Source organism: Ahaetulla prasina, chromosome 6, assembly GCF_028640845.1.
Source record: "Ahaetulla prasina isolate Xishuangbanna chromosome 6, ASM2864084v1, whole genome shotgun sequence".
NCBI classification, from domain to species: Eukaryota; Metazoa; Chordata; class Lepidosauria; order Squamata; family Colubridae; genus Ahaetulla; species Ahaetulla prasina.
This window is the reverse complement of record NC_080544.1, coordinates 73496093-73547362: the sequence shown is the minus strand read 5'-3', so window position 1 is coordinate 73547362 and position 51270 is coordinate 73496093. Positions and strand designations below refer to the sequence as shown.

The 51270-nt window shown below is 36.6% G+C and overlaps 1 protein-coding gene across 3 annotated transcripts; it reads left to right on the top strand.

Annotated features, from left to right (window-relative positions):
• Positions 1 to 18231: 18231 nt before the first annotated feature.
• Positions 18232 to 50983, top strand: SLC25A36 (solute carrier family 25 member 36). Of its 3 annotated transcripts, none has more exons than XM_058187474.1 (7): positions 18232 to 18388; positions 28918 to 29079; positions 32055 to 32132; positions 35656 to 35756; positions 41561 to 41627; positions 44578 to 44867; positions 47104 to 50983. In XM_058187474.1, the coding sequence occupies exons 1-7, from the start codon at positions 18348 to 18350 to the stop codon at positions 47325 to 47327; spliced, it is 963 nt and encodes a 320-aa protein (XP_058043457.1). In that variant the 5' UTR covers positions 18232 to 18347; the 3' UTR covers positions 47328 to 50983. The 3 variants fall into 3 exon arrangements, with proteins under 3 accessions (XP_058043457.1, XP_058043455.1, XP_058043456.1); XM_058187472.1 differs by lacking the exon at positions 18232 to 18388 and adding an exon at positions 22348 to 22494; XM_058187473.1 differs by lacking the exon at positions 18232 to 18388 and adding an exon at positions 22647 to 22929.
• The last annotated feature ends 287 nt before the right edge of the window (positions 50984 to 51270 follow it).

Genomic DNA, 51270 nt, shown 5'->3' with positions numbered 1-51270 from the left:
GTAAAAAATAAATAGGCTGACTATAAGTAAATTAAAGAATTTAACTGCCACTGATAGCCTCCAGATAGTTCCTAGAAAGTTACCTCTGCACAGCCAGAAATGCAAATGGGAACAGAATTGTCTTTTCTTTTATTGCATTGAAATCCAGATTGATCATAGAAAGGCTACCAACTTCCACTATTATAAGAAGCTTCTCCCAATATAATTTGTTTTTGTTATTCTGCAAATCTGTGTCGCTCTTATTAGCAGGAATTCTTGCCTCATCCTATCTATTGCTAAAAAAAAATGATTAAATACTCAACTATAGCTCTGCTTATTGGTTTACAGATATATGTCTATGGAGAGTCTCAGTCATCCAGGTCATAGTTTTCCCAAAGGTGCTTTTTTAGAAGGTAATTGGACTTTGTTTTTCCTTGAAGACATTTCTCATCCAAGAAGCTTACTTGGTCTGACTGAAGAAGCTTCTTGGATGAGAAGTGAAACATCTTCAAGGGGAAAAAAAGTCCAATTACCTTCTGAAAAAAGCATCTTTGAGATTTACAGATATAACTGGTGATTTAGTCCAATATCACACATTGTATCATGAGAACTCCTAAAGTTCCTAGCTAGAAAGGCATGTGACCAGGAATTCTGAAAATTTTCCTTCAGTATATTCATTCTTATATGAATAGGATTTAAGGCAAGTATACTGACCATGTTTGTATTCTCTACTCAGAAAGTGTAATTATAATCTGGGGAAAAAAACTTCAAGAAAACATTTTACATTTGAAATCTCTTTCACTTATGTTTCCTCCGATTTATCCTACTTTACTTTATTTCTCTTATTTAAAATAAACAAGCCAGAAATTGAAATAAACCACCTTTGTATTGCAACAATATCTGTTAATATTTAATGCAATTCCAAAGTAGAAATATTAACAGTTTAGATATGCAACGTTGTATCATGCATTTAGCAAAGGAACACAAGCTCCCTCTGGCAGCAATATGTAGTACTGATCAAGATTGCTCTTCCAAGAAGAAATTAATGCTATAAGATCTACAAAAGCAATACTGAAAATCCATTGATGTACTGTAAAATATGAAGATTTCATGAACTTTTCATTGAGAAAGAAAGCTCTGTTATTTCCAAACAAGAAACTGTCTTTCAAATGGCACCTCATTAAAAATATGCCATCTTTAGTGGTGAATGTAGTTTTCTATTCTCTATACAGTTGAAAAATAAATCAGAAAAAGTAGTGAACCATTATTTTTTAAATTGCGATTACTGTTACTATAATTATTCCTTAGTCAAAGGAGATTGATTGAGATTTCGACCATCTGCCATGAAATCATACAAGTTAATCTATCTAGAACTGAATGTTGGTTGGAGAACTTGTTCTGCAAGGTCAAAAACAAACAGCCTGAAGCCATATGTCTCTAATCAATTTATTGCATAAACATTACATAACAAGGGACTAGTTCCTATCCTTCCTCCCCGGCAAAAGCAAGAAGTCTTGATCCCATTGCACAACACAAGTACAAGATAAAGGTGCAAGAATTAAATCACAAATTCACTAAAAAGGCTGTTGTTCAAATTTCTTCTTAAAGACTATTATAATTATTGCAATAAACTTACTTATCAAAGGCCTGTATGAATTCCATTTTTAATATTAGCCAAGCAAATTCTGATAGTTGGAAAACTAACTTTAATCAAAGGTAAAATTATGTTTAAACAGTTCCTGAAAGAAAAGTCAATGTGGTTATTATTTTATATCCAAATGTTTTATCCTTAATTGTCAGTTAATGAAAGTCCTCATGTGTGTTTTCTGAAGTACTAGAACATCAATTGAATAATTTGTAAGGATCTTAGACAAGTATTCACTTTTGGCTCTGCTAATGCCTTCAATGTTAGTCCATCACAAGGCCAGAATGGAAAACAGTTGTTCCCTTAACATCTACTCTGTTTAACCCCAAGAATGTCTGGAGAGTGGAATGGTCCAAGGAATCTTCTTGTGGCCTGACCATTAGTGATCCCTCTACCAAACCACCTGGTTTTAATCTGACTCACTCCTTCCAGACAAAATTGAACAGAATGAAACGTGACACTGGAAGAAATGCTTCTGCCATGTATCCATGGGAATGGAAAGATTCCCCGTACTGTGGTTGTGGTGCTGATATGAAAACTATTAAACATATCATGCAAGATTGCCCACAACATGCATTCTCTGGTTTTCTAGAAGATCTGCATCAAGCAATGTCAGAGGTGATAATCTGGACAGCTGAATTAGACATCCAGTTATGAGGCCACTGGCATAGTCTATAGACATTTTGTATAAAATTATGTGGCTTGTGTGTATATGTTTACTTGTCTTTTGTCACATAATACACTAAATAAATAACAATAGAAAGTTTTCCATTGTAGCTTCTACCACATCAGCTTCTCAGAAATTAATAAGAAGTCAAGTTTTATTTTTAATTTGAAATATTAATTATGGACTTTTCAACACTGCAGCCTTAATTTCCCAGTTCCCATGTGTAAATTGGTTAGAAATTAAAGGGATCATTTTCCAGATTTCAAGTACTTAATTCCCTGTTCCCATGATTTCAAGTACTTAATTCCCTGTTCCCATGATACTCAATCCCTAACTGTATATTTATATGAATGGATAGAAGGAAAATAGAAAGTGATATTTTTACTATTTTCAATAATACAGAGAGAAAGGAGAAGGAGAGGAGGAGGAGTTGTACTGTTTACAATTTGCAAAACAAAACTGAAATTGCCATTGCCAGTGCCCATGAGGCATAATGCACAGTACACAATTGGAATGGATGTGATTGTCTGTCATGGCATTAAAAATAGTAGATGAAGTGGAAAGTATCATTTGTGATGACAAAAGAAAAAGAAGAAGAGCAGCAGAAACTGCTTTCACAGAGGGCTGGAAAGAGGCTGTTGCTGTGTGCTCCTGACTTCAAAAATAATCAGTGTCCTGGACTTACAAAATACAATCAACGCATGCAAACAAATCCTAAGATTGGAGACATGCTACAGTTACAGGTAGAACCCTATAGAAATTTGAAGGGAAAAATAAATTTTATTTTACAAGGAAAAGCAATTTATGCATGAAACCCATTGCACTAAAACAATGCACCAGAAGGATATACTCATCATGCCAGTTCGAAGAAATACAGTATATAATTCTGTAGTGTAAAATGCTTTTGAATCACCAGAGGGCAGACTTCAACTGCTTGATCAATTTAAAATATTTTAAACAAAACAAAATTATCCTTCTTAAAATTTAAGGACAAGTTTCTTCAGACAATCATGCTCTGTTTTTTATTATGTTTAAATATCCATTAGAATATAGAATTTTTTTAAAAATAAAAGTGCAATATTCAAAAGTGGGTACAGGGGTTCAGAGATTTTAGGTACTGAAATTAGCCTTAGGCTTGAAAAGGTTAATAATCAGATGAAATGTTTTAAATTTGTAACATTCCAAAAACAAAGAAGTAATGTAAAACAGGGACGTTATTGAGGATTGATTGATAAAGTTTAGCAATAGTACTTAGACTTATATACCACTTTACAGTGCTTTACAGCCTTCTCTAGGTGGTTTTACATAGTCAGCATATTGCCCCCAACAATCTGGGTCTTCATTTTACCCACCTTGGAAGGATGGATGGCTGAGTCAACCTTTAGCCTGTTGAGCTAGGATTTGAACTAACAAATTGCAGGCAGCCGGCAGGCAGCAGAAATATCTTGTAGTACTGCACTCTAACCATTGCGCCACCAAGGTTCAATAAGTTTAGTTCTACCTATTTTCCTTTGTGAATTCTAGATCACAAAATAGATGCTGATAAAGCTATAAATGGCTCCCAAAGTACTTATTTAGCACCCTTGACTTAACCGAGAATTGCTACTATATTAGTGACTTCCATAAAGAAGTTTGGAATATAATAATATCAATTTGGTTTTCTCATGACTAAAAGCATATTTTAGTAACTAGGACAACTAGTTGGACTAAATCAAATTAATATTTCAGGGTTTTTTTTTTGCAGTGCCATGTATATCCTATAAATAAAATCTATTGGCATATTTAGGCATGTTTTTTTGACATATTAAAAATATGGTGAAACTGTTTAGTCAAGTGGGAATTAAACATTCTCTCCTAGCAGATAAATTTAAATACACATGTTTAATGAAAATTGAACCATAAATCTGTGTGTATGCTTTTATGTATTCAGGGTGAATAAACTATGGCTGTTAAGCCACACTTTTATGGCTTCTAAAGCTCTCCAAATTCATTCCAACAAAATCCAGTGGCAAATTACTGAATAATTGCTTACTTTAAAGCAAAACAAAATAAAACAAATTAAGACAAATATTACAAAATTGTCAACGGCAATACTTTCTCCAATGACATCATCATATCTCTAATCCCACCATTTGCCTCTCTACCATTGGAAAACAAAATAAATGAAAGTTTGCCTTCAGCTGCAAAAAAGCAGCTAGTTTTTGTTTTAATGTCTATATAGTACCCAAGGAAGGTATATATTTGGGGCTGAGGAAAGCACTTAGCCTTGAGTCCTATATTGGAGATAACATTCCAAGTAACAGACAGAGCCAGAAAAATAAAAGGCTGAGGCTAGAACAAACTAATTTCCATTTTATTTAATATTTTTTTTTTAAAAAAAAAAATTATTTATTTGTTTAGTCATTCCTCCTTTTTATAATTTCATTAGGTGGAACCAAAGACATGTGCCTTCAGTTGTGGCATTTTTCCTATATAGCAGAATGCTCATCAAGATTAACTATAGGATTAAATAACTAACTAAATAAATAAAACTGGTAAGGAAAAAAGAATAGTCTTTCTTAGCTTGAACGTCATTATTTCAGTTACCTTAGCAATAATGCAAAGTTCATCACTGTCTTCATGTGCATTTTTTTGACAACATAGTGTAGCACTTAGCCTTAGGATATTGAAATACTAACCAGGTCCAATCTTTCAAGATCAGCCAAAATGAGCTAGATTCTGATACGTATTGTGATGTAAAAGCCTGTTTTCCCTAAATATTTCAGTTTTGGCAGCACAGAGCTTTTCTAGACAGATGCACAGATTAAGAGACTGCATAGTCCTGAGCTGGATGAAGAAGGGGGGAAATGTTCAGGATAGCCACACCCTAGAATCCCTCAAGATATATCTAGTGCCAGCCCTGGAGGCCATCTTTTAGCCTCCTAGCCTAGGAGTCTTTTTTCTTTGGGGGTATTACCTAGAACCCTGACATTTAGTAGGTTAGAAGGTTATAGCTTACGTTTGGCAATAATCTGTACATTTAAGAATAAACAAGTAAAGGGACTGAACTCGACTTGAATTTGCATTGTCATCTCTAGGTTTGGACCTGACCGCCATTTTAGATAGGGATCTACCAAGCTTATTATTTGTAGAATCCATAGCTACAACTTCTGTCCAAAAATTAATTTGGGGTTCCAACTTGAGCCAGGGTTGTGTAAGAACAAATCAAAATGAAGTCCAGGAAACTATGAGGAAAGGAGTTGCACCAGTGGTGGGTTGCTACCGGTTCGCACCGGTTTGGGAGAACAGGTAGTAAAAAAATTTAGCAGTTCGCAGAACCGGTAGTAAAAGATGGCTGGCCATGCCCCCGAACCGGTCGCTGGTCGCTCGCCCCAGCCACCATTTGTTGCCGCCAGATTTTTCATGCATGCGCATCCCATTGCCTTGCAAGTCTAATGGAATGCACATGTGCAAGGAACATGGCAGAGAAAACGGCTTTCCAACAGCAGCAGAAAACTCTGGTCAACTTGCCTTCCCAGCCAGCTTCCCTTCCCGACAGTCGCCGAGAAAGATAAGCAGCCTAACAAAGAGGTAGTGGTGGGGGAGGAAGGCAGGAAAATGGGCCTGCCACGGGACTGTTGGGAAGGGCACACGGAAGGCAGGCAAGCATGTCGGGGGACCCGGCCATCGGAAAGGCAGCTAGCAGCCTATTCCCTTCCCTGTGGCCCTGCCATGCTTGCCTGCCGCCGATGCCTGCCGTGGCAAAAACCCCCGCAGGAAAGTTCCTGGGACCCCCCCCCCCCGCTCCCCCTCCCGCTACCCCTGCCCCTGCCCCCACCCCCCCCGCCACCTGCTCTGCCACTACCGCCGCCGCCGCCCCCGCTGCCACTGCTGCCACCGCCGCTACCCCCCCCCCTGCCCCCACCTCCTTTGCCGCTACCGCCATCACTACCGCTGCTGCCGCCCCGCCCCTGCCGCTGCCTCTGCCACTGCCCCTGCTGCTGCTGCTACCCCTGCACTGCCACCCCCCACCGCCACCTCGCCACCACCTCCTCTGCCGCTACCGCCATGGCAGCCGCGTCCCTGGGAGCCAGAATGCCATGCTGCTGCTCCCACGGCTTGCTGCAGCAAAAGCCGCGTAGCCTGAAGTTTTCATTTTGGCTGCTGCTGCCACCGCCATCGCCACCTGAAGCTCCCGTTTTGGCCTCTGCCTGAAGCTCCTGTTCTGGGTGCTTAGTACTTTCTCTCGGGCCTCCTGGTCTCACTCTCCTAGACCAGGCATCTTCAAACTTGCCTCCTTTGAGACTTGTGGACCAATCAACTCCCAGAGTTCCTCAGTCAGCTTTGCTGGCTGAGGAACTCTGGGAGTTGAAGCCCACTAGTCTTAAAGGAGCCAAGTTTGCAGACGCCTCTCCTAGACTTTGAAGGAGAGAGAGAGAAGGAGAGGGAGAAGGAGAGAGAGAGAGAGAGAGAGAAGGAAAGAAAGAAAGAGAGAAAAGGAGAAAGAAAGGGAGAGACAAGAAAGGAAGGAAGGAAGGAAGGAAGGAAGGAAGGAAGGAAGGAAGGAAGGAAGGAAGGAAGGTAGGTAGGTAGATAGATAGATAGATTCATGGATGGTTGATTGATGGCACAAAATAATCCAGTTTGATTTGTGGCACAAAATAATGCAAAAGAGAAAGAAAAAGAGAAAGAAAGGGAGAGACAGGAAAGAAAGAGAGAAAGAAGGAAAGAAGGAAAGAGAGAGAGAGAGAGAAAAGAAAGAATTAAAGAAAAAGAGAAAGAAAGGGAGAGAAGAAAGAAAGAAAGAGAGAAAGAAAGTAAAAGAGAAAGAAAGGAAGAGACAAGAAAGAGATAAAGAAAGAAGAAAGAGAAAGGAAGGGACAGAAAGAGAGAAAGAAGAGGAGGGAAGGACCACAAACCCTGGCACAAACCCTGGCACTAGACGCTTCAGAAAACGCTTTGAAACAGGACAGCAATGTAGGGCTGGAAGGGACCCTAGAGGCCATCTAATTCAACCCCTTCCTCCAGCAGGAAACCTTACATCTCTAGGTTATTTTGGTGCCTCTAACAGAGAGGAAAATTGCCAGAAAGGAGAAGGAGTTTACTAGGTCAAGGCTGCCATGCAGAGGAAGGCAGAGATAGTCCTTGTCTTATGACCAGAATTGAGCGCAAAATTTTGGTTGCTAAGCAACAGCATTGTTAAGTCAGTTTCACCACATTTTACTCAATCCATGATCTCTCCTGGCTCTAACAGTCATGTGCAAGTTAGGGAAGATCATCTGAAGTGTGTGTAATGTTCTAAATGTACAGAAGTTATAGTTAAATGTGTGGCAGAAAGAAATCTTATTTCTCTGGAATCCATCATCTACCAGAAGAAAACACACACAAACCGCTATCTGCACGCACTCTCACACCACCACCCAGCACAGATCAACTCCGTAGCCAAGACACTCATCTCTAGAACAAAACGCTTAGCTGACGAACAACACCTAAAAACCGAACTACACACTCTCACAAACGTACTAACATCCAATGGATTCCAGAGAAATAAGATTACCAAACTAATCCAAAAAGAACCCCCCACTAAAATCCAAGACAGAGAACAAGAAAACGGCACAGCCCTCCTCCCATATATAAAAGGCACCACAGACAGAATCAGCAAGATCCTCCACAAACATAACGTCAAGACAGCATTCTGCACAAACCAAAAAATATCCACCATCCTAAGAAACCCCAAAGACAAAATTGAGTTAGAAAATCAAGGAGTATATGAAATCCCATGCACCGCCTGCCCCACCACATACATCGGACAAACCAACAGAAGAATAAGCGCAAGCATTGAAGAACACAAGAACTCAGTCAAAAAAGAGGAATCAACTTCTTCCCTGGTCCAACACCTTAAAGCCACAGGACACGATATTGACTTTAAAAAGACCAGAACTATTGCCAAAACTGAACACTTTAACAACAGAATAATCAGAGAAGCCATCGAGATAGAAAAACGCCCACACAGCATGAACAAACGAGATGATACCTCCCGCCTACGAGCCATTTGGAAACCCGCCCTTATTGACAAACAAGTCCCTAACACGAGGAATGACACCAGATCCACACTCAAGAGGTCCACACAGGATGTCACCACCACACATCCACCCAGAAAGCAGACCCAAACCCACACTGATCAGGAAGCACGACCAAGGACCAGAAGCCAGACCACAGCTGCAACATTAGCCATTTCAAACCCCTCCAATCCATACATACAGCAGACAGACACCCACTATGAAGATGTAGCACGACCACAAACACGAAGCCAAACAACAGCAATGCAGCTCACCAGCTCAAATCCCCCTGCAACTCAGACTAATCTGAGCACAACCAAGCCCCCACCAACACAGGACACACCCCCATCCAATCAGAGCACAGCCAAGCTCCAACCCAATCAGTTCAAACCCCCACTAGCAGTTAAAAAGGAAGAAACAGCTGCAATCACACATTGCTCCCAGAAGCACAAAGCTGAAGCCTGAAGATGACGAATGAGACTTCGTCGAAACGTCGCCAAGACACTTCCAATTTTACGTGGGAGAAAACCCGAATAACCAAAGACCTACTATATATATATAGTAGATAATGTATCTTTTTGTGTGCCTATACACGCTATACTATGTAATATGTATGTAAACATATGGCATATATACATAGGATTTAATAGTATATTTTGGATGTTCAGAAGTAATAAATAAATAAAGAGAGAAATTGACGTGAGTGACATCAACCTTTGACGTGAGTGACATCAAGTTGGCCACACCCACCCAGTCACCTGATTACCCAGCTATGCCCGCCCAGTCACATGACCACCAAGCCATGCCTACCCAGTCACATGACCAAGCCACACCCATTGTCATAGGACCATCAAGCCATGCCCACAAAATAAGCCACGCTCACAGAACCAGTAGTAAAAATTTTTAGAACCCACCCCTGAGTTGTACTTATTCCCAAAAGCAAAGAGGTTTGCCTGTGGGGGTAGCTACAGACAAAATAAAGTACAAAAGGACAGTATAGGGTAGCTTTTCCTTGATTTAAACCTTGAGGGGTGTGGATGTGTGGATGTGCTGGTTCTAGGATGACACTTGAGGGATGTGAGCATATGTAGTTACAAGTCATTTATGAAGGTTATTGTTACTGATTCGGGCAAACCGGTAGTAGTGGCAGGAGGCTCCGCCCACCCACCCAGATGCTGTGTCAGAAGCGCTGTGCATGCTCAAAGCACATGCACGCACACACTCCCCATTCCAAACCGGTAGCAAAGGTAAGTGGAACCCACTACTGATGTAGTTCCACTGGGAGACAGTTTTAATTAACTCTATTTGTGTTTATAGACATTCTTTGATGTGTGAGTTAAGTCTGGGTAACTTATTTTGAGGTTTAAGGAAATCTCCAGTTAAGGGAGAGGTCCGACTGTCAACTCTGGGGCCTCTGTGGCTCAGACTGCTAATGCAGTCTGTTATTAACAGCAGCTGCCTGCAATTACTGCAGGTTCTAGTCCCACCAGGCCCAAGGTTGACTCAGCCTTCCATCCTTTATAAGGTAGGTAAAATGAGGACCCAGATTGTTGGGGGCAATAAGTTGACTTGTATATAAATATACAAATAGAATGAAGACTATTGCTAACATAGTGTAAGCCGCCCTGAGTCTTCGGAGAAGGGCGGGATATAAATGCAAATAAACAAAAAAAACCTCTAAAGCTGACCTGGCTAAAGCCATCTTTTCCTGCCTCACAGTTGCCACAAAGGGGGAAGGGGGGGGGGAAAGCAGATAGATCCGTTACCAATCAAAACAAAAAATTTTCTTGTGGGAATTAAGTTCATCCCAACAAATGGCAAGTGAAGGAGAAAAATGACCAAGCAGCCTCCCAGCTACCTTCATTGGACAATGTGATTGGTGACACCTGGGGAGGGAAATATTTGCTCTTTTGTTTAGGGAAAAAACCATGAGAACTTTTGGAATTTTCTAGCTGGTTTTGTCTAGCTGTGCCAATATGATGTATCCAATAAACATGTTCAATGAGGAATTTACCTGCCTTGGAGTTCTGCTTTTGGCGGATGAGTTTCTTGGAGCCCTGACAGTTTGAGTAAAAGATTTTCCTTCATTTTCTATTTTTACTTGATTAACTTAGTTTCAGATTGACTGTCAATTATCTAGCAGAAATACTGATTCTCAGTCCATTGTAGATTAATGTTTAAGAGAAGGTGGAGACAGTATAAGCAATAAAATATAAAACTTCCCACAATTCCTCCTTTATGCGAAGCAAAAGAACACTTTTGTTGTCATGGAAACCCTATTTTGATTTATTTGCATTCTTGTGAAGGAGACCCTACATGTGACACATTCCAATGTACATATTATGCTTCCAATGCTTCATTTAAAAATAAATACAGAAAGAAATCTCAGAGAGATTCAAACTGGATTAGAAGAAAAGAGAAGCTGTAAGGACTGAGGCATGTAATGAAAATGCATTTTCTCCCCTGATAGGGAGGACTGACAGGTAGAGAAGCCCTCCTGGCAAAATGTCAACCTCGGGATTCAAGAAGCAATCAGCTACTTCAGGCAATTCCACCAGCATTCCTTTGCAGCAGGTGAAGAATGAGTCAGCTGATAGAAGTCCTAATGGCAAAAAGCCAACCAGCTCAAAAATATCCCAGGAACTTCAAAAAGCTAATTAGAGATGGTCTCCTGAGCTCCTCCAGAAAACAACACCATAATTCAGACACATCTAAGGCAATCCTATATTAGACCAACCTTGGTGACCAATTTCTTCACTGGAAATAATTGTAGCAAACCTCAGTTCACATTTTCAAATTTTTGAACCTTGTTTGAACTTTGGCTTTTTGATACTGGACCAGCTGATGGTTCATGATGTCTGACTCCATGGCGTTTCTTATCTTGTGCTTTAACTCAACTCACTACCTATAAACCACTGATAAATAAGCTCTAACAAATCAGTTCAGCATATACTGTATGCTTGGTCTGGAACAGGACAGCAGAAACCCATGGTAGAGTGCTACTATGAAAACAGGAGGCATACACTTTCCAATTATCAAAAGACAAGTATCTAATATTTTAGAAGCCTAAAGTTTATACGGTAGAGCATAAACAGATGATATATCTGCCTTCATTGCACTTCAGTGGATTATGAAATATTCAGTTTAGGCTTCGATCTTGTCTGCAAGAAAGATTAGCCATACTTGAATTGAGAGTGCTTTGCCAAGTCTGAAACAAGAGCTAAATATCTTGGGACCTGTTATTTATAACTAAGCAGAGTGTGAAACTTGACAAATATGACTGAGGAATTATTGTGAATGAAGATGCTGTAAGACTGAAGATGCTGTAACCCATAGCTTCAAAAGTCTTGAGATACGTGCCATTTAATTGTAAAGCTTTATGTCAAAACATTATTAAATACATGGATAATCTTTCATTAATTGATATTTAATTTAACATTAATTGAAGTTAAATAAAATTAAACCAGATATATTTATTAAATCAAATGTTGAGGTTGCCTAACTCTGGGTGATTGACAAATAGAAACAATTTTGTTTGTTTATGTTGTTTTGTATAAAAACAACACAGAAATACAGAAGAAAGGACAGAACTGGCAGAAGAACTATACACTAACCACAACATATCCCAGTTGCATTCATTCCTGATACACTAGTCAAACAGCAAATGTGGCCTTTAAAAAAAAATACTGTGCATTTTACAGCTAAGTAAAGCCAGTTACATATGACTGTTTCTTTTACCTGTCAAGCTCCCTGATATGAAATCAGTTTGCTAGAAACTTGACATAACAAGATTAAATAAAACTCTTTACGGCATACTACTGTTTTAAAAACCACTATAAACGGTTGTTTGTCCTTTGTCAACGCAAGTGTGAAGTCTGCACAAATTGCTGGCATTTGTTTTTCGCATCTTTCCTACAGCTTAATATATTGTTTGACTTCTGCTTTTCAACCTTGGACCTGTCAATTGACTATTGACTAACAAGCTAGTAGATTGACTAGCATTCCTGCCCTTAAAAGGTCTGGATCTCAATGTAGTTCTTAAATAATAATAATAATAATAATAATAATAATAATAATAATAATAATAATAATAATAATAATAACAACAACAACAACAACAACAACAACAACAACAACAACAACAACAACAACAACTGTTGCTGCGTGGCTTCCAATACCTGCTTCCTCATCTCCAGGCCTATAACTTTTCTTTCTTCCATTTGCCTATAGCAAGCCAATGAGAAGAGGAGAAAAGAAGCTATTGGGTTCTCCTCCCCACCCCACACTTTTAGATTTATCACAAAATACTTCTTTTGAGAGCAGAATTTCAATGTTTAATATGTGCCAGTATGTTCACAGAAAAAAGTGATATTATTATTTTCTACAAAGAATATCCATTACCCCCAAACTATCAACTTTTCTTTACATATGTGGGGAAATTGATCTCTTGATCTTTTTGCTGTCCAGAGAGAGCAATATTCATAGCCTGAACTATTTAAAAAGGATTCCCTGAAACATTCTAACGCCCATCTTTCTACAGAGTGTTTTTGCCTGGCATTTTTTTGAGAAAAAAAAATGGCAAGAGTTGCTATCCTGATACTGTTCTGCTTACATAAGAATGAAAGAAAAAAGACATTAAAAAAGCAGTTTGAAATGAGGTCTACATTGGCTCAGTTGGCTCACTATTTCTGTTTCTTTAGAAAGTTTTGGAAGGGCCAAGAAAGTCACAGAAAAGTGAAATAAAAAAAGATATGCACATGTTATAGTTGGATAATAGATATCCCTATTATACGAGATCCTGGCTCGAAGGATGTTCTTAAAATTGGAATAAGAACATTATGCACTGATCAGTGTGCTTCCTCTAATTTAAAATAAATACTGTTCATGAGAAACAGAGTATCACATGATACTTATATTTTACTGCACAAAGTTTTACTTTGTTCAACCTTTGAAGCATTCAAAACTCATTTATAGATACTTCAGGAAATCCAATGTATACAATTATATGTTTCAAATCCTGTAATTGGTTTCTGGTTATGCTCATAAGGCAAACAAAACTAACAGTATCTAAATCAGGACTGGATGTTCTGTTTAGAGGATATGAATGGTAATTTTTATTTGAAATTGTTAAGAATTTACTTTTTAAAAGGATTAAGACACTACATGTGACACTACATATTATACATTCCAATGCTTCATTTAAAAATAAATACAGAAAGAAATCTCAGAGAGATTCAAACTGGATTAGAAGAAAAGAGAGGGAATACATGATGTTTTGCAACATTTTCTCTCATTTTCAGTGATTGAGTATTTCCTATTGACTTTCACAAATGTAAAAATCACTTTCTTCTTTTGTGCATTTGATCCCTCATGTTTCTTCCTCAACTCAGCAACATTCAGGCATGTAGTTAAATTGGGGATTATAAAACATTTAATTCAGATTTAGACATCCTGATGCTTTAGAGCTATAAATATCTTTCCTTCCCTTCCTTGAACCCTTTTTCCCCACTCTGACTACAGAAGAAATTTGTTTAACTGAGTAAAGGAAATAAGGAAAGACTTTCAAACTCCTTCTCCCAAACTAAAAACTGAAAACACTTTGCATCTCTGCTGCATCTATCCTGGTCCTTGTCTTACTCCCAAACATATAACCAACAAAAGTCTGCCTATTTCTTTTGTCATCCAGTACACCTGGATGGTATCAGTTTGGACAAAACTCTTAAAACCCAACAATGAATTTTATAATACTTGGATTTCATTTATTTATGCCCATTTGGGTGTTCAGCAACCCATGGATATGTGGATTATGGTTAAGGCACCAGCCAAAAAAAACAGAAGACTTGCGCTCTACTTCCACTCCTTAGACATGAAAGCTGGCTGGGTCAGGGTTATTGTTGTGTAGAAAATAGGAGATGACGGACTAGTAGGTATGGAGTTATTTATCAAAAATAATAAAGGTGGGATAACAAATAAATAAATGTGGTGTTGCTTCATTTGGACTGTCCTATTGCTTCTTACATTTACAGTAGACAAAGCTTCCTATTTTCTCTGCAACACTCTTCCACTTTAAAATGTGGGAGGATTTTACTCTACTTGCCCCTGTATCAACACCAGAAAACACACTAGCTGCTGACTTATTCCACATGTAGTAGTAGCACCTGGATGAGTGCTGTGGGGAAAAAATAAGAAGGGGACCATAGATGGAAAAAAAGGTTGAGAAACATTGGTTTACAAGCGCAAATGATCAACAGGTTATGAGAGCAAATGAGACTGGAATTTCCATTGCTACTGATGTGATTGTAAAGTACGATGTCATGTGATTCATCATTTAGTGATGGCAATACCAGCAGTCCCAGTTGCCATGGTAACTTCAATTAATGAGGTTTTAAATGAGCACATGGGAAGTGATGGGAGTCCCAGGCAAGCAGCCTGCCAGGTGGCAGCATGGAGGGCACCAGTGGGCACTAAAAAGCACATGAAGTGAGCTGATGTGCAGGCAGGAAAGTGTTGTAGGAGTGCCCTATGGAGCACAGGCATGATAAATTACCATAAGTGGATACTACAAAGAATGGACCAGCAAGCAGCAAAGAAGCAGTCAAAGAAGGAACAACTTGCAACCTACAACCAGCTTCCCCATTGACTTTGCTTGTGGGAAGCCAGCAGGGAAGGTTGCAAATGGTGATCATGTGATACTACAATGGCTGCAACTTCGTGGATTGATCATAAATCCCTTTCTTTCAATGCCATTGTAATTTTCAATGGTTGCTGAATGAGTGGTTGTAACTCAAGATGTACCTGTAGTTGGTGCATTGCATGATGACTATATTTTTTTGCAGATACTCAGCTGATGGCTACATTGTTTTTGTTTAATCTCAAAATATTCATCTGCTGTCCAGGATTGTCTTTTGCTTTTTGCTGTGAATGCCTCTGGGTGATAGGTAGTCTTTGAATTATGACCATTTGTTTAGCAAACATTCAAAGTTATGATAGCACTGAAAAAAGTGACTTACAAACAGTCCTTGCATTTATGACTGTTACAGCATCCTGGCAATTAGATAATAAAAATTAAGGCACTTGGCAACTAACATATATTTATGATGGTTGCAGTATGCCAGGATTATACAGTTATCATTTGTGACATTCCCTGCTGGCTTCCAACAAACAAAGTCAATCCAGAAGCCAGATTCACTTAATGACTATGTGATTAATTTAACGACGATTAATTTAGCGGCCATAAAAATTGGGTGTGATCTCATAATAACCTACATGCTTAGTGATGGAAGTTCTGGTCGCAATTGTGACAATAAATCAAGGACTACCTATAGTGATGGATATGAATGCTACTGTATTCTATGCATAAAATGTGGGATAGCATATACTTGGATAATTTCCCAAGGGGTAAGGAACTGTTCTGTTCCGGTTTTTGGTTATTTGGTATTGAATCAAAGTTTGCTTTATTGTAACCACTAACAAAATAAGAGGCTTAGGAGTTATTGATGTGCTGTGTTATTTAGTGTGACACTACCCTCCTAAAGATCCCAAAAAGGATCTGAAAGCTGTGCTAGTGTGAGATATAGTCATTGACTATACAGTAACTATATCTCCTATTAGAACTGCAGAAAAAACAATTGCTACCAACCTGCCTTCCATTGAGGACCTGTATATTACACGAGTCAAAAAGAGGGCTATGAAAATATTTACAGACCCTTCACATCCTGGACATAAATTTTTTCAACTCCTACCCTCAAAACGATGCTACAGAGCACTGCACACCAGAACAACTAGACACAAGAACAGTCTCTTCCCGAACGCCATCACTCTGCTAAACAAATAATTCCCTCAACACTGTCAAACTATTTACTAAATCTGCACTACTATTAGTCTTCTCATCGTTCCCATCACCCATCTCCTTCCACTTATGACTGTATGACTGTAACTTTGTTGCTTGTATCCTTATGATTTATATTGATATTGTTTTATGAGTGCTTATTTGTACCCTATGACTATCATTAAGTGTTGTACCTTATAATTCTTGATGAACGTATCTTTTATGTACACTGAGAGCATATGCACCAAGACAAATTCCTTGTGGGTCCAATCACACTTGGCCAATAAAAAATTCTATTCTATTCCAGCAATCACGAAAGATTATTATTGAGAATCAGAGCAACTGAATCAAGATCACGTTAAGTGTTAGTATTGCTTTATAATCCTTTTTACAACCTCACTTGGAATACTGCATCCAGTTTTGGTCACCACGCTACAAAAAGAGTGCAGAGAAGAGCAACAAAAAGGACTTGGACACTATGAAGAATACTTGCAAGAACTGTCCAGTGTCTAACAAAAAGAAAAACCAGGTGTGGGATGACAGCTGTCTTCTTATATCTAAGGGGCTATCACAAAGTGGGGGGCAACCTCTTCTCCAAAGCACTTGAGGGCAGGATAAGTAACAGTTGAAAACTTATTGAAGAAATATCCAACCTAGAACTAAGAAGTTTTTGGACAGTGTGACAGGAGACAGCTTGCCTCCAGAAGTTATGGTGGTCTATCACTAGAGATTTTTAAGAAGAGATTGGAGAGTGATTTGTCTGGAATGTACAAGGTCTCCTATTTGAGCAGGGATTGGACTAGAAGCCCTCTAAAATCCCTTCCAACCGTTACTGTTGTTCTGTTAAATTGATCAGGAAAAGTGCATTTTTTCTACGACCGCCTGTGCTTTTATACCACATGGAGTATAATTCTTAACCCCGAATGTTAAAGTTGTCTCAATTTTTCAGCTTCCCCTTGGTGAAAAGTACGTGTCCAGAGCCTGCTCTGCAACCTGCGGGCTGCGTGCCTACTGCCAGAGCCGTCTTTGGTTTAAAGGAAGGGGCGGGACAAGCGAGTGGACTGTTTCATAGTGCTTCTTTTCCAAGCAAGACAGCGTCGTGCTGCCTCCCGGGCTTTGGAAGTTATAGTTTCCACAGAAAATGCCCCTTAACTGCCAAGCAAGGGAGATGTTACTGAAGGAAACAATATCTAAAATACACGCATTTGTGGGAGAGTTAGCGTGCTTGGTCTTCAGTGTGGACGGCGGCAGCTCATGCATTACTAAGCCTCCCATAACTGGTGTTTTACAACAATCCTCAAATCTAATAAAATCTAATAAAATAAATGGAAAATCCAGGGACTAGAGGCCACAAGTGGAAGAGAATTGCATTGCTATATCCGTTGCTCAAGGTCGGGGACGGAAACGTTACCTTGCTAAAGTGAACAAATAGAGCAGCGTTGCGTAGCAGCCCCTTCTTAAGCTTGGAGAAGTCGATTTCTACTTCTGGTGACTGCCTGGGCATATCTATTTATGTCGGTAACAAGAAGACGTGAGCTTTGCCACAGCCATTTTTCAGGGTTTTCTTCATCAGTGATATCGTAGTTTCCCCGATTTCTCCATACTCTCCCGCCCGACTAATAACCAGATTTGACAGTATTTAGCAACCGAGTGGATTTGGGCAGTCAATAAATTTAAACCAATAAAACAAAATATTGTTTTTGTTTTAAGGCAAGCCTGGCTCTTCCTCTCTCAATGGGCCTCTAGTCTATTCTAGAGCATGGGTCCTCGGCACCTTTAAGCCTCGCGGACTTCAACTCCCAGAATTCCCCCGCCAGCAAAGCTGGGGTGGGGAATTCAGGGAGTTGAAGTCCTCCAGGCTTAAAGTTGCCGGGGTTGAAGACCCCTGCTAGAGTCTAGAGCAGGGGTCTCCAACCTTGGTCCCTTTAAGACTTGTGCAAAGCTGACTGAGGAACTCTGGGAGTTGAAGTCCACAAGTCTTAAAGGGACCAAGGTTGGAAACCCCTGGTCTAAAGCAATCATTTATCGCTTTCCCAAATGACAATTATTTCCTTGCCCAGAAGATGGCGCTCACGGGGGTTCTCCAGGCGCTGCTGCACCTTTAAGCAATCACAGAGGAAGGAAGTGCCCAACACCATCTTCTGCCCTTCCTCTCCCCCTCCCGACCGCCGGAGAAAAGAATGAGAGAGAATGAGCTGGAAAGATACCGCGATCCATTTATTTGCTGGAGGGTAGGTGGAATCGAGGCAGGTTTGGGCCCTGGGATGGGGCCTCAGAGGGGGAAACGTGCGGGCACCTAAGCGTTCTGGCCGGCTGTGATGCTGGAGGGTGGGAGTGGAGGGCTTCCCTGGTTCGCCCAGGCTGGCAGCGGTGAAAGGGAGCGATATGGAAAAAACTCCTGCTGAAGCTGCGAGAGATTTCTCCGGATTTTGCAGAAAGACCTTGGATGGAAGCAGGCCTCCTGCTGCAGCTGTCATAGAAATGGCTTCCCAAGAGTTAGAAGCCTCTGCTGCTAACCGGGATAATTAGTGTGGGACATAGATTAGTGTGGGGCCTGCCCGTGGAGGCAGCCCGGATGAACGCAGGAGGCCTTAAGCAAGTTGACTCTGATGTAATGCTAGATAGAATGGGGAGGAAAAGGGTTGTTGTTTGCGTATTGGACAGTAGGATTTAAGGCCCGAAAAATAAGGGTATATTATCTTTTGGCTCTGACTAATGAAATTGGCTCCGTGCAAGAGTTGAGTTTTTGGGGGAGGGTGTTTCTTTTTCTCTGTTTCGTTGCTGCTTTTTTCTGTTTCTTTTAATTGGAAGGTAGTAATCTCTTTTTGCAAGTTGCAAAAAGAGATTCTGTGTCATTTTTATTGCAGCAATATTCTTAAAACCATAAATAAAATAGGAATTCTTATATAATAGTATTCTGGTTAATAATTTTTCATTTGAACTAAAGGAATTTTGTGTGATTTCAAGCTAAAAATGCAAGATCCAAGTGTTACCAAGAGAAAGTTTGATGCTATACCCTGGACATTATAGGGAGATTCCATTTATGTCATATCACTGCTTATTCACAAACAAATTCACACTGAATAATATATACATAGCACAGCATAACAATTGTGTGAGGTTGACACATGCACTAAGCCATGAATTGTTGAATAAATTGGTATTTATGTTGCCTTGAGTTGCTGAATGAAAAGTAGGTTATAAATCAAGCATAAATAGTTATGTGGGCGTACATGGATTGACTCAGAAAACAATATTGAGTTAATCCATTTTGTAGTTAATCCATTTTTTAGCAGGATACAGGAATGCTAAAACCACAGATTTAATAGATTTTTATGAAGTTGGATTCTTAATTGAAACAAATATGTTTAGACAAACTATATCAAAACAGGATGTCAGTTTTTATTCATTGAATTCTTATACATGTCCACATTTTTGTATTTGTATTATGACATTGCATGCAAATATGTAAGGGGCATATCTGGTTATGTAGTGGTGCATTCATCTTGGTTCATTTACCACAGATGTTGCCAAAATACGGTTTACCAGTTACACTATGCTGCTGAAAGTAGTGTTTTGTTCATTCATGGGCTGCTAAGGCTTAAAGCAATAAACAGCCAACATCTTAATATATTGTGAAAGGTTTTAAATCAAGATAAATTAAGTACTGCATTTTCCAACATTGTTTTCAAGCCTTTTAAGATCAAATGACATATGAATTCAGCTGCTCCACAACAGCGGTCACCAACTGGAAAATTTTGGTGGTGCACAGAAAAATTATTTGCATTTTTTATACTGCACTAAATCAGGGGTCCTCAAACTACAGCCCCTGGGCCGGATACGTGCAATGAATGGTTGTGTTGCTGAAGAGAGTCTCCCGCTTTGGGGTTTTTTGTGTGGGTTGGAGGGGGACAGAAATTCCGACTTGGGATCTGCTTCAGCCTCCTGATGCAAGGCTTTGGGCAAAGGCTAGAAGGAAGTGCCGCTGGTGGCGAAGAGCCAGAGGGCCTTCTTCCAGTGGGACTGCATCATGGCCTGGAACTGGCTGATCATTTCAGCCCACTTAGCTTCCAGGTGCCAGTACTCCCACAGGTCTTCCCTCTGCTTGGAAAGCCTATGCTCCTAGTCCTCAATGAGGTGCTTCTGCTGAGGCTCCTTCTTGGTCAGATCCAATATGAACTGAGCTGTTTTGCCAACTCTTTCTCATGGCTGCTTAGCTCCAACAGCTGCTTCCTGTTGGGGCCCTAAAGAGCCTGGGGAGGTGAGGAGTGGCTCTGGGGGAGGGGCATATAGAGGCTGGCAAGGCACTCCGTGACCTGAATGACATTGAGTTGGCCACACCCACCTAGTCACATGATCACCTAGCCACGCCCACCCAGCTGGTCATTAGGCAGATCATATTAGTGGTCCATAGGATTTAAAATTATCAATTTAGTGGTCCCTGAGGTCCAAAAGGTTGGTGACCCCTGCTCCACAGTATGTATTACACATGTCCATTTAGCATGATCAGGGCTTGAGATGTTTTCACTCAGTGTGGAAAATATTGATCCTAGCATTTTAGGAATAGCAGGTAAACCATCTGCATAAATGATTTAATGCCATTGGATTATTATATATCTTTACACATACGTTGCTACAAATATAATACAAACATGCCTGAGCAGTCTTTTATAATAAATTCCCCATTTGGAGGGGGGGGGATGTAATCTTGCTGCAGAATTACTAGGCCTCTGTTTGTTCCTTTTAAAGAAGTTGGACTTTTTCCATAGTCAAATAATCAAGAAAAAGAATAAAGTCACAAAAGTATGTTCAGGAAAGATGGTTGTTGCTGCAATACAGGAAAGAGAAAGCTTTTCAGATATTTTCAATTGCAGTCTTATCTAGGTGTGCTAGGAATGCAAAGTTCTGTTTATTCATGGAGACTTAGATAATGTTTTAACACTATCCCATGTGTATCTTATACTGAAATAGTATTCAGAGTTTCTTTCTTTAAAAAGTGAGAGATACCATCCATTTAAATTCTCAAGATAGGATTAACTTTGAAAGAGAAGGTATTAGTACTAATGCAGTTCAGTAAAATGTCAAGATATAACGGAGAAAGATGCAGAAAGTAGCAAACAGTATCATCAAATCAAGCTTTTTAAAAACCTTTAAAACCTTACCTTTTTTTAAAAGGTAAGGCTGTTGTTGTTTTTAAAAAAAACATAGCACTGTGTTGGATTTTAACTTCCTTAACATCCAGCAATATTATGTGAGTAGTTGTCATCCAGCATATCTGAAAGTGCTGAATCGGAGAAGGCTACTTACACAGAAGTAAAATCTCACTGGGTTTATCTGTTCACTCCCAACAGTTCACAAAAAATGGCTATTAGCAGAATAGACCCTCGGGTCAAGTCCATTGGGTTTCTTAGTGCTTATGCAATCATTTCTAAAGAATGTCTAATTCTCTTGATAGTTGGAATAGGGAAATGAAAGCCAATGGCCATGCAATTTTTTAAAATTCTTATACTAGTTGAAGTTTGAAAGAGATGGGGTAGAGGGAGAGAATTTTGTAATAAACTAGAAATGTATTGTAGAACTATTGTAAGGGAAACATAGAAAGGTCCTGGACCTGAACAAACTAATAAATAGTTACAGTCTGAGATGCTGAGTTCCCCTGGATGGGGTAATACTGAGTATCATCTATCTCCTCTTATATTCTTCCAAAATTAATAAAAATGATGGGAGTAAAACAGGGACTAGAATTGTGAACATTCAGGGGAGAGATACTGATTCCACTTTATGTTCTAAACTCTTTTTAAAACTTCAAAAAAAATTCATCAAAAAAGTATCCAATGGCATAGCTGAAACCATTAGATATTGTTTGAGCCCCTCCTACCTGTTTGAACAATCTATACAATATATCCAATGATCTTTGCCTAATAGATCCAGAAAATTAGGTGAACTAAATATTATGATTCTGTTAACTGTAGGAAAACAGATTGTGCAAAACTCAGCTTCTGCTTACCATACTTCACAACTTTTAAAAAAAATTGAGACGGATATGAATAGCTCCCACGCCCTCTTTTTCCTTCTGACAGGAAAGAGGGAGGGGGCGTAGCCGCGTCTGTGAGTTCCCACCCGCGAGAAATAAACAGGAAAAAAAAGTCTCTAGACTCCGCTGCTCCTTGCAAGCAGGTGCATCTATAGCTCACTCTAATGCATATTTACTCGGAAGTGGAACTCAACGACTTCAGGGGGCCTGGATCCCAAGAAAGAGAAACGCGAAAGCAATGCGCTTCCCAGGCAAACTAGATGGGGCAGCGTCTCTTGCTCATCCTGCCCTCGCTATCCCGGCGTAATTAACTTTGGAGTTTTGTTTTGGGGGGTGGGGGGGATGCTCGTGCTTTGCGTCGGTATACAGTTCATTACGTAGTCACGTGCACAAAGCCAGCAGAACTTCAGCCGGTGACGTCACGGTCCCTCGTGAGCCAATGGCCGTGTCTGTTTATATTGGGCTTCGCTTCGTCTTGGAAGCGAGAGGCCAGGCGGCTGCGCTTTTGCCTGCTGGTTGGTGCTGCTCTTGCCTCTTGCTGGGACCGGAGTTTCTTTTAAATCGTCTCTGAGGAAGCAGCCTCAAACTAGGCTTCCTAGTTTGTGTTCATCGCAGTTCAGATTAGCCAGAAAGCGGAGTGGGAGAAGCCTCTCCCGTTCGGTCTTCCTTATATCTTAACCGGGATAAGAATGAGAATATGAGCCAGAGAGACATTTGCGTACATCTCTTTGCTGGAGGGTAGGTGAACTATTATGGTAACCTCCCTAACCTTTCTGCCTTAAAATTTATTGACTGTCTGCTCCGTAGACAAAACTTCTGTGTAATATGTGGCCTAAGATATTTAATTGGTGGAGCGTGTGGAAGGGTGTAGGCTAGGATAGACAGACATTTATTTTTTCAAAATAGAATGGAAGTTGTGACAATGATTTGAATTAAGACTAAAAGAAATTTCTGACTGACTTTGAACCATTTTTAACTCGCTGTGCATTAATGCAGGTAATGCAGATTTTTACTAGCATTTCACAGGGAGATTTAAAATAAAATGGTGTGGTATATCTGTAACATTCGTGCTGTGTGCTGCAGGGAAGAAAGTTAAACCTGAATCAGTTTCTGCAGAGGTTATGATCTTGAATTGGCTAGTTTTCTCCCTATTGCATTTTTTATTTTTCTTTATCAATTACTGTTGGGGGCTGGAGTATGTTGTTCTAACTTGCAAACAGATGTATACTAGGAAGTCATTTGAGTGTATAAAAGTTACTTCTCTGGATAATAACAATTTCTTGAAATATACAGCTGATTTTATAATCCACTGCAGTTTAGTAGGTGCATCTTCTTCAAGCTGATTGAGAGATAACTGGTTCTAACACTGCTGTTGTGTACAGACCTTGTGTATAAATAAAATATTTATATTCCAACAATTTGGATTGTAATCTTATATGCATTTGTCAGATATACAGCTCATTCAGTCTAGCTGAAAGAGCAAGTACTAGAGGGTAGTTTTATGTATGTATATGTAAAAATACGACCATTGAATGAAAAAAATTGACCATATACACTTGTTCTTGTTTTTCAAAGAAGGGCTTTGCAGATTTAGAGCAGTACTGAGCATTTCAAGGAAACTCTCAAATGACATTGCTAACATATAGAGAAAGCAAGTCCTACTGACTTCAGTGAGACTACAGCTTCACTAATATTCCACTCATGAAATTAAATTTCCCCATTCTTCTGCAGCGTTCAGAATATTTTCAGGTTTGTGTTACATGACACATGAATTCATGATTTACTCAAGCTGATTTTCTGGGTTCAGTTTATTTAACCAAATTTTCCAGGTGAAAAGAATGAACTGATCTATAAATTTAGCAAATCCCTGGTAAGTTTATACACAACTGACAAAGCTAATGTATTGCTGGTTGCAAAAACAGTCAAAATATGCCCTGAAATGTTGAGATGCCCAGAATATATTTTAGTTGGTCATGAGAAACTCCCAAGATAAAGGGAGTGGTTCCTTATACAAATAGGCTTACATTTGGGCAAAATTAAATTCCATGCCAAGTCCATAAATATAACTTTCCCTTAAAGAATTTTGTGATGCCTCATGTTGTAATAAAATTGCTTATATAGGGCTTTCAGGCAAAATAAATACATCCAGACAATTGCAAGAAAATTGGGAAGAGTTAGATTTCTGTGCTGCTATTTAGTGATCAAATGGATTTTTTGAAGTCCTGATTTTTTTAGTTTTACCAGAAAAGTCTTCGAGCATAAAAATATTCCTTGGTGCAACTGATTAATGTAGCTATATGTTTTGACTTAAATCCTTATTTTTTGAGGTGAGGAACAGAGTAACAGGGCAAAAGATTATGTGAATCAGACAAGGGCTATAAATAGGAAAATTGAATATAAATAATTGTTCTCTGCCATAGTTGTTGCTGGCATGTGAACTTTTATAGAGTACTTGCTTTAGAATATCTATAGGATGTTTCTGTTTGTTTAGAGGATGATATTGTGGCAAAGCATATTGAAGCTATGATATTGTGGATGATATTGTAGAATTAGTTTTCTGTAAGTCCTTCAAAAACTTGAAATGTGCAGCTAGTTTCTAAACTATCAAAATCAACATGCTATTTAATAGAAGCCTCTAAATTTCAAGCTTTTGTTTGAAATTACTGTAATGTAAAATCACAAACCTGCACCTTAAATTTATTCTTTCTTCTTTCACCCAGGTTTGTCAATTAGTTTTTTATTTTTGAATGGTCTCAGGTTTTGTATTTGCATATTTGGGGCGGTCTACATGGACAGTCAATAATTCTTTTAGGAATGTGATAGTTTCATTCTGTCTGACATGGGGGACAAAGACATGCAAGTCATGAAGCATGTATTGCAACATGACAATGCAAATTTTTCCTTTACATATTTATGCATAATATTATGCAAGTATAAAACAGCTTGTGTTGTTATAACACAACACTCATTTTGATATCTATAGGCTGCCATAGTTACATTTTCCCCCCAGGATTTTGATTCCTCTTAATTCAATAGAATTTTTCTTGCGGACAAAGACTGTAACGATATATCACTCAGGACTAACTTGTAATTTTCCTTTTTATTCTGGATTGTTTCCTATGGTAGGACTTTTTTTCTGCTTCCAATTCTCAGAAAGTTGGTCAAAGTTCATACTGTGCAGAAGGTATGTTACAGACCTTGACTGCCTTGTTATTAGAGTAGTTGAAGGCTTCTGCCTAATCTCTCGGTCAGCAAAACACAAAAAATATGTGTGTGATCATGTGTAGAACAGGGTGAAAGTAGCTTAGGGTTATCAGTCCCAAGTATTTTTATTACTAGCAGCCAGCAAAAGCTTTTTACTGTAGAATAAAGCACTCAAAATATGCTACTTTTACTGCTTTTCAAAACTATCTTAACAAAAAAAAATTAAAATAGCATGTTCTAAAGAAAGGAAGGAGTTACCAAAATAAAAAATGGCAGACTAACATTAACAGTATATATTTATAACAGAAGTTAATCAAATTTAGGCAAGAATGGTTCCCATATATGCAGTATTGCAAATGTATATACATTTTCATTTTGGCTTCTTAGGGGACATAAATCTTTATATTGTAAGCTAGCAGAAGCTGAAAATGGGAAGTTAGAAAACAAGTATCTTCTTTCATCTTTTGTCTTCTATTCTTTTTTATTTTTAGTGTCAAATTTGATTTTTTTTTTCAACATTGACAAATAAGTAACATTACAATGGAGACTTTAATACTAAGTAAGGTAGAAGCCCTTTTGGTACAACAAATATTTTGATTAAATTTGTAGCAGTTTTTTAATGTTATATTTAGTTCTGGATGAGAAGCTAAATAATTTCATGCCTATTAACATGGATAACTTACTTTTTTGTATCTTTAATGGTTTAAGTTATTTAAACTTAGCTTACTAAGATTATTTAGTTAGTACTGTACAAATGCAATTGCATCAAATAATGTAATGTATTAAGTAAGTTTTACAATAATATAATAGAAAAGCCTATTAAGAAATAAACGTGGGAAAATGAAAATGCTGCCTTTGCAGCATTTTTCATTTATGACAAAATTCTTCTGTAGTTCAACTTATCATCTAACGTTAATGAACTTTGAAAATAACTTTGATTTCAGATTCATCCTACCACTTACTATATGTTAAAAATAAATATGCCCAGTGTATCAAAACATTATGTTTTTTTGAAAGGTTCCTCTACTAAACCGACTGAATGGGGATTTGAAATTGGGTGTCTCCAGTCCTAATTGGATCTTTGGCCAGTTTTACCATCCTGCCTATGTCAGGATTACAAGCTTGGATTTGAAATATACCTTAGTAAAAGTTATTTATTAAAAGAAAAATAGTAATATTCAAATTTGTTTATTTGCAATTTATACTTTCTTTCCTACTTAAGAAATGCTCAGAGTGCTAAAAACCATGGTAAAAATTAGAACTTAATTATAAACTGTATAAATGCAGTTGCCCTCTACTTTGCTGTAACTTTTATATATATGATACACTAGTACCAATGTTTATTGATTCAAATGCAGAGGTATATCAGAAGCAAAAGTCTAAGTGATTCCTATTTAAGAAAAGGTGTATATTATTCAATATATTTTTGTTGGGATCTTTATTTTCCAGTTTTGGAAACCAATTTTGAAATTGGGCTTCTTTAAATTTATTGCTATATATTTTCAAAGGTTCTGATACAATAAATCTACATATTATTGTAGATGTACAATAGATTTAAACTTAAAGTGAACAGCTCCAATCTTGATTGTAGAAAATATGACTTCAGTAACAGAGTTGTTAATGCCTGGAATGCACTACCTGACTCCGTGGTCTCATCCCAAAATCCCCTAAACTTTAACCAAAGACTGTCTACTTTTGACCTCACCCCATGTCTTGAGTAGTTATGCAATATTGAAAAAAAAATACCATTGTATTTGCTCATTTAGAAGAAGTGATATTTTGCTAGTGGAAGTAATTGTAAATGCAGAAAAAACATAAATCCTTTCTGTAATGAAAGAGGTATTATACAAATTTAGTATATCATCTTTGTTTAACAAGACATATTTATTTAAAAAAACCAGTCATACAGTACTTGTGATAAACACATGAGCTTATATATTGAAATCACCAGTTTCCATTAATGAGAAAATGAAGTTAATATATTCCTGTTTCTTTTGCTGTGTTTCTAGAAATAGTTTAGTAAATAAACGTGAGATTTTTTTAGAAAAAAAAAAGCATATTGGACATTAAGTCTCCCATTTAAAAACCCACATTTGTCAATTTTTGTACCTGGCAGCTTGACTAAAATAACACGTCTTGGTTTCCTTAAGAACTCTGTTGATATACTATTTAGTCACTTAGACTGAATTTTATTTAGAAAGAATACACAGATGGTGAATTCAGTTCTATACTGGGCATTACAGTATATGTATATATACAGTTTGTATATATAGTGGACATTTTGTATGAATGCATACAAACTCATACAAAGAAAATAAATCTAATTCTTTATTCTGACACCAGATAAAAGAACACTCAGTTTTCCTGATGTATCTTTTCAGAGGTTTACTGTATATTATCATAGTATAGGAAATTATATTAGATCAGACATTTTATCAATCTGGATCTGTATTGAGTTTTCTGGGAGTGCTCATAGTAATTGAAATGTAGGAATACATTTATAGACTAGAAGCCCAAAGAGAAGAAAAGGGAAATAAATGTTTTGGCTAAAGTAAGCCAGGATTCTTGCAAAAAGAGTAATAGAGGTGTGACTGCTGGTTAGTGAAGTTAATTGAAATGCCCTATGTATCAATAGTGGAATTTTGCTGGTGGAGAAATTCTGAAGAATTCCATCTTCCTTTCCAGAGTTAAATCTGAGAAAATGGTGGAAATTGCTGCTCAGTAGCTAAAACAATTCTTATTCACTTTTAGAAATTCAAAATAAAAATGTAGCAATGTGCAGGAGGTCTTGCAGAACAGATTATAATAGTTGATAGTAGATAGTATATCTGTATTTCTTTCAACAGGTGTCAATATCAGAGGTATGAATTACATTAAGCTTTTTGAAAAATTAACAGTAATATGACATTCTAAAGTGCAAAGATTAATGATTCAGTTCAATTCTAATATTCCTATTCTAGAAAGTACAAAAAATAAAATGCAAGTAAATATATGCTAGTTAAAAATAACATTGCTGAAATATTTGATGATTTATTCTATTTTTTATTTTAAATTGTAACCAGATAAATTATGTTTAGGAGCAATTTTTCCATCTCTAACATGCTCCCATGGAACAGCTTGCTTCCAGAAATCTGAATAGCATCCCCCCTGAAGAGAAAACTTGTTTCAGAAATTTTGATGGACAAGGGTTGGTGTGGAATACAAGTTTACAAGAAGTATAATAGAATTGTTCATATAGTTTTATGTAGTTCTATAAATTTCTTTTGAGTTTTGGAAGTTGGTAGCATAGAAATGATGTAAAACAAAGAAGTAACATTTTTATAACTATAGCATCTAAATTAATAATCTTCTTTGGTTGAGGCTGAGATATGGTATGTTTCAGCATGAGCTAGATCTCCTAATGAATATTACTAGTCTTTTTAGTGAAAATTATAAGGCTACTAAGAAGAAGAGATATAAAATTTAATTTTTATGATAAGAATAAATTTCTCAATGAGATAATCTCAATTTTTTTCTTTGCAGATGTGGAGGCACAGTAGCTGCAATCTTGACATGTCCACTAGAAGTTCTGAAAACACGATTGCAATCATCATCTGTTACTCTCTACATTTCTGAAGTTCAGCTAAATACTGTGAATGGTGCAAGTGTTAATCGGGTTTCTCCACGGGCTTTCCATTGTTTTAAGTGAGCACCTATTACTTCCTACTACTTTGTATAATAAGGCTTTATGTTAAATAAGGAATACTTGGTAGAGAACAAGTTTAGGTGAACTGTTTTTATAGAGTATGGACATGGAATTTCACTTTAAACAGCGTCAGATTACCTCTTACTATTAACAGAAATTCATTTTAAGTACATTTAGTGTAATTAATTTACAAGAACAAATTCTAAAAGGTAAAATTAAAATAAAATGTACTTCAAGTGAAGTTCAACTGTCCATATTATCATCTTTATTTTGGTACCTACTCCTTTGGTTTGCAAAGTAGAGTTTCACAAGTTTTTGATAATATGGTTGATATTCACTTGTTGAAATCTTGTGTAGAATGATTTCTTCAATCATAAGAATTATTTCTGTTTTATTTATTTACATGGTATATGTCAAAGCCAGGAGCTAAAGACCTTGGAAAACTAGCCAGCACTATCCTTTATTTAAATCCTTTATTTAGGATAAGTGACCCAACTGAACCAGAATGTCTGCTGCCAGCCAAAAACCATCTATCTTGATCTTGCTGTATGAGTTCTAAAAGGAAAGCTCTCTATTACTGTGCTATAAAGTATTTATGGCTAAATCAGAAGTTGCCATCTTAGTTTCTTTCACATTGATATTTTGAATATTAAAAGTGGCATGTGCCACTTTTATCCTGGCTTTTGTGGATGTCAGCAATTAATTTAATAGCTAGAAACAATCTGTGATATTTCTAAAAATGTTCTCTTTCCTCAATTACATGTCTGTTGCTGAAACGTGTAATTATTTTGGCTTGTTCCTAAACTCATTTGGTACACATTTTAGCCGCAGCCAATATGTCTCAACCTGGAGATTTTTGCAATAGCTTTGTTAAGGTGTTCAGAAAACAGTATCTCTGTTCTTTGAGTCCTGATTTTCCATCCTGAGTAGGGAGATTTAAAAATATTTTGAAAGGATCTTTCACATTGGTGGAATGTCAGTAAAAGTAGCTAAGGATTTCTTTGTTTGTATTCAAATGCACATAATATGAAGCTTCCTTCAGATATTTCCCCACAATTTTAAAAAGCCAATGATTTAATGAGTGGGAATTTTGGGAAGTGGGATTGGGTTTGCATGTATATCAATGTTCCCAGTCAGTCATTACCTCAGTAGGCTGAGTAGTCTACTAATAAAACCAATAATGATTTACCATTTGATGCAATGAAGTCCCTAATCCATAAATGATTGCCAGCCTTCTGTAACTAGCAAAGGATATTTCAGTTAAGCTAGGAATTAAATGTTATAATGGGCATCATTTTGAAGTTTCTTAGAATTCCTCAAACACTGCGGTTTGAAAAAACTTTCCAAAATTAGATTTTATTTGAGAGAAATGCATGAGGAGCATATATGCATCAATTATAGTTAAATTAACAGTATAAAATTAATATTCTTGTTGATCTTGCTTGTCTTGGGTACTGATGCAAAGATTGCAAAATCATACCTTAACACTCTAAATAATTAAAGGTATATGATCATTCAGGAATGCAGTTGCACAACATATTTCAGAACTCTGAATTTTGTTCAGGTGGATTAAAAGCATTGTGGAAACCAAATTTGTTTATAAGCAATTCTTACAAGAGAAACTCTTCATATTTTGACTGTACAATTAGAGGAGGAATTGGGAGGATCATTTACTTCCTATATTGTTACCAAGAATTAATACTGACATTTGAAACTACTATAATTTATTGCATAATGCTGTTAGGCTGTTTGGCTTAAACAGTTCCAAGTGAGGTTTTTTTTAAAAAAAAAAACTGTTTGCAGTTTGATCAATCTTTAGGTCATCAACCTGTATTTCTATTTGTACAAGAAATACTTTAAAGACATTCTGATAATAGAGGACACTACTGATAAATATGCTTCAGTATATAGCATGTTGATATTAGATAATGTTAATTTTGAGAGTTTCCTAAACTAGCTTAGAAAACACAGTATTTTAACAGTTGAAAATAAATAACACTTCAGTATTACATGGCACTGTCACCAATAATAAATGGACAAATATTAAAAGATGTTCTTTACAAAGCCCACTGATGCAAGCAAAGTGCCTATCCTTGACGCATTTGACCAATTGTCTCCTGCAAACCTAAGTGAAACTGCTCCAGGAGATTTCCTAGTTTGCAAGATAATTGGTGATAAAAGTAGAATATTTCTTTTGTGGCATTTTCTGAAAACTTAGACCACATTGCTTATATTACATGTGTGTTTGTCTGTGGTTAATGAGTAAAACAGCATGTCATTACACAGACAAATTTAAAACTGGAGAATACAAGTTTTAGCTACTCCAGTATACCTGATATTTCAGATTCAGACTTGCAGCTGATTTTTATCTAACTGGATCTTGGACGCACTTAGAACATGGAATCCTTGCTCTAAGGCTCAGCAGACTGACTTCAAAGGAAAATATATTAAAATAGTGATTCTCTTCAGTAATCCTAGCTGATATGATTTAACTGATATTCTCAGGCTTTTTATTAAAGTGGAATTGGCACGTAACTATTAATTTGTTCTTATTTTTTGTCAAGTACTTATTGCTTTGCTTGCTTTTAGGACCTCACCGTATGGTGTCTCATGACTTATAGTTTCTGTTGAGGAATAGTTGTATGCATTGCATTTCGATTAACTATAGTACCCTATAATATTTCCTTATTCTGTTAAGTATTCTATTATTGGGAGACAGATACCCCCCCACACACACCATTTCCTTACCATATAAACAATATTACAGAAAATTGTGATAAAATGTAGTTGCTGGAGACAAGCAATGCTAGTTTTGCAACATCACAGCTTCTGCTTGGATCACTGCAATTCTGAAGTGGCATATTCCATATAGGAACCACAACATTTGTATATCAGGTATTCTGTAGACTGGGTTAACTGGAATCTTTCTATCTTAAATCTACTTTATGGTATCATATATGTGCTTCTTTCACAGGATGATCTTACAAAATGAGGGTCCCCGGTCATTTTTCAGAGGACTAGGTCCTAATTTGGTAGGCGTGGCTCCATCCAGGTAAAATGAAAAAAATGTTCATTTGGATTATTTCATCTGATAATAGAAATTCGTAATGCTTTTCATTATTTTGAAGTCACATATTCGTTTATTGGAAGCTATTTCTCTACTCTTATTATCACTATTCAGTGACAATTATTGAACTTTCAATATAAGTATGATGCAAATTATCCTTTTAATATTTATAGTAATCTTAGGAATCCTGGCAAAAAGGCCAACCATGTAAACTCACATCATACTCTCAAGTTAAAATGCAGTATGATTGGAAACCATGTAAACAACAATATTAACAGATTAACAAAGCTGGAAGGGACCTAATAGGTCATCTAGTCCAACCCCCTGCTCAAGCAGGAGACCCTATACTGTTACTGACAAATGACAGTACAATTTTTTTTTGAAAGTCTCAAGTGATGAAGCTCCCACAACTTCCGAAGGCAAGCTTTTCCATTGGTTAATTGTTCTCACTGTCATAAAATTCCTCCTCATTTCTAGGTTGAATCTCTCCTTGGTCAGTTTCCATCCATTATACCTTGTCTGGCCTTCAGGTGCTTTGGAAAACAGCTTGACCCTCTCTTCTCTGTGGCAGCCCCTCAAGTATTGGAAGATGGCTATCATGTCTCCCCTGGTCCTTCTCTTTACTAGACTAGCCATGCTCAGTTCATGTAACCATTCTTCATATGTTTTATTCTCCAGTCCCCTAATCATCCTGGTTGCTCTCCTCTGCACTTTTTCTAGAGTCTCAACTTCTTTTTTATAGTCTGGTGACCAAAACTGAATGCAGTACTCTAGGTGTCTTACTAGGGCTTTATAGAGTGGTATTAGTAGCTCACTTGATCTTAATTGTATTCCTTTGTTAATGCAATTTAGGATTGTGTTGGCTTTTTTAGCTGCCGTTGCACACTGCTGGCTCATATTTAGCTGATTGTCCACTAAGACTCCAAGATCCCTCTCACAGTCACTGCTATTAAGCCTAGTTAATACCTGCTATTGTATTTTTTTTTCTAATTTGGTAATTGAAATTTTCTGTAAACAAATGTCATTCAGTCTTACAACTATATAACTGAGATATATACGTTAATATCTATATATTCAGTTAATTTTAATTTTACATTGCTTAGTAAAATAGATACATGCCATTTTATTTAGGACAATTTTAGTAAAATTTTGATCCATGTAATCAGAATATCAGTTCCCTGTAATTCACATTGTACAAAATAAGGTCAGACTTACAGAGTGATAGTCAATATAGGATTTGTGTAGATATTAAGTTCATTATCCCTCTATAGAAGATGAATGTGTGAAATGAACTGTGAAAAAGAAATAGTTTGTAATGGCAGAGGAGGAAGCATGCCAAAAAACAACAATTCTGTGAATGAGTCATATGGCTGCCTGCCAAGTTTTGGATCCATAGTAGGGTATGCTAAAATGAATTATCCTCTGAGTTAAGTTCTGTCATTGTTTGCAGGAAATAAGAGACTTGAATCACCCAGGCAAGTCCAATTTGCAACTTATCCACTTGTCTCAAAGCTTTTAGACACCAAGAGTTGATTCAACATGATTCCTTTTAGATGCTTGCATTGGATACAAATAATATTATTTTTTTATATTATTATTATTATTATTATTATTATTATTATTATTATTATTATTATTATTATTATTATTATTATTATAGTCTTGTTATGGATATGGTTGTACTTAAGGTTCTCATAATTCTATGAAGGACTGCTTAGTTTTGTAGTATCGCAAACTACAATCACATTAATAAAAATTATATAACTTGAGAGATTTAACTTCACCATGTCCTCTCATTGTGTGTATATGTTTAATAAAGATTTCAGTACAGGATTAAAGTTGTGATTTTGACTATTATCATCTGTGAGTAAATTTTAAAAGAAATATAAACCTAACCAGAAATAAGGCATATGACTTATTAATTAAATTTTCTAATAAACAGTTGGTTTATATAATTCATTATTCATTGTACTGGAGAATAAGTAGGCAAAAATAATCCTTTATATAATCCTTTAAGCAAACATAAGGAATATACAAAAACACTTGAATAGAATATCAAAAATAGAAATCAGAAAGTTGGAGAGAAATGGAAATTAGCCTGAAGAATATGTTATCTAATTTGTATGATTCTCTCACCTATGAGTAAAAACATAATTGTGGACTTTCTCCAAATTTTTGTATTATGCTTGTCCATTTGCTTATGTATTCTTGGGGTTATGAATAAATTCTAATCCTTTTCAAGTCATCAACTTCGGACAAATACATTTATGTTTTGTTTAAACATTGCTGAGTAGCTTTAACAGCACTCCTCTATTTGAGTAAGACATAATGAGGCCTGTTTTATAACATATATAGTATACACCATTGATTTCAAATTCCCTGTTGCTAACTACATCACGTAAAAAAACCACTTTATCACATTTTGTGAAAGGCAACATGTTTGCAGAGCTAATGGCATTAACTTAATGTTCTGATGTGTGAATTAATTTATTCACATCCTAACCCCTGTGAATAGCATTTTCCAAACCACCTAACTACAAAGATGTTATGGCAAAATAATAATTTGATTTATTCCTGATTATTAAGTTGATTTTAAAAGTCTATCTGTTAAAATAATATCATTAAATATTCAGTATTGTTATAGTAATATACCTAACTATTGGACATAGTGGAATACTAAGCATTCAAGTTTTAATACTTTAGTAGTGTAACCATATATTTCATTTTTTAAATATTGAAAGCTTAGAGTAGCATTTCTCAAACTTAAAGAAACATTCAGAAAATGCAAGGGCCATCCAGTTACACATCCCTTACAGTTTGTCTACATGGAAATTAATGCTATAAAATAATTATTATAGCCACATACATATGTGCTCTCCCATATCATTGATTTTAGAGGCCTTTTAAAACCAAGCATGTTATGTATTATGAATTATTTTATTATCATATGTCATATAATAAAACATCTAAATACAATTTGCTAAATAATGCTATTCAGTAGAAATCTCTGAATATTAGGTCTAGGGATATCTGCTCAGTATATTCCCATTTTTTGTTGCTTAAATCTCTTATTACTCTTTTCTTTTTGAATTGCTTTTATCAGACATAGTTCCACTTAGCTGAATATATTTGAACTTCCATAATTTAACTACAGTGGAAATTTCTTAATTACTTGAATTTGAGTGTTCATGAGCATTTATATTATCACTTGCCTGCATTGATGAACCAGTTTTCTGCCACTGATCTATTCTCACAAACCAGCTGACAGGCAGAGAGCACTTCGGGAGGCAGGAATGGAAGTGGGAAGCACTGTGCATGTGAAGAGGTGAAACTGAAGTGGTGAGTCTCGCCAATTCACTCACACGAGCTGAGATGGTGATCACGAAACTGCACTTCCACACACTTCACCTGAGACACACTACTGTGGAATATTGTTTCTTACTGCAACTATTAATATTGGTCTAAAGCAGAACTATGTTGTGGTTAGCTGTTTTTCTTCTACTTTTAGAGCGCTATATTTTGCAACTTACTCCAAGTCCAAAGAAATTATGAATAACATATTTGAGCCAGATTCTACTCAAGTACATATGACCTCAGCTGGCGTGGCAGGTAAGGATTTTTGAATTCTTGCTTTAAACTATTGAAAGGCTATTAATGGAATGGCTGCAATAATAAATGAACCCTAAAGAAGTAATGGAAATAGTTTAGAATATAATGAAAATACAGTGACTAAAATACTGTATATAAAAATCTACTGATTGTGTATGAATGCCTTCTACAAGCATTAATAGAAGATTGAGTTAGAAAACTTTTTATTTTCTTCATAACTCCAAGTTAGTGAATCATGTGGGCATAGTTTGTAGGATTATGCAGTGATTTGGAGTAAGGGAAAAGGTGATTTGTAGCATGCAGGAGCATTACATTTCCATTAACTCTTTAAAGAAGCTGTATTTTTCCTAGGATTACAAAACAGTAGCTGCCTAATTACAGGGAAATATACATACGCTTTTAAGAGGTGCCTACAGATACATGTGCTCACTTAAGTATGCTCCAGTGCACCATTTCCCTTTGAATCTTGATCAGTGCATAGTCCTGTCAAGCTAAGCAAATTTTATGTGGAATAAAGGAGCCTCTCTTTTTTTCTCTTCATTGAGAAAAATGAATCTCTTCATTGAGATTTTCTATTGCAGACTTCTTCCTCTGATAAGTCACCTGCAATATCTTCTTTGTACACCAGCTTGTATCATTGCCTTCATAAGAAGGAAGCAAGAAAACAAGCATATTTTTTTTCCCCTTTTGGTGGTGGGTGGTGGGTAGGATATGAGAACGAGCTTCTTAGGAAAAAAATATACTCCATTATTTACATGTTTATTCAGAATTAATAATAGAATTCATGGAGCTGCAATTCTGTAACAGTTATCTGGTGGTAAGCCCCATATGATCTCTGAGGCATGTGATGAGAAAACGTAAGATTGTGCTATTTTAGAATAAATGTTTCAATTAATGGCTTGCACAATATGTTCTGCATCAGAATCCTGGCATGTTTGGGAGACAAAAATGTCCATATAATTAATAAGCATAGTCAATCTTCTGTTTTATTATTCTAGAGATAGAAGTTTAAATTTTAAGTATCTGTTTGTATACAGGTTTTTAAAGAAATCCATGGGGAATGGGAGGGAAGGGTCAACAGTGCAATTGAGGATTCATTTAAAATTGTACATTGATTTAGAGACTGTTATCTGTCTTCTTTTTTTCCCAGAAGTTAAAAAGAAATTAAATTTCTCTTGACAAAGAAAAGAGCAGAAGATGAAAATGGATTAGTAATCTTTTTTTTAACAGAAAATGACCTGTGTATTACACATTAATAGTTGTTTGGAATTAGACTAAAGATTAATTACCTGGTTGTCAATATGCATATTTGCCCAGAATATGTAGAAAACTGATTTGTTGGCAAATTTCATATCTACATGCAAATCCAGTTTGCCTATCCAGCAGTATTTTTGATATTATGATTTGAATTATTTATATGAAAATTCTGTTTTAGATCTATTTCTTTAATTACTTAGTTTTTCATAGCTGTCACTTTGAGACAAATACGCTTTGTTCTACGTTTAATATAAAAAGCTACCTCTTTTGAATTTCTGTGATTCTGTTCTTATTACATGAAATTATCTTGTTCATGTGCTTACAAAAAATTGACTGGAAATAACATTCAGCTTTGCAGTTATATACCTAAACTACATGGTTGGTGAAAAAAGAATGTCCTGTGCATATTGGCTTTGAAGGTAGCTACTTTCCCTTTGAACTAGCATAGTTTTAGGATGTTACAAATCCCATTTGAAAAATTCTTAAATACATATAAAACTACTGACATATAATTTTGGCTGTATTGTCTCATAAATAATACAAACAGCATATGAGAAAAATGCTAACCTTGTCATTTTTGCTTTTTAAAATGCTTACTTATTGTGTTAAGATACCATATTAATACCATATTAGACTTTCTGCATACAAATATATTTTAAAATCTTTCACATAGTATGAATTCTTTCTTAACTTTCTCTACCATTATTTTTTTGATAATTTTTAATTGTTTTTTTAAAAAAATATTCTTTAATGTATTAAATCATACAGGTAATAATTTTTACAAAAGCTAAATACATTTATCAAAGCCTAAATATTACATGTTTAGTAGCTAGTATGTCTTAATATTTTGTTATCCAATAAAAAATATTTTGTTAGACATTTTGTCATGGATATCAGTGCATTCTTGGTGAGCAAAATAGACTAATGTACATTCACTATTCAGGAAAGTGTGGTGTTACAAATCCAGAAAAACCTTGAACATTTATTCTGATCCCATTACAGAAACTAGATGAAGCACTGTAATATTGCTAAATATGACTCGTCTTGTTTTTATACTGTTCTATCTAAGCAGCAAAACTATAACACTGCCAGATACAGATAGATACTAAGTACAGATGACATTCTGCCACCCTAGTACAGCTGTACCCCATTTTCTGTGGAGGGGTAACAGGAACAGCATTATCACTTGAATGCCTATTCCACTAAAAGTTTTTATATTCCTGATCAATAATTTGTTGGATATGATATTACAGCTGTTGTGTAATACAGTTCTGTGCTAATTATTTAAAAAAACCACTGGCTTAGGTTTTGCCAGGTAGTATTGGCCATAAATACAAAATGTATACTTTAAAGTTTTTGTTTTCTGGAAGATATTCCTCTTATTCTAATATTCTAATATGAAACAGAAAAATATTATATCACGAAGAACTGTTTAGTTTTGTAATTCATTGGCTTTTCTCACTAATCATCTTCTTGATATATTTTATAGCAGCAACAGAATTTACAGTTTTCAATTTTAAAAAAATCACAATAAATCTGCTTTCTGATATAAACATCTGTTTAAACATTTGTTTTGAAAAGAAGAGATAAATAGCTGGACTATGATTTTCTCATCCCCCCCCACTTTGTTAATGCTTCTAATAAAGCTCAAAACCAGCTTGATCTGTAGTAACAAAGTTCAAGGATGACTTCATATTCAAGGTGACGTTTATCTCAGCATTATATTATTAATGATGACAAGGTTAGCATTTTAAATTATTTTTAAAACAAAGCCAAAGCAATATTTTGTGTTTCTTTAAAGTTTATAGGTAAGTATTTTATGATATAAAATGGTTAAATTGCTGCAGATGGCAAAAATTTCAGTACTCAGTGCATTTTACAAAATCCTTTTTTTAAAATATTTGTGGCCTGTATTCTTTTTTATTTTTTACTGTTCTAAACTTTTAAAAATTAGATCTCACCTTTTATTAAGTCACAAACCCTTCCAATGGGATTCAGTTTTGTCACATGTATCTGATGAGGTCACTGCTTGTTGTTATGATACAGAAAAGCCTGTGTCTATTTTAGGCATTTACTGTACATTTCTCCCGTGAAAGAGTGAGATCGTGTCATCTCATGTTCCCCATCCGCAGGTCACTTCCTGCAGAAATATGGACTAACTTAAACCTCGTGAGTACTGAACTGAGCATCTCTTGCAGCCTGTAGCGTAAGAACCAGAGTTTGGGTTTGTAACCACTCTTAAAGAAACAGCCTAAGGGGAATCTTTATTTCTGAATTCCAGTTGCATATATTGTTCACTCAGCTGTTTCTTTCATTGAGTTTGGGGAGAGGTGGAAAACCTTTTAATCAACTGCTATAAAATTAACCTAGTTTGTTTAATAGACTCTCTTTTTAATATGCAGAATTTACACAGAAATTTCACTGTAAATTTCAAAGTAGTCATTCACAACTGCACCTGATAACATTGCAGTTAATTGAATTAATTGATCAGAGCCTTTTTTTCCTTTAAAAACAGTTTATCATTACTTGTGTTCATACTGATTTATCAATCCAGTTTGTCTCACAAAGAAAGTCAGCACAAATTAGTCCTGGGATCTTGAGATGTTTTAATTGAAACATGGGGTATTTTTCCTCTAAAAATCTTCTCATGTGTGTACTTGCTGTTTGCTGTAGTCAGAGTTTTCAGCCAATAGGTTTCAGAATTAAATAAGTTTACAGTACAGTCCTATGCATATCTGCTCAGAAGTAAGTTTTATCTGGGAACTTTTTTGCTAGGATTTATAGGATTTAGTCTCAAACCATAGATTAAACTTGTGATTCTACATATATGTTTTATTTTTAAATGATTTAAAATCACTTCTGCACATAAGGAAAGGATTTTGTTTGGGGTACAAATAGACTATGTAAAAAAGCCATGTTTATAATATTGAAACCCAACGATTTCATCCAGTGACAAAAAGAGTTAATCTTATATGTCAATATTAAAGCTATACAAGTAGAGAGCATAGCTTCAGATAATATCTTTTTATTGTGAAATAAAATTTAAGCTTAAAGTATATTATGCTGTTTTATGTTGTATTTCCCAAGATAGCAGTAATTATTGTAAAATTAGAATCTAATGTTTAAGCTTAATAGCAAGAAAATAATTTTGTTTGTTGTGTAGAAACATCCAAGTCAATTTAGAGCTCAAATGGGAATAAAAAGTACAGTGGAGCTTCAAACTTTTTAAAGGAAAGACTCATGAAAGAGGTGAAATAATAAGCTTTGTAGAAATTATAACTTGTAGAATGAGAAAATAATTAAAATGCTTACACTGAAAACAACCATTGAAATTAAAAAATTTGGATTTTTTTAAAAATAGATTAATTTAAAAATTAATAAAATTAAATTTTATTTACACTTTTTAAGGCTGTAATTTTATAAATAATACTAACACCATTGAATGGGACTTCCTTCTGAATAGACATATATAGGATTGTGCTGTTGTTTAAGTATAATTTTTATGCTGTGAGCAACTGTAGAAATTATCTAGAAGCTCTACATATGACATTAGTAAATCAAGTTTCTACATTCTCTGGTTTAGAATGTGCGCAAAATCTTTAAAAAGATAAGCCAAATACTGACTCTTAAGATCCTTATATCCATTTTCTTTAGGAAGAAAGTAGGATTTGTAATAGCAAGAATAGTGCATTTCTTTCCAATAGAATAATAACAACTGGGTGGTCAGAATCTAGTAAAATTTATTCTCTCTTCTGTGTCACCTTTTAAATGTTGCATTTTATATTAATCTTGTAACTGAACAGCTATTAAAAACTGCCCTTTCAGCCTTCTGCTTTCCGTGTTTTGTGATTCTGCAGTGGGTGAGATAAACTTTTATCTAGTAGTCTCAGCAATATCATCTTACTGGAACTTTGAATAGTTGTTATCTTGTCTGCTTAATAGGTCACAGTATATAAATATTCACATTCCTTTAACTAATAATTTGTTTTTCTGTGTATGAGAATTTTTGTGACCCACTTTGATTGTTAAGTAATAGTTGCTGGCATAAATTGTATGATATCCAACTTCAATTTTAATCAAATATTTCAAGTATTTATATAAAGGTGTCTAGTTGTTTAGTTAGCATATTTTTATGATCTGCTCTGAATTTTCAATGTGTAAAGTAAATTAACAGAGAATAATTTATTGATGTGGTTTAATGTTATTTGCAATTTACTTTTATGGATTATATTTAGATTTAGCTGGCCTTGTTTCAAACTGAAGGACAGGGGCCAAATGAAATTTATATGAATAGAATGGTACAAGCTGAGTTTTATATGTACCTATGGTTAATAATTTTTGAATAACAAATGTATTTTTGAAATCATGCAGACTATTATTGGCCTTTTGGACTTTTAGTAATAAAATGTTGGTAGATAATTATTTCTGAATTTTTACAGTAAGCAGTACAAGTCAGTTTATATTCTTCTTGCTGTGTATGTTGTAGTTTAGTATCTTGTTGCCATGATGTTAGAAAAAATAATTTATTTTTTTAACTGTTTGTTTAGGTTTTACTGCCATCACAGTAACTAATCCAATTTGGTTAGTAAAGACACGATTACAACTTGATGCAAGGTAAAATCTCCAATAATCTCTTGAAATATAAGTAGATCGATATGTATAAAATTGGTCAAAAATTGCATTGTAAAAAGTTAATGTAAGGAACCAATAAAGTTCCATCGTTAACTACTGCCCTACATCTGTTTCAAAATGAACCTGTTGACTTGCTGGCAATTGATACATCTATTTTTTTTTACTTCAGTGTTTTAAAAAAAAAACACACATACATATATTGCATGTGCCTGAAAATATTTGTTTTCAGTATCTACTTTAGATTTCAGAGAAATTCTAGCATGTACTCTCTACAATACTTATACCCGAAGCTGTAAAATGTAACTGGGTGTCATCACGCCTTTACTACATGGACTAGAGCTATCATCTGTATGAGTTAAGATATGTTTTAATCTTTTTAATGAGAAACATAATTTTTTTAGATCTTGAAATGCTGTTTTAGGTAATTCTCAGTTCTTATTTTTTTATTTTATGATTCTATGGAACATGAATTATCAAGAAATCTGAAGCCAATTGTTGATTGGCAATGACTTGGACCATAGAAGCTATCAATAATACAGGTTATAGTGGCTTCTTTACAGTCTAAATGGCATAAAAAACATTGAGAGAAGTAATCTTAAGTCTGCAAGTCAAAGAAGGTTCAGAAGTAGCAATTTTTCTGTTTTTGTCCTCTTGCCTTAGAGCAGCTAAGTGACTTTAGGTCAGCCCCTCTATGTCCTGGTTCCAAACATCTTGCTACAAAAACTTCAAGGACTATTCCAGGCAACCACTAGAAGCCAAGACTGACTTGAAGAAGTCAGATAAATAAGTTGACTTTAAAGAAGGGTTTTTAGATGAAAGAATCATCCAAAATGCATCAGTCATATGGCTTTAGCTTGTAACACTGGCAATTTGATGAATAAAGAACATATTTAAAGAAGCCTTTCTTACATATTTCTCTCAGAATCCAGACATAGAGAACTAAGATTGAAATGCTAGTCTTGATTGATTGACGGAGATGGCGTTGGTCACACTGGTTGATGATCTCTGGAGGGCCCGGGACAGGGATTGTTCCTCTGCCCTGGTCCTGTTAGATCTCTCAGCGGCTTTTGATACCATCGACCATGGTATCCTGCTGCGACGGCTGGAGGGGTTAGGAGTGGGGGGCACCGTTTTCCGGTGGTTCTCCTCCTTCCTGTCCGACCGATTGCCGACAGTGTTGGCAGGTGGGTAGAGATCGACCGCAAGGCGCCTCTTGTGTGGGGTGCCGCAGGGGTTGGTTCTCTCGCCCCTCTTGTTCAACATCTATATGAAGTGGGTGAGATCATCCGTGGTTTTGGGGTGAGGTGTCATCTGTACGCTGACGATACGTAGCTGTACATTTCCACCCCAAACCACCCCAGTGAAGCTGTCAAAGTGATGTCCCGGTACCTGGAGGCCGTACGGGTCTGGATGGGGAAAAACAGGCTCCAGCTCAACCTAGCCAAAACCGAGTGGCTGTGGATGCCGGCATCCCGGTATAATCAGCTGAGGCCATCACTGACTGTGGGAGGCGAATCTTTGGCCCCCACGGAGAAGGTTTGTAATCTAGGTGTCCTTCTGGATGCATGGCTGTCGTTAGAAGAACATATGACAGCCGTCGCCAGAGGAGCTTTTTATCAGGTACGCCTGATACGCCAGTTACGTCCCTTCTTGGACCGGGATTCCCTATGCATAGTCACTCATGCCCTTGTCACTTCCCACCTGGATTATTGCAATGCTCTCTACATGGGGCTCCCCTTGAAGAGTACCCGGAGGCTCCAGCTGGTCCAGAATGCAGCCGCGCTGAGGGAGGGAGCGACTCGAAGCTCCCATATAACACCTATCCTGCGCAGGCTGCACTGGCTGCCGGTTGCCTTCCGGGTGCAATTCAAGGTGTTGGTTTTCACCTTTAAAGTGCTCCATGGCTTAGGACCGGGTTACTTACCAGACCGCCTCCTGCTACCGGTGGCCTCCCATTGACCAGTGCGCTCCCACAGGGAGGGCCTCCTCAGGGTGCCATCGGCCAAACAGTGTCGACTGGCGACTCCCAGGGGGAGGGCCTTCTCTGTGGAGGCTCCAGCCCTCTGGAACGAGCTACCCCCAGGTATACACCAACTCCCTGACCTCTGGGCCTTCCGGCGTGAGTTGAAAACTCTTTTATTCCATCGTGCAGGACTGGCCTAATAGTTTTAATGGGGATTTTAATAGTTTTTAGTATAGTCAGCCTATCTAAATTATTCTTTTAAATGTGTTTTTAATTTTTGTATTTATTGTTGGCTGTAAACCACCCTGAGTCCTTCAGGAGAAGGGCGGTATAGAAATTGAATAAACATTAACATTAACATAACGTGTGTCTCTATTAGAGAATATGAAAAGCTATGCCAGCATGACCGAACTTTGGGCACTTGGCAACATTGCTGCATTTACAAATGCTTGCAGTGTCCAGTGGCCACAAGATGGAGTTTTACAAACGTTTTGCCAACAATTGGCACTTATATTTTTTTGTAAAATCATACCCATAGCAGAACCTTTGATTTGAAATAGTTTGACCACAGTATTCACTTAACTTCCATTGCAGAAAAGTCATAAAATCAGATCGGTCATATAACCAATCAATTTTACAACATCTTGGCAGGTTCCATTATGGTCATAAGTTAAGGACTACCAGTAAACAGTTGTTCTGTGTCTTGAAAGACATTGAGGCATATAGTTCTAGTTGAAATTTAATCAGGGTTAATATAGTCAGGCAATTTGTATGTAGGTGAAAGGCTTTATCTTTTCTTTGATCATTGATAATGTATAAATGATTGCATGAAACAATATGCAAATATGAGAACTTTGCAAGCTTTGAGCCACTTTGCTGAATAGACTATCTCATGATGATTCTTGGTAGAATGTTATAAACTATTCAGATACCAAAGTAATTTTTATTTTTGTTTGTTTTCCATTTTAGGAATCGTGGAGAAAGACGGATGAATGCTTTTGAATGTGTACGCAAAGTTTATCGGTCAGATGGAATTAAAGGTTTTTACCGAGGGATGTCTGCCTCTTACGCAGGCATATCAGAGACTGTTATTCATTTTGTTATTTATGAGAATATTAAACAAAAAATCTTGGAATGTAATTCTGCTTCTGGAATGGGTAAAGAGGATGAGCCTGTCAAAAAAGCATCTGATTTTGTTAGTATGATGGCAGCTGCAGCCACTTCGAAAACCTGTGCTACATCTATTGCCTATCCACATGGTAAGGATCATTTGCTTAGAAAGATGGTGAACAAAATAAGATAGCATCACAGTCTATATATTGCAACAAATCATAGACTATGTTAAAGTTATTTGGGTTAAATGATGACCAAGTTCGTTTCTTTAAGAACATGCATGTTCTTAAAGAACATGTAAAACCAATGAAAATGCTAGCCAAACATAATTACTAAAAATATTCACCCTGACATTTCTAGAACCTTACAAACCAAAAACAATAAAATACAATTAATAAATCATACAAGATAGATACTTCTAACACAGTTTAAAGTTGTTATTCTAGCGTAGTGCAGACATTTAAATATATATGGCCAGGATAAGAATATCTTTACCTGGTTCTGAAAAAAACAGGGCAAGTAACAGGTTTAATTTCTTGGGAAGACCATTTCAAAGAGAGGTAGCTGAAATGATAATGATCTCTGTCTTGTAGTCATCCATCAAAGTTTAAGAGGACATTTGAAGGAGGACCTCACGGGATGAACAGATAGCCTGGGCAGAATAGTTAAAGCTATTACTTGACCTACTCTTGATTTATTTTAAGTGCAAGTCATTCAAGGCTGTTAATATCACTACTAGAATATGGAATTTGGCCCAGAATCTGATGAAAATATGCTGATCCCTTAGAAAAATATTATAATTGGATGAAGGAAAGAAGTTTATTTATTTATTTATTTATTTATTATTTAAACTTATATACCGCCCTATCTCCCAAAGGACTCAGGGCGGTTTACAGGCATATAAAAAACATCAATATACAAATTAAAATAATCATTAAAAGACTTATTCTAATGCCAATAGTTAATAATACCAATTGTTAAAAATAGAAATATAAATATTAAAATCGATTTAAAACCCCTCTAAATTTAAAAAATCTAAGCCAGTCCTGCGCAGATGAATAAATGAGTCTTGAGCTCGCGACGGAAGGTCCGAAGATCTGGAAGTTGACGGAGTCCTGGGGGGAGTTCGTTCCAGAGGGTGGGAGCCCCCACAGAGAAGGCCCTTCCCCTGGGCGTCGCCAGACACTGCCTAGCTGACGGCACCCTGAGGAGTCCCTCCCTGTGAGAGCGCACGGGTCGGTGAGAGGTATCTGGTCGCAGTAGGCGGTCCCGTAAATAACCCGGCCCTATGCCATGGAGCGCTTTAAAGGTGGTCACCAAAACCTTGAAGCGCACCCGGAAGGCCACAGGTAGCCAGTGCAGCCTGCGCAGGATGGGTGTTATCACGGGAGCCATGGGGCTCCATCTATCACCCGCAGCCGCATTCTGACTAACTGCAGCCTCCGGATGCCCTTCAAGGGAGCCCCATGTAGAGGCGTTGCAGTAATCCAGGCGAGGCGTCACGAGGCGTGGTGACCGTGCATAGGGCCTCCCGGTCCAGAAAGGCGCAACTGGCGCACCAGGCGAACCTGGTAGAACGCTCTCCTGGAGGCGGCCGTCAAGTGATCTTCTAGAGACAGCCGCTCATCCAGGAGGACGCTGTTGCGCACCCTCTCCATCGGGGCCAATGACTCGCCACCGATGGTCAGCCGCGGATTTAGCTGACTGTACCGGGATGCCGGCATCCACAGCCACTCTGTCTTGGAGGATTGAGCTTGAGCCTGTTTCTCCCCATCCAGACCCGTCGGCCTCCAGACACCGGGACAGCACTTCGATGGCTTCGTTGGGGTGGTCCGGTGTGGAAAAGTACAGCTGGGTGTCATCCGCATACAGCTGGTACCTCACACCGAACCCACTGATGATCTCACCCAGCGGCTTCATGTAGATGTTGAACAGAAGGGGCGAGAGAATCGACCCCTGCGGCACCCCACAAGTGAGGCGCCTCGGGGCCGACCTCTGCCCCCCTGTCAACACCGACTGCGACCGGTCGGAAAGATAGGAGGAGAACCACCGATAAACGGTGCCTCCCACTCCCAATCCCTCCAACCGGCGCAGCAGGATACCATGTCAACCAATCTAAGAAAGATGTAAATGGCTTTAAATTTAGTCTGTTGGCCATTTCTTTATATGCTTTGCTCTTTGAGAGATAGCAGTATGTACTAATTTAAAGCATACTCATGTCCATAAAGGTTGAATGTGGATTGAATCAAACATATGAAATCAAACATATGAAATTTGTTTCCCTGGTCTTTGTATAGTGATTTCTTATGAATATTGCTTAGAAATGAAGATTTTTATATAAAATACAGTATCAAATATGAGACTTCTTTTTCTTTAATGCAGAGGTTGTACGAACAAGACTACGAGAAGAAGGAACAAAATACCGATCCTTTTTCCAGACGCTGTCATTGCTTATGCAAGAAGAAGGCTATAGTTCTTTCTATCGTGGCCTAGCCACACATTTGATAAGACAAATACCAAACACGGCTATAATGATGACTACCTATGAAGTGGTAGTCTACTTGCTCAATAGACAGCAGCACTACTATCTGACTATCGGGAAGTGAAAGACCAAAAGTTTGCAATGGACCATAAACATTCTGAATGATAGACAGCAGCTATACATATTTACATCATCCAGGTATATCACCCATATATCAACTATATGCAGATATGGACAAAGTGGAAGAATGTTGATAGGCAAGCACTTCACACTTCTGCTGGCTTGTCATATGGTATCTCTTGCAAGTTGTTCTTAAGGACTGCATTTAACATGTCATACTTCAGTTGCAATTTCCTCTTACCATGTTAACTTTTTTACTTCTATGCAGCGAGCTGCAAGGGCTTGGTGTGAACAAGGAGGTTGTAACGGGTTTTAGTGCAAGGTGTAAATCCATTACTGGTTGTAGAATTATGTTCTCCTACAGCAGTTTGAAGGCTATGTCAGCGTAAAGCAGATTCGTGCTTGTATCTGAAAGTCCATTTTGCAATTGAAATAAAATGAAAGGTGAAGATTTACATTAAGCTTCCCATTTTACTACCTCAATGGGTCTCAGAAGGAAATGTAAATTCCTACATTCCTCTAAAAACATAGTGATATCCATTTGTTTATACATAGGGGCAGGGCAGGAAGAACAAAATTCTAATAATTTTAACATCTGACCCTGGGGTTCAGTGTGCCATAGGTGCATATTTTAATAACCCACTTATTTTAATTTTTTGCTGTACAAATAGAAGAATGTTAAGATCTGTGTAAGATTTACTTCTGTTCTCCTGCATGCATCTGCTGATGGATCCCAGTAGGACTTAAAAGTATTTCTAGATTGTGTTATTTTGAACCAAGAAGCAACCAATCCTTGAAGTGTGGCAAATAACTTAATAATTCAGCATTATGTCAGACTTCAGCAAACTTAATTCTTGTAAGAGTTACTTCACCTGAGCTGAAATCTGCATGAACTAAATGTCAAACTTCACTATACTTCAAGAACATATCAAAATAAAATGCTAATAGAATTAACTAAAGAAATAATAATACTCTGCATTCAAGCATTCCCTTGTATTTTATTATTTGCTTAATTTCTGGTGCATTGTGCAGAAATTGAAAAATGAATGTTTTTTCCCCTCAGAAAGTATAATCCTTAAAATTTATTTCAACATTTACACAATATCATTTGCTATAATTTCAGAGTTGATTTTCACTAACATATAGTAACTATGTTGTCTTTAACAAACACTATTCACAGTATTACAAGTAACCTATTTTAGTGTTATATAATTAATACAAAAATCCTACATTCATTTTTTTAACTACAGCCCTGCTGTTCAAGGCAAATTTTCTGCCTATGAATTACCATTTTCTAATTGAATAATTTTTTTTATTTGTAAATTTAGCTAGTGATACCAGGAAACAAGCTTGTGAATTTCTTTGCGGGTATTTAGTTCAAAGACAATATTCTAAAAATGTGTATCATTAGTGCATTTAATTTTTTTATTAAAGAAAAATAATTGTAATGGTGCAATCCTACTCTTGCCTATTCAGAAGTTACAAAGAATGTAGAAAGATTTATTTCTAAGTCAGTTGTTTCTAAATAGAATTATAGCTTAAAGATTATTTATGGCAACTAGCTTAAATCATGATTAGTTCCTTTTATTATTGTATATATTTTGTTACTGTATAATGCAGAGAAGTGAAACATGGGGGCATGAGGAAGGCTTAAAATTTATTTCTATAAACTCTTCAAAAACAATTTTATTGCAGGCTACTTTAAAATAATGCAGGGATACTGAGAATATAACCAACTGTCAAAATAATTTCTCCGTGGCTATTCTATAGCAGATGCATTTCCTATAGACTTGCAATATTTAGTTTGATGGTTGTATTAAAATGTACCTCTTGTTACACATCATACTGCTGAAACAGGAAATAATTTTCTTTAACTAGACTGATCTTGTTATACATGTAGTCCTTGACTTACGACCACATTTGGGGCTGAAATTTTGACTGCTAACCAATGTAGTTATTAAGGAAATCTGGCTTTTCCCTTTGACTGACTTTTTGGAAGCTTGCTAGAGGGTTGCAAATCATGATCACATGACTGTAAGATGCAGCCTCTTTGGTAAATGTGAGCCTGTTACCAAGTGCTCAAATTGTGAATGGGTGACTTGCAGGGATGATGTGATGTTGTAACTTCAAGGACATACTATAAGTCATTTTTTTCAACACCATTGTAACTTCAAACTATCATTAAATGAATGGTCATAAGTAGAGGACTATTTGTATTATTTTAATAAACATGACAGATACAATCAATAGTTGAAGATGAATGAAGAAAACTATCATTAAAGGAAGCAATTCCCCGACAAATTTTCATCTGAACAAATTTCTTGCTTGTAAATATTACTGACAAAGATGTTATTGGTAGTAAACATTAGGCTACAAATGCTTGCTGTCTGTCTTAAATGGTAAAATTGAGTAATATTACTTTGTTATGAAGAAATTTCTAGAAAAACTAACTTCATATATTTCTATTTCTACACTCAGGTAGATTCATATAACTAAGTCTCCCTCCCACCTTGTGCAATCACCATTAACACCATATGATAGCATTCCAACAACAATCACCCAAAGATAATGAATCAGAGAACTTTGGGGTAATCTTAAAATGTAGGTAAAATCATGATTGCTTATTAATTCTCCTCTGACAAGGTCTTTAAAAATAAATATTTCAAAATCATAAACTGTTCTAGCACGCCAGCTTTATGAACCCACATTTCTATTGCTTATTATCAAGTAGATCCCTCTCATTGCATGATCATGCAGCATTCTGACCATGCAGCTGCTTAAGGTACATGACTTTGCTTGATGAATAAAGCCTCTTTTCACTAACATATCTATTTGATTATAATTTGAAACAAAACTTATTTTGGTAAAATTTTTATAATCTGCCTTCAGAAAAATGCATTTGATTATGATAGATATATTAAGAATTAGGGTTGTGATGAAGTGAACAAATTAATCCTAAGCATTTTTACTGTCACTGCCATTTTATGTATGCTATGACATGAGCGGTGGAATATCTAGGTTCAAAGAAGAAATAGTTATATCAGTGTATGTGTGTGTTGGCATGCATGTTGTGCTTGTCAGCAATTCTTTAAACAATTTCAAGTAAGAAGTAAGTTTCCTTACTTCTTAAGGCAGCGACTACAGAATCCCAGAAAAAATATATACCTTTAATTTAAGAAGGTACTGAGAGTTGTAACGTATTTCTTTTTACATGCCTATTCCTAGTAGTATTTTTATTAGCGCATTACTTGCTAAACATGAATCTGTAGGATACTTGTTTACTTTAGTCCAGCGTTTCTCAACTTCTACAGTTTTAAGATGTGTGGACTTCAACTCCCAGAATTCCCAAACCAACATTAGAGGTTTAGAGAACTCTGAGCACTGAAGTCCTTGCATCTTAAAAGTTGCTGAGATTGAGAAACACTCCCTTAATCTAAGTTTAATGTTGATGATCTTTAGCAAAGTTGCCTTAATGAGCTATCCTAACTTCAACCTGAATTCAGATTACGGACCTCAGGCAAGATTAAAAGAAGAACCAGAAATCTCATGGAATACTTGCAGAAAGCTCCCTCGGTATCATGCTCCTACCAAAGGAATATTGATTCCCAGTGCCCACTCTTGGGTTGAAATAAAAAACAAAAAATTAGCAAAAAAATTAGCGGATTACATCTTTTTGATAATTTGAAGAAAAGACTATACATTTTCCATGTACTAGTCTTATGGCTTTTTGATTTTTGCATCCAGCTTTGAATTTATAAGATGGAACTAATAGAATTACCCATTTTGTTCTAGGCATATAAGATTTGGTTAAATAATTACATAATATGAAGATTATTTAATCCTCAATTGTGTGGTTATATTCCTGTATATCTTTTTTAATGAAATACTGGATTTAAAACTTTAAAAAATGAGGATTTTTCCATGTGTACAATATACTTTGAAACTTG

Coding starts and splice junctions, on each gene's coding strand:
- SLC25A36 (XM_058187472.1), top strand. CDS start 22,430: ATGCGCTTCCCAGGCAAACTAGATGGGGCAGCGTCTCTTGCTCATCCT. Junction 35,757..41,560: donor GACCTCAGCTGGCGTGGCAG/GTAAGGATTTTT, acceptor CTGTTTGTTTAG/GTTTTACTGCCATCACAGTA. Junction 44,868..47,103: donor ATCTATTGCCTATCCACATG/GTAAGGATCATT, acceptor TCTTTAATGCAG/AGGTTGTACGAACAAGACTA.